This window comes from Musa acuminata, chromosome BXJ2-3, assembly GCF_036884655.1.
Source record: "Musa acuminata AAA Group cultivar baxijiao chromosome BXJ2-3, Cavendish_Baxijiao_AAA, whole genome shotgun sequence".
NCBI lineage: Eukaryota > Viridiplantae > Streptophyta > Magnoliopsida > Zingiberales > Musaceae > Musa > Musa acuminata.
Window position 1 is genome coordinate 31617460 of NC_088340.1, and position 68788 is coordinate 31686247.

General features: G+C 39.4%; 8 protein-coding genes, 1 long non-coding RNA gene and 1 other non-coding gene across 16 annotated transcripts; 5 read left to right on the plus strand and 5 right to left on the minus strand.

Moving 5' to 3' along the window:
• Positions 1-1538: 1538 nt before the first annotated feature.
• On the minus strand, positions 1539-6005 carry LOC103978455 (auxin-responsive protein IAA6). 2 transcript variants are annotated; one of them, XM_018823513.2, is made up of 7 exons: positions 5626-6005; positions 5076-5516; positions 4827-4992; positions 3714-3976; positions 3324-3462; positions 2023-2086; positions 1539-1789 (listed from the first exon to the last, which is right to left on the minus strand). In XM_018823513.2, the coding sequence occupies exons 2-7, from the start codon at positions 5386-5388 to the stop codon at positions 1748-1750; spliced, it is 987 nt and encodes a 328-aa protein (XP_018679058.2). In that variant the 5' UTR covers positions 5389-5516; positions 5626-6005; the 3' UTR covers positions 1539-1747. The 2 variants fall into 2 exon arrangements, with proteins under 2 accessions (XP_018679058.2, XP_009392522.2); XM_009394247.3 differs by having other exon boundaries at positions 5076-5427; positions 5626-6004.
• A 131-nt stretch (positions 6006-6136) lies between these two features.
• LOC135607709 (uncharacterized) lies at positions 6137-6564 on the plus strand. The gene is made up of 2 exons (XR_010485233.1): positions 6137-6210; positions 6292-6564. It is a non-coding gene; the product is annotated as an uncharacterized LOC135607709 (long non-coding RNA).
• Positions 6565-9099: 2535 nt separating this feature from the next.
• On the minus strand, positions 9100-17729 carry LOC135583893 (tryptophan--tRNA ligase, chloroplastic/mitochondrial-like). Of its 3 annotated transcripts, none has more exons than XM_065099716.1 (15): positions 17609-17729; positions 17366-17506; positions 15801-15888; positions 15225-15266; positions 14920-15009; positions 14707-14829; positions 13450-13521; positions 13106-13218; positions 12978-12999; positions 12805-12870; positions 12541-12597; positions 11746-11792; positions 10117-10198; positions 9881-9970; positions 9100-9647 (listed from the first exon to the last, which is right to left on the minus strand). In XM_065099716.1, the coding sequence occupies exons 1-15, from the start codon at positions 17677-17679 to the stop codon at positions 9513-9515; spliced, it is 1239 nt and encodes a 412-aa protein (XP_064955788.1). In that variant the 5' UTR covers positions 17680-17729; the 3' UTR covers positions 9100-9512. The 3 variants fall into 3 exon arrangements, with proteins under 3 accessions (XP_064955788.1, XP_064955789.1, XP_064955790.1); XM_065099717.1 differs by having other exon boundaries at positions 9849-9970; XM_065099718.1 differs by lacking the exon at positions 12541-12597.
• Positions 17730-17989: 260 nt separating this feature from the next.
• Positions 17990-28073, plus strand: LOC135607710 (probable inactive ATP-dependent zinc metalloprotease FTSHI 2, chloroplastic). 3 transcript variants are annotated; one of them, XR_010485234.1, is made up of 13 exons: positions 17991-19371; positions 21159-21331; positions 21620-21721; positions 21823-21987; positions 22648-22788; positions 23750-23908; positions 24237-24322; positions 24504-24582; positions 26216-26338; positions 26414-26470; positions 26555-26793; positions 27411-27748; positions 27878-28073. XR_010485234.1 is itself a non-coding variant. In XM_065099721.1 (12 exons), exons 1-11 carry the CDS (start codon positions 18048-18050, stop codon positions 26768-26770), a joined length of 2625 nt encoding a protein of 874 aa, XP_064955793.1. In that variant the 5' UTR covers positions 17991-18047; the 3' UTR covers positions 26771-26793; positions 27411-27904. The 3 variants fall into 3 exon arrangements, 1 of the variants encoding a protein (XP_064955793.1); XM_065099721.1 differs by having other exon boundaries at positions 27411-27904; XR_010485235.1 differs by lacking the exons at positions 26555-26793; positions 27411-27748; positions 27878-28073 and adding an exon at positions 25296-25420 and having other exon boundaries at positions 17990-19371; positions 26414-26467.
• Positions 28074-31544: 3471 nt separating this feature from the next.
• Positions 31545-37606, minus strand: LOC103978452 (protein unc-13 homolog). The gene is made up of 5 exons (XM_009394244.3): positions 36979-37606; positions 35003-35872; positions 34145-34600; positions 33075-33264; positions 31545-32995 (listed from the first exon to the last, which is right to left on the minus strand). Exons 1-5 carry the CDS (start codon positions 37507-37509, stop codon positions 32076-32078), a joined length of 2967 nt encoding a protein of 988 aa, XP_009392519.2. The 5' UTR covers positions 37510-37606; the 3' UTR covers positions 31545-32075.
• Positions 37607-40787: 3181 nt separating this feature from the next.
• On the minus strand, positions 40788-46976 carry LOC135607711 (probable transcriptional regulatory protein At2g25830). Its single transcript, XM_065099722.1, has 8 exons — positions 46759-46976; positions 46548-46681; positions 45230-45291; positions 44452-44608; positions 44102-44379; positions 42930-43050; positions 41405-41518; positions 40788-41304 (listed from the first exon to the last, which is right to left on the minus strand). Exons 1-7 carry the CDS (start codon positions 46850-46852, stop codon positions 41420-41422), a joined length of 945 nt encoding a protein of 314 aa, XP_064955794.1. The 5' UTR covers positions 46853-46976; the 3' UTR covers positions 40788-41304; positions 41405-41419.
• A 334-nt stretch (positions 46977-47310) lies between these two features.
• On the plus strand, positions 47311-51412 carry LOC135607712 (chaperone protein ClpB1-like). Its single transcript, XM_065099723.1, has 7 exons — positions 47311-48578; positions 49228-49409; positions 49507-49788; positions 49869-50209; positions 50292-50571; positions 50671-50868; positions 50959-51412. Exons 1-7 carry the CDS (start codon positions 47420-47422, stop codon positions 51265-51267), a joined length of 2751 nt encoding a protein of 916 aa, XP_064955795.1. The 5' UTR covers positions 47311-47419; the 3' UTR covers positions 51268-51412.
• On the plus strand, positions 48728-48799 carry TRNAH-GUG (transfer RNA histidin (anticodon GUG)). Its single transcript has one exon. It is a non-coding gene; the product is annotated as a tRNA-His (tRNA).
• A 356-nt stretch (positions 51413-51768) lies between the features above and the next one.
• Positions 51769-57853, plus strand: LOC135607713 (vesicle-fusing ATPase-like). 2 transcript variants are annotated; one of them, XM_065099724.1, is made up of 5 exons: positions 51769-51970; positions 54177-54307; positions 55537-55593; positions 56615-56795; positions 57432-57853. In XM_065099724.1, the coding sequence occupies exons 1-4, from the start codon at positions 51870-51872 to the stop codon at positions 56671-56673; spliced, it is 348 nt and encodes a 115-aa protein (XP_064955796.1). In that variant the 5' UTR covers positions 51769-51869; the 3' UTR covers positions 56674-56795; positions 57432-57853. The 2 variants fall into 2 exon arrangements, with proteins under 2 accessions (XP_064955796.1, XP_064955797.1); XM_065099725.1 differs by having other exon boundaries at positions 51769-51962.
• A 3912-nt stretch (positions 57854-61765) lies between these two features.
• LOC135607714 (VQ motif-containing protein 4-like) lies at positions 61766-62716 on the minus strand. Its single transcript, XM_065099726.1, has one exon. The coding sequence runs from the start codon at positions 62575-62577 to the stop codon at positions 61912-61914; it is 666 nt and encodes a 221-aa protein (XP_064955798.1). The 5' UTR covers positions 62578-62716; the 3' UTR covers positions 61766-61911.
• Positions 62717-68788: the final 6072 nt, after the last annotated feature.

The window sequence follows — 68788 nt, forward strand, 5'->3', positions numbered from 1 at the left end:
GGGACGCAGCTGTGTGCTCTTATCAAAGGTCAGCAATCATCCCTCTTATAATGATAAATGTTACTTTCTATTCTAAGCACATGCACATGCCTTCTTGTAGTAATCTTTATTTTGCTTGAAGAAGTGTTCTTATTGTAGCTTCTTTACTTGGTCTCTTTGCTAACCACTCTATCAGTATATTCCATTTATCACATGAATGATTCTGAGCAGCTCAGTCTCTGTGGTCACAGTTAACCTTCAGTTTTTGCCCTGTGGACGGATTTGCCAACTCAAAGTTGCATGCTTAGGTCCACTTCGTTGACTTAGACCTACATTGATCGATAGAATAAGCAGTGAGGGATCTCCAATGATGGTGCAGGAAGTGTTTGCTTGAATAAACACCATTGGTCTTGATATCACAAGGTGTTTGATTGAATGCAAGTTAGGTTAGCTTTCTGTAGACTCTGATTGCTTGAATAAACACCATTGGTCTTGATATCACAAGGTGTTTGATTGAATGCAAGTTAGGTTAGCTTTCTGTAGACTCTGAACTAAGGCTGCAGTAGATGACAGCCGCAAGGATCCAACAGCCTTGTGTAGTATCATCTCTGATGTTAATATCTCATGGGGGGGAGTTGAGAACAGGTGCTTCTTTGTCCGCTTCATATATCTGCTTATCTTCTTACCTGCTTTATCCCCATAATCGCGACGAGCGATATCGCTGTAACCCTCGAGGGAGATTCTTACAGCAACTGCATGAGAAAACTGCCATATTCCTTTCGTGCACCAACCAAACTCTCATCCTTTTGCCTGTCTGGAGAGCAGGCGTGGCCTGATGAAAGAGACCTTTTCTTGTCTCCAGCATAAAATGGAGGGAACACCAAGCGTGCTTTCCCACCAACAAGATTCTTCTCTCACCTATGCAATGGACAAAGGGTTTTGGTCTCGTTGGACTCTTCTTGCTTCATGCGCTATGGATAGCTGGTTAGCATATGGATGATTGGATGGAGATTGTAAGGGACAAGTGAGAATGAGAAAATTGACTGGCTGAAGGTTTAACTGCTGCAAGAGATTGACTGATTTTGTAAATGGTTGGACTTGACTTTAAATCTAGTGTTGCAGTAGATAGCTTGTCATAGTATGGACAAGCTACTTGTGAGAGGTGCTTCTTAAGCATACGCTATTTTGAGAGTGACTTAACTAGATTTGGGACAAATTTACTTCTAGCATGGTCCGGGTTTGCTACCTGGACCATTAAGTAGACATGGATCAGCAGGGCTGGAACAAATAGCACAAGTGGAGGTCGAAACCACTTGTGACATCCAACCAGATAACAAAAAAGCACATCATACAAGTGGAGGGCGACTGGTTCAGCTTTCTCAGTCATTTCTTCAGCAGGCAATCTGCAACTGCTGTAGGATGGCCCTTATTAGGAAACAAGTGTTTGATGGACCTTCTGGGAGCCAAATTCAGGCAAGTATATCATAATCATTTATACTTGACACTAGGCAGTAAACTACTGTAATCTATTTCTTTTAGACTTCCAAAAATCCTTGGTGTTATCATGCAATTCAAACTCAGATAAATGAGTGATTATAGGAGTATGTACACTGGATTAACATTCGATTGCACCGATACATGGTTTATCAGGAATATGAGTTCAACAACCCCCAAAATAGTTAGGAATTAGTCCAGTTGCATTAGCCAATAACATCCAAAGATGAGGAAAGATGGATGCATAACCCAAACTTTGTGTTTCTCATTCTACTCAACTTTCAGTTGCTATTCTTTTCCTGCTGACTGCTCCTAACTGAAACAAGGAAACATAATAAAGGTAATGCAACCATAAGATTAGAATTAGCCCTTTTCCAAGTTATGTTGAATCCAATTACAATTAACTTGATAAACTTATCATTGTATGCAGATAAACCTCTGAGCAACATGATTTTATGTTGCATTCTTTAATTATAGCATCGATGGTCTTTCACAACTAGCATCAATGGTCTGATATACAAATGTTGTGATTCAAGGAAGTGGACTTACACGTAATGCAGCGAGATCAGAACTTTTCAGCACCCTCAACCTTTTAACCGTTGAAACAAACATGCTGCAAGTTTTAGAAAGTGGTCAAAACTTCTGCCTATAGGATTTAGTTGATGTGATACTCTTTAATCAAGTGAAGTTTGCATTATGCATATAAGATGTTCTCTTAGCAGTAAGTAAAGAAGAAACTATATCGTTAGCAATAAATCCATTGTGCATATAAGATGTTCTCTTAGCGGTAAGTAAAGAACATATTTGGGCTCCATTGCCTGCAAAACAATACAAGCATGAGGTTCTTATCTTTTTCTTTTTCCTAGTTCAAAGATAGTAATAAATTCAACTATCCTTAAATATCTATATTGACTTTTAAAGTGTCAACAAAGTCATGTTTTTCATTTTAGTGCCTAGTTGTGTGTTTCGAGGTTCAGGTAAGCTGGCATCTAATTTGCAATACCCTGCAAAATTATGTTTCCCCTTACCTTATTTACACTAGTTTGACTTTAAGCTGGGGGTTACTTGATAGGCTGTGAAGGGAAATAAAAATAGGCACATAGACACATCCAGAAGTGAGTAGGTGGTAGTTCATTTGACTGGATCATCAGCTCATACTAGTTAGTCATCAAGTATTCAAATACTAGTTAGTCATCTACCATGGCAAAAAAAAACTCCTAATCTGTTAACACTTCATCTTTGCAAGACAGCAAGCAACTATTCATTCTTGATCTAGGGTTTCTTGGATTTAGTCCAATGCTTCTCAATTAGTAGACTAGATTCCACTCAATGATAGTGAACTTTGGATATTTTTTATTGTAGTTTAGAACCTGACTGACACATAGCTATAGGCAGTCATGTCATCAAAAGCATGCTCAACTGTTTTTGTTGGCTGCCAAACGATGAACCAACTCAACCACCCCTTTTCCAGATGAGGAAAAGACATGATACTTGTCAACACCAAGCGAGCAATTGGCATAATAAAGACCGACAGACAGTTCTCAGCTGTATATTCCAAACCTTCGAGTACAAGTTCAATGTGCTTTTAGTGAAAAAGTTGACATACTCCAACTAATTTCTTATATTGAATCTTGCAAGTTACTATGTTAACAAATTTTAATGGGATCCATGTGTAAGTTTATTAACACACATGTAAATTGGTCAAAGGTATAATTTGATGTCTGTTGGTTGATCATATATATATAAGATGCTAATATGCAGTCATCTACAAGTTCCTTTTTCACACATTTGTGAGACTAATATCACAGCATCAGGTAATTAAATTAAGAACAAGGAAATTAGAGGCTTACTCCCATGGAACATCCCCGACGAACATTTTGTCACCTTCATTGTCTTCATAAACCAAAGTGTATTCACCGGAACCATCTAACAAGCCTACGAATGCTTGTTTGGCTGCTTCATTCTCATTTTCAGGGGTGTCCCTTTGAGCTGCACATTAGTTGAAAGAAGAAAGACTAGGAAGTCAAGAATTACTCTAGGGTTTTACATATGGGTGGCCTTACTGGTTTAGAAAGCAACTTATTTATCTCCAGATGAGTCAGAATCTAATGGAAGAAAAGTGCAGCACGAACAATAAAAGAGAAATCACATACATGAAAGCTAAAGTTGCAGTGATATCTAGCCACCCTTATGCATATAATTATAATCTATCTACTGTTTAACCATTCTGTCAGATATACCTGCAAGAAGGCCAAGGAAGAGCTCTTTGACAGCTAAAGAGAGCCTCTCATAATTGTCATAGGCCTTCAGGTCTACTTTTCTTCCGATGGGGATACCATCCATGTTGATCTTTACGAGCAAGCCTTTCTTGTTGTTATCGAACTTCTGCTTCATCTCTGCATTGTCATTCTCCAACCCAACTGATGGCTTGACCGAACTACTTGACAGGTTCTTTCTGAAGGAGCGGATAGGAGGCCAACCAACAACAGGAGCAGGCGCAGCTCTGCATTTTTGTTGAGGAGTAGGAAATATCAAGTAAGAATTGTTAAAACAAATTACAGAAAGGTAAGATAGAGGAAAATGCAATTGAATCATGATGTCCAAGACCAGTCGGTTTCCATTTCTTTAGCAAGGAGATCAACAGTAAGACTGCTCTTCCACAACCTACGATGCTTATATTTGGAGTCAGTATAAATAATGTTTTTGCTTGTAAAGGTAAAGTTACTGCATGTCTTGATCTTTGTTAGACTTGCATCCTTTTATTTAAATAGCCATACTTTATTTATGAAGATTTTGATAAATGCTATCATCTTATAGATCTAACTTCAGATTTATGCTGGTGAAGATGATACTGAAATCAGTATTTTTAGAGAGGTTGGACAAAATAAACATAGCAAGAACCTTAAAATTTTGTGACTGAAAGAGTAAATTGTAACAGCACAAAAAGAAGTAGAGAAAACTAAATCTCTTTTGAACTGTAAGTCGGTGGTGTGAAGTACTTAAGCAGCAGCAGACAGCAGCAGCAGCAAACTTCTATTAATTAGGAAGTGTAAAACTATACCTAGCAGCCATGGAAAAATTAAAACCCAAAATATAAGGGAAAAAAAGATAGATATGCTGCATGAAATACTTAATTTTGCAACCGGGAACACTGTTTAGTAAAATTATTAGCCCCAGTTCTATCAGACAATAAAGACAAGCCATCCAGCTGGGCTGGGCATTTAAAGTCACAGTGAGCATGATATCGAGACAAGAGACATCAAATAATGTGCAGAAAAAGTAGCAGATACATTGATGACACACAAACAAATGCAAGCCCGAATGAGATCATGGCACATGCCAATCATGGTTACCTTGTCTGGGAGCTGGTGTTGGGTCCAGCTGCACCTCCGGGAGCAGCATGGCTTTGCTGCAGATCAGCCTTCCCACCAGCCCAAACTGCCTTGTGTGGCCATTCATTCCCAGACTCTGCTCTGCTCTGCAACTGGAGGAACCCAGCCTGCTGCTCTTGCTGAGGACCTGAAAAGGGAAGAATATGGTGTAGGAGTAGATAAATCCCAGGAAGACATGCATGACCTTTGGCGCTTGAAAAAATATAGTACCTTCTGATTTGGACTCTGCAGATTCGAAGAGCCGTCTTCTGGCTCCAGTACAGGTGGTGGTGGTGGTGGTGGTGGTCTTTGAAGCCTTGGAGAAGAAATCAAGACAGAGAACAGCAGTAGCCTCTTCTTCTCCTCCTCCTACTCCAGGGAGCCCAAGCTTCAGCTCCAACTTTTTGTCTTCCGAGTCATCTAAGCCGCCGACTCCTCTTCCTCCTCCTGATGCCTCTGGCGCCATCATCCAGTCGCTCTCATTTGGAATCAGATCGAGCAGCTGAGGACATGCACCTCCTCTGTTCTCGAGATCTTCTTCCATGGCAAGTTCAAAAGTCGAGGATGAACGACCAGCAGCTTCCTGTTTCAACGCTCAAGTTGGGAGAAAGCGTCAAAGATGAAATTTTTTTTTATGGACAAAAGCAGTCGCCTCTTCGGAAACATTATCACCTACAACCATGTTAGCCAAAATGAAAGACTAGAAGAAGAAGAAGAAGATCAGCCGTATCAGCATAGTTGATCAAGAAGAGGGGAAGGAGACGACACACGGCTAACCCACCTGCACTCGAGTTCCGGGACGAGAAGTAGGATCAGAGGAAGGCGGAGGAAGGAAAGCTCTGCTCGCTCCAGCCACTGAGGAAGCCAAATCCTCAAAACCAAATCTTGGAGGGAGAATTAGGCCAAAAACCACTCAGTAAATAATGAAAAAGGCTTCTTTTTTCACCTACACTCCTCTTCTCATCCTTCCTTTTTCTCTGTCTTGTAGGAGAAGTGGTGCTTAAAAAGGGAACAGCGGCAGGGATTCCATGGCTGGGAAAGGAGCCCAAAAAAGGGTCAGTGGGATCGAGGCATTCCCATCCCATCTCTACTCCTGCACGCTAACCCAAGCAGGTGGAACAGGGACGTGACACTCTCTCTCTACAATCATATTCGTATTGTTCCCTCCCTAAGAAAAATTGCAGAAAAGAACAAAAGCTATACAACTGTAGCAGCCATGAGCCATACACAGTATCGGATACTCGGAATTCTTAATACACTGGTGAGTGGGCTTTTATCCCTTTACTTGTAGAGTTTTTAGCTGGTTGCTTTCGCCTAGCACGGTGGTGGGAGGGAGGTGCTCCTGATTTCAGTCGATGGATCAGTGGTCCTTAGCTGATGAAATTATTTTTTTTGTTTTTGTTTATTGTTTCAGGGATTAATTTCTTTGATCATTTTGGATTTCCAGGTCAATCAGAATTCGGCTGGTTGCTTACGCCTAACAAAGTGGGAGGGGGTAATGATTGGATCAGTGGTCCTCCTTTTAACTCTTCTTCTTCCTCTCTTTGTGGCCAACTTAAACTTGGTATTGTGATTATTTCTTTCAAGAATTTTTGTTGGGTGCTCTTCTCTAACATCTTTTATGGATTAATCGATCAGTTCTTCCTAGAATTCCATCCATCCATTTGTTCATGTCAATCCTTTTCCATCTCCATAATGAAAGTATTCTCTCTTTTTTTCCTTTTCGTAATTTTCTTTTCATTATAAAAAAATATTACCAACATTATTATCTAGTCATTCAACAGTCTTTCCTACTTAGAAGCTTAGGTTTTTAACTCATAATCCAAAATTATACTTAATCAATCATACATGAGATGAGATGAGATGAGATGAGATGAGATTTGGTGGTGACTTTATACATACTTACTTTTAATGTGCTTGTAGCTTTGTTCATCCATGATAACTTTTCCTGTTTAATATTGAATCAGTTCTGATTACCAATTAATCATGTTCTGATCCAATGACAAAAACATTTATTTATTTCATGGATCTAAACTATTGGCATTAATACAACTTTTATCTTATTCTACACGTAATCATATCCATCCATGCTCTCAAATAATATAAGAAAACAGTAGCAAAGAGAAAACAGATCATAATTCTGAATTTTGTGATCATGAGGTTTTGTAGGCGGATCAACAGTCCATGGAAGCTGGAAAGATGCACACAATCATCACCGAATCTCTCTCTCTCTCTCTCTCTCTTTCTCTCTCTCTCTCTCTGTTGGTAGTACTGTGACATTACCAAATACATGAAAATATTTTCTGAAAATGAATGAAGCCTGCAGAGTGAGTGATACTAATGTAGGCTATGAGCTAAGCCTAATGTCACGCAGCACAACACAAGGGAAATGTGACAGCAGTAGTTGGGGACCTCACAAGAGGAGGAGGAGGAGGAGGAGGAGGAGATGGCTGTGGCAGGCATCATGATCACAGTTCCTGTGGAAAAAGCTGGTGGCTCGCTGGAGGGAACTGAAGAGGAGCTCCGGAAAAGCACTCGATTCAATGCATCGGGAGGGCGGGCGGGCTGTAGGCGGCGGTGGGCGCCCGAGGCGGTCCACCCTCGCGTGCTTAGGCCACGGGCGTGCCTCGCAAAGTCTATGGTCAAGGCTCACTCTCCGTGTGGTGGTCGATCTGCTCTGGTCCCCCAACTGTTTGACAAAATGCCTGTGTGCGCCATAAATTGTAACTTGTCACGAGGGGCGTTTAACCTTCATCCGACTCCTCCTCAGGACCAGAAGCGTCGATATCATCATCATCATCAGCAGCAGCAGCAGCAAATTGGCACATGAATGGTTAGTTCTCGGAAACCACTTTTATATTTTTCATATTTGTTTATTTATCTCTATTTTTAAGTTATTATTTTTGATGAAATAATAGTAGAGATGGTAACGACGATGATGATAGAGATGATGATAACAATGACAAATAATACTAGGATCTTACGATAGATAGCAATGATAATAATGGTGGTGTCATCAAAGCAACAAATTTTGGGCTGTGTTTACTCCCAAGGAAAATAGTGTTGTAACCTTCATATTTATTTTTATCTCTATTTTTAAGTTATTATTTCTTTTGTGAAATAAGTACAATAACATGTTTGATAGTGGGCGTAATAACAATATCGATAGTGATGACATCGATGATGAAAACTACCGTCGCCCACCAAATAATGATAATGATAGTGACACGAAAGAAGATATTCAATGAAATAACTATCCATGGATATCCATGATGTTGATAATAACAATAAGATAATTGCGTGAAGAATGCTGCTATTACAGTGACAACATTAAGTGTTACAATAAAAACAATGATTGCTAACTAGTAAACTTTTAACTAAGAATAATTCTATAATTATAATATTACTTCAATTATATTTAGAATTACAAAAAATATTTTTGTAACTAGAAAAATATATTATTTAAAATAAAAAAAATGATATATATATATTATTTCAATATGAATTTAAGAAATTCTCATGAAAATGAAATGAAAGTTAAATATTTACCTATTGAAATATGAAACCCACCCACCCATTAGTAGTCAATTAAAACAAGGGCAACAGGCTACTCTATAGGTCCACACACAATCCTAATCCTTTTAGACGTTATCCGAACATGAGTGTATTTGCACATGGCATGGCATCTCACGTCTTCATAAAAGTTGGTCACCTTCGTTTTCGCCACAAACTATTCCTGTCTTCCTGCCTTGGTTTTTCTAGCTAGATCATCGAGGGCAGCATCTCTAAAAGTGGATGAGGAAGTACAAGAGAAGACATCTTGTTGATCCATCTTTGTCAAATGATAGGGTATCGAACTTGTTGGCCATGTAAGGATTTGAAGTTGGAATAACTCCAAATTTTTCCTCTCCTTATGTTTTAGATTAACTCAAATAAATAATAAAAATTCTTATTATTTTTCAATTACCGAATAAGACTTTGAACCCTCAACTTTTTTTACATGCATATATGTGCAAAAATTTATTGGATATGATTTTTGAACATCAACTTTTGTTGCATCTAAGTTTCTTGTTTTCATCCGTTTTTATTTATTTTTTTCACTGCTCAAAGCTGAAAAAAAAAAAAATCTTCTACCCATCAAGCTGGCGCACAGGAAGAGATTTTCGATCGGGATAAAATTCTCGTCAATATTTACTGCACATACTGATAAAAGTTGGGATATCCAAAATGAAAGCACCATTACAATGTCCCCAAATTGTAAAACAAAATATCCAGTTTACAATTTATAAACTGAGGCAAAGGGTTCAATTACAGAATTGCAAGTAGCAATACATATTTCCAGCTAATTCTGAGGATGTAGCTTTTCTAGGTTAAAAATCACAAGTGCCTTTCTACCAAATAATTTATGGAATGACCCTTAAATTTTGATCATTTTACTTATAAATTACTGCTGCATCAAGTCAAACACAAAACTATGATTATCAGTACACAAGAATTTTGTCATCTGCTGTGGACTAATCATGAATGCTGCTCTTTGTTCGAAGAATGAGAGGATAACTCAGCACTTATGCAGTGAATTGCCTGGAGAATTCAAAGCACGGTCACACTTTAACTTGACGGTTCCCCTTCAAATGCATCCGAAGCTACTGAAGTTATCTTGGAACAAAACTATCTCTGCAGAAACCCCATAGCTTGATAGACATTATTGAGAGTGGTTTCTGCTATATCGGCTGCTTTTCTAGCCCCCTCTGACAAAATCTGATCCAGATATGCTGGATCAGAGGTGATCTCCGAGTACCGAGCCTGGGAAGAGAACCACAATCAGTAGTTGCGTTCGAGCTCATATTTTCTACTCAATGCAAAAATGAATCATTCACGTGAAAGAAAGCATTTGCGCATCAGGACTTATTCACTATCAGAAATCATTTTCACGCACGAGAACCTTTTATAAGTATTGTGACAGCACAATATCGTATATAACTAGATATGTATGCAATGTCGTACCAAACAATTGTGTAATGATATCCAAATGTAACCTGAATTGGGAGTAGATGATCAATTAGAGCATCTGCGAGGGTTGCTTTGAATGTTCCCCAGTTCATATCTCGGCATTCATGTTCAACTTCCTGTAAATATGGAAAAATTGCCAATACGTTACATGAAAATTTCTCACAAACACTAAACTTCCATACATATGGCAATAAGAGAACAGAATATGCACATTAAATATAAGATTCAGGTAGCTCTACCATATACATATATGACAATTTACCTCTTTCGTCCTCCCAGTAATAATCTGATAGATGGATAGAAGATTATTGCATTCAGGTCTTTCTGGATTATCAAATTCCAATCTGGAAGTTGGTAAGACCAATTAAATTTGTCTCAGATTATTAATTGGGATAAGTAGAAGGATCTATATCGAGCATAGCATTAAGTCATTATACAAACATGATCATCCATCATGAGGCAAATATATAAATGTAACATATTCCCAGTATCAAAAGTATTAAAGCAGTGTAAGTATTGGACTTTGAGCATTCATTAGACAGCTTCATCTATTGTAAGATGGAAGACATAATTGTGAAAGATTCAGCAACTGAAGAATGTAGGCAATTATCAAGGATCTAGTTGTCAATGAACAACAAACTTCAACTGAATGACTGGAATAGACCTCAAATATATGATGATCCTAGTTTGTTGCCAAAACAGCCTCTGCCAGAAGCCATACTAAAAAAGGTTCTGAGAAAACAGACTTCTGCATTAAGATGCCCATCCTCTACCTACCAATCCAATAATTTCTTCTGGTCAATAAGAAGCCCTGAGTATCTTACTATTTTGAAGGAATTTTTAGCATTTTGTCTGGGATTGGTAGTCAGTCCTAAACCAAGGAATGTGTCTGCAAACAGAATCAGAGATTAGCATCTGGCAAGACAACTTTGGTTGGAGAAACTTTATAGAATGTTTATTGTTGACTCGATATATATAATTCAATCTTAATCTATGGACAAAGCAGATTAGATATTTAAGATTGTTAAAAAGATAGGTTCTGTTTGTTTCAGAAAATCGATACCAAGTACAATGGATATCATGGTACATAGAAGGATTTTTTTTTTGTTTTTGTTTTTGGTGGAGAAGAAGAGGAGGTGGTGGCAGAGGTGGAAGAGAAGTACTGATTCGGTAGAAGTGGGGGCTGCGGTAACAGTGGCTGATGACAGACATGGGTTAGAAGGCGGTAAGGCTACAAAGGATGCATGCATGAGTACATGAGAGAGAGGATTATTTTTAGGTTTTTTATTAGGAAAAAAGACATACCACCTGGTCCAAGCTCATTACCAGGTCTGGACCAGACAGTAAGCATGATTCACAAAGCTTACTAAATAGTAAACCTTGTTCGCAAGTGGACCATCCAAAATCCTATGTTGGTCCACAGGCGGACCAGTATGCATCAGGTGATATGTACTGCTCCACCTGGTTTGTCAAATCGTGATTGAAGGTTTATGTTTAATTACCCATATGAAGCACTTAGATCTGTTATCTCTTTCTAAACAAGCATGGAAGATACTTTACAACTAACAGGAATTCTAAACTCTTTAATAGGCACAAAAATTCATCAGTAACGGTATGCACCAAGGACCTTGACCTTGCCCACTACCATACAACAAAAAAGGCTTGTTGTAAACGGTAGATCCCTAGTCTGCCATAAAATGGCCTATGCAAATTCATATACAGGGGCATCAATCAGGAACATATGAAAAAAAACAGAAACAAATTCAGGCTTCTAACAAGAATTAAAAACTGAAACAAGCCAAAGTCCAGTTGCTGGTGTTGATCACACAAGGAAATGCATTCAAGGGACAACTACAACCAAATAAATTTCAGAAGGTTTTATGTTCCAAACCCAGGATGTGAGTCGGTCTTGCAACGCTTTATCTTGTTTGCAATTACCTAAAGACAAAAATGAACATTTCTGAAATCATAGAAGGAAAATAGACTACTCAAACTTTCAAAGAGGCAACAAAATAAAACTCAATAACAACTATGTTTAATAAAATACTAGTGCTACATGGTTATTCAACATCACATTCATGTTAATTAAAAGGAATATGAAGAAAGTAGAAGGCCAAACTAGTCTCAAAATTTTATAAACATGTTTTTAGTCCATCCATTTATTGACGTGAAGATAAATAGCTTATGTTGAAATTCCAATCATCTACTTAACGTCCAAACCTGATTAATCTGACATGATGAAGGACCAAATGCGATGCTCCCTTTAGAAGTTATTTGAAATTATAGCTAGAAATAATATTGGACAGGAAAGGAATATGTACACTTTAAACACTTAAGAATGCTTCAGATTATGCTTGTTAATAGCTCACAATAATGACATGAATAAGACAGAGAGCAAACCATGAGCTGTGAAGACTAAGGAGCAATGAGAAAAGGCAGAAGTGAAATCCAACAGTAAATATGCCACCGAAGTTCTTCAATGTCAGAAACCTTATCGTGTGTTCTACTTCTATGTTCAAGCATATGTATCATGTTTTCTTCCAAATGCACCTCTAATTCATCAGCATTTCCTCTTTTCTTAGCAGACAAGAAATATTAAATCATCAATTTAAAATAGCAATGAGAATGCAAGGCAAGATACAGCTCATCAGTAAGAGAATCATCCTATCTGGCATCAATTCCTTACATCTTTTGTGTCAAGAAGATTGATCCGAGACTGATCTGAAGGAGCAGACTTCGACATCTATCAACCACAACAAGTGAAAATCATAGATTTTATATTACACTACAAGCAGAGAAATAATGGAGGAAAACCAACAGGTCTAAAGGGTCTACTGAGTATCAGCAAATAAGCTTGAACCCATCTGAGAACATGGGTACCATTTGTCTAACTTGATATCATAAAGATTTTTTCATAAGCCTCAATGAAATGCTTTCAGAAAATTTTTACCTTTGAAAGACCATCAGTCAAGGACATCACCCGGGCCCCAATAGGTGGAATAAGGGATTCAGGAACCTAAGAATAGATAGATGATGTCAAGAAAATTGATACAGGAAGCAACGAAGACAATATGCTCGAAAGCTCGATGTGAAAAATTCAGTTCCATTAAGAAAAAAAGAAACCTTGAACAGTGCACCACCTCTCCTGCAAATAGTTTACTGACCATCAGATTACGGTGAAAATAAAAAAAAAAGAAAAAGGTTCATTGTTGGCACTGAATTAAACGTGTTAAGCAAATAAATCTTACTACCCCCCCAGTTTCTTCCACTTCCTTCCTCCGTATAAATAATTTATGCGTTCAGCTAGTTCACGAGTAAGTTCCAAATGTTGTTTCTGATCCTCACCAACTGGTACCAAATCAGTCTGCACGAACATGACCAAGAATAGTGTGACAGATCATTAAATGTCAGATTGATAGATTGATAGCACGTTGTCCATATTGAAAAATTCTAGGAATAGAACCAATTAGCTTAAAAGCCAAATATATACTGTAATATAGTCTCAAAATCTAACAGAGCTAAGTCATTTCCAACTACATATTATTATTCATAGTAAAACAGCCCCTGAAGATATACAACTGGGACGATAATTTACCTGATATAACAAAATATCTGAAGCCATTAGGACAGGATAAGTTAAAAGTGAAACTCCGACATTCTCATCACCCTACCAAAGAGTAGTAAGTTTAGTTCAAATGCTTCAAGAAAAAAGCAACGTTTATCTTATTTTCATACACAGCAAAGTATCAAACTCATGCAATTTTTGTGAAATGGAGAATGTAACATATAGATATCCAGAAGATTGCTTGAAATATATAAATACAGATTCATATATTTGCAAAAGGAAGTCCGCATCCATATTGGGCACAAACTTGCATGTAGGTATGCAATTTTCCTAAAATCACTGTCCTATTCTCCAGATATCAAACCAAAACCATTCACTTTTCAGATACAGTTTTATGCATTTTCTGGATAATGAATAGTAGTACTTGAAAAATGCATAATATGTGATCAATATGTATCAATAGGAACTCAGTATCAGTTCTTAAAAGGATTCAAAATGAGTTCAAATTGTAGAACAGTCTCAAACTTAGGTCTTCCCTTCATTACAGTTACAGAAAATGCTTGAGAGACTCTTCTTCCTGGACCAGAAGCAACTTGGGTATGTGATGATCACACCTAACTTATGGTTTCCTCTCAATGATTCCACAACAATCTTCTTAAACATGCATTGGTACATGCAAACCTAAACACATCTGTGCTGGTTTGTGTTTCTGCTAAGTGAACATAAAGTAGCAAGATCTCTTAAGGAACTACCAAAAGAAGATAAGACATTTCCCTATGAATAGAAGAATGACACTTCACATAGGTATCAGATTTGAAGAAGCAGCACATTAAAATAAATAAGGGTTCCAAATATATTTCTCTGGTGATTCATTAAACAAACAGACTAAAAGTTCTGCACACTCCCTCCCTCTCCCTGGAATGCACATGAAGTCCCACCCCACATGAATTCTACTGTGCTCCACATATATGGTGAATGATATCCACCTAAGGACTCAAAAGATGATACTAGGATTTGGAATGCCTGTCTAGATTGTCAAGCAGCTTCTCTATCTACTGTCATATGTATTCATATACATTTCAGATAATGGGTCACTAATGAAAGTAAAATTTTCACCATTAAATATAAAATTGTAACTGATATTTGACATGTAATTATTGTAAACAATAAATCCAAATAGATATGTAAAAATAGTGAAGTTAAAATAAGTAAAACAAATTAGTAGAACGTTATATTAGAAAAGAAAATTTTTAAAAAAGTGATAAAGCCTGTGACAGCGGCACACACCGCCTTCCGAGATTTTTCTTTAAATTGGATCATCCTGTTCAGCCAACCAAGTGGTGTAGCAGAACTGAGCAGCCACATCAACTCCACATGAGCACGGACATGAGATTGCACAAATATTGAAGCCTGAAAATGCAGACAGTACCTCTAAAACGCTGGATGGCAAATGAAAATAACAAAAGATATCAACTACGAATAGTAAAGACATTCATAGACCTTGAGTGGGTCGACACCACAAGCTAGATATATAGCAGCTGTACTTCTTGTTGCTTTCAACAACTCTGGGGTATCATATGGTAGTGTGATCTGTAAAAGACATCAAAAGATCAACAATTTTGAAATCAGCCAAATTTAAGAGAAAGTCTTAGCAAGGTAAATGATATTTACGTTAACAAATTCAGAATAATATTCTACAACAAAAAAGGAGTTATAATTGAGATATTAGATACTCTTATACTAGACCAGGTAGCAGTACTAAGTTCATGTCATGATTAAAAAGTCAAGGATCCAAGGAAACTTACTGCATGTAAGTCTACAATGAAGAAGAGTGTATCATAAGTATCCTGCAACAGATAGCAAGATCAGGAAAATAACATCATTATGCCAACATGTAAAAGTATTGAACAATGGCTCTTTCTTTTAAGTCATTCGGAAATTCTGATCTTCAAAACATACATGCTTATTGAAGCAGCAGAAAATTAAAAAAAGATCCAACTTTAGCTGCCATACCCTACACCATTATCATGTGACCAATACAAGCCAACAATCTGCAAAAGGGTGTACTGGCATACACTTGGCAAAATCATGGACCCATGACAATGATAATGTACATGAGAACAGAAACTAAAATCATGACCAGGAGTAGTGTAATGCTGTTAACCATGCAAGGAAGACTGCGGAAGTAACAGAAACTAAAAGTACTAAGCACTGTAACACATAATACATACAGTTTATTTTGTGTTACAGAATTACTAGAGCAGGAAGCATTGATTTTTTATCATTCAACAATATTTGTACCATATGATCGAATTCCATATTCGGATTTAAATTGAGTAATTTAGTGAGATTAAGATAATAATGAAAGAAAGTGAAATAACCTGAAGGAGAATCCAATTTTTAATTGCACCAAGGTAATTTCCAAGGTGTACTGATCCCGTAGGTTGGACCCCAGAAACAACCCTTTTCCTGATTGTTAAAGCATTCAGAAACCAAGTTAATGGCACAAAACAGATGCAGCACAATGTACTTCAATAGGATACATGAGAAAGAAGCAATCACAAAGTTAATCACACATAAAAGATGCAGCAAAATGTACTTCAATAGGTTACATGAAAAAGTAGCAATCTCATGGTATACATGATAGCCAAAGCTGCTGCTTTTCATCAATATAAACAAGAGAAAGTATCTAAATTTTTTGCATTTGTTCATGCATAACACTAGCATCAGTTTTACTGTGTCATTTTTCATCATAATGCCAACAACTCATCCTCAAGCTGCTAAAATTTTTGTGATTTCCGGATAGATTTTTGTCATTAAATTTTTAAGCTATAATTCATAATCGAGCTGCTAAGTATAGAGCAATGAAATAGATTTTTCAATTTTTCTGTAAGTTCAGGATTGGTTTTGTCATTAGTTTTTTAAACTACTTGGGAACTATATAGTCTTCTTAAATCTATTTGTTCTCTAAGATTCTCAATATGATCCTAGCATAGGTTAGACAAATCATCGAAAAGATTTCTCAGTTCATCATGATAGATCAGGAGAACAATTGCTTAAAGTTATATAATTCCTATGATGATGCTGTTAACAAACATTAGTATCTACTGTGATCTCACTGACTAAACATGTCAAGCAGAACCAATGTTACCTTGCAAAAGCACCAAATCTATTGGGTCCTACATTCTTGCATCTCAAACTTCAAAAATAGTTTGCAGAAAAGAAATGCTTGTAAGAAAGAATATTGAACATCTCTAAGTAGAAACATCAACGGAATTCTCTCCTTATGATAATAAAGGTCAGAAGACTATTCACTAGAGAAGGTCAAAGAGCAATATACTGGTGCATACAATGTCTGAAGCATCAAGAAAAAGGCAATCAAATTAACCCAGGTGAAATGCTGAGATTTACTGATTTAGATAGAAGTTAGAGTTCTTAACACTGAATAGTTCAAATATTTGATTATTGGAATTGGATATGACCAGAAAATTATGTTTGCATCAATATAGTTAATAGTAGAACATATTATATAATAAGATCCTACTGACTGACTAGATAAATAAACAGACATATACGGAGACAAATTGTAAGTACATTGCCAGAATGACCATAGTCAAGACATTGAAAGATGAAACGCTATAAAGATGGCGAGAATCAAAACTGAATTAGGAAAGCTTCAATGAGCCCAAGGAAGCTCCAAATTGATTCCTTTGGAAAGAAAGATTTATCGATTAAGTTCATCAGTCACTAACCACTAACAGTCTATACGACTATAAACAATCGACTTGATTAGACCAGAAAAAGCTCTTCTTGGATCAAAGTTTAGACCTTTTTCCATCGAAAGGCACCAGGAAGCAATGTTAATGTTAAACCGTAAAAATCACATGGGACGCCCGGAACAGCATCTGAGCAGTCCAACAACAAAGATAATATCACAAACGCTTACCTAATAGGGCTGGGAGAAACCCCCGGGGCCTCGGCCACAGGAGAGGAAGCGGTGCAATTGCATCTAAAGTCCAAGCCGGGCAAGAGAGGGAAACGAGACGGGACAGCTCCTCGGGTTCTTGTGAGATCTCGACCACGGCCGCTGTTTCGATTTACCAAGAAATAAGTTCACCGACTCGGAAGATCGAAATCCGAAAAGACAGAGAAGAAACCCAAGCAGACGCAGTAATGGCGAAGCACGGACATGATCGATGTGGAGAAGCGAGGGGGGCGGTCGGAGAGGATGAGCAACTGAGATAGGAGAGCGCGAGCCATCGCCAATCCTCGCAGCGCTAATCTCTCTCCCCTTATTCCCACCTCACTTCTCCCTCTTAGCGTTACGAGGACCGTTAGTAATATCGGATATATCGGATATTATATAACGGTCATATCAAACAATCATGAATTATGTGCCGTTTTAATATAATGTAACAGATACATAAAGAATACCGTTTTGAAACGAAGCTCGTTCTTTGACGGGGCCTTTGATGGGCCGGGCCCAACGTTTAAAGTTTCCTACACGAATCACAGCGAGCACAAATGGCTGTGATCTATCCGCAGCCGTTCCCATCCTTTCTCGGTTGAGAGACGCTATTGCTTCGTCGATGTGATCCAAACCCTATTCTCCGACCCCCTCCTGGACCATGGAGCTCGCTGCATCGAGCTCTCTCCTATTCTCCTCCCTCCCCCTCGCCCCATCCCCACCAAAAGCCCCTTTCCGCTCGATTCCGCGAAAATGTTTCGTTCCACGCAATTCCGTCAATCCACCGCTAGATGACCAGAATGAGGAGGAAGCCAAGAAGAATTGCACCATGTTGCTCCAGCTCTCCGTCACCATGACCGTCATCTCCTCCTCGCTTCCGCTGCCACGTGCTCACGCTGGGGTCACCGAGAAGAAGCCGAGGCCAAAGCGCCCGGCGGAGACCCTTTCCCCTGAGGAGCTCAAATCCTGGTCCCGCGGCCTCCCCACTGTCGGCGACCGTATTCCATATACCGAAATCTTGACCCTTAGGGACGAAGGGAAGCTCCGGCATATCGTGAAGCCACCTTCCGTCACCTTGAAGCTGCGGCCGAACCTGGTGCTCGTCGTCCTCGATGATTCCAGGGTCCTTCGGGCGGTGCTGCCGGCGGCCGAGAGGGATGAGAGGTTTTGGGAGTCCTGGGATCGGCTCGAGTTGGATTCTTTTTGCATCAATGCATATACCCCCCCGGTCCGGAAGCCGGAAGTCCCCACCCCCTATTTGGGGTGGTTGGTAAACATTCCAGGCCACTTTCTGTCAGTGGAGAAGCCCAAACCCAAGTCAAAGCGTGTGTTGGAGCTTGAGAATGCACGGAAGGAGCTGGCAGAGAGGCGGAGAGAAGAGTTAGCAAGAGTGAGGGCAGAGAGGGAGGCGATGGAGAAAATTATGAAGGCACAGAAGAAGGCGGAGGAAAGGAAGAGGAGGAAACAGATTAAGAAGGCCAAATACGAGGAGTCGCTACGGCAGGCTAGAAAGAATTATCAGCGGATGGCCTATATGTGGGATGATATGGCGAGGGACAAGAATGTTGCCACTGCTATTGGGTTCGTGATATTCTACGTCTTCTACAGAACTGTTGTGCTTAATTATAGGAAGCAGCAGAAGGATTATGAAGATAGGCTGAAGATTGAGAAGGCAGAGGCCGAGGAACGGAAGAAAATGAGGCAGTTGGAGAGGGAAATGGCAGGACTTGAGGGACCAGGGGAAGATGAGAGCGAGGAGAGAGGAGATGAGCAGAATCCTTATATGAAGATGGCAATGAAGTTTATGCAGTCAGGTGCTCGGGTGAGGCGAGCGAATAGTAAAGTACCACAATACTTGGAGAGGGGAGTCGATGTCAAGTTTAGCGATGTTGCTGGTCTTGGGAAAATAAGGCTAGAGCTTGAGGAGATTGTGAAGTTCTTCACATTGGGGGAAATGTACAGGAGAAGAGGCATCAAAATACCAGGTAAGGGTCCTTGTTTAGATTGTTATAGTGTTTCTTCTTAATGCAGATTATAGTCTGACAATCTCATTGGAGTTACACTAGGCATGTATAGTCAATGTCTTATTCAGTCTCTCATTTTGGAACAAAGTTCTGAAGAGTGAGGCTTAAAATAGTTTTCTTCACAGGTTATGTTGAGCTAGTTAATCCATGTATAGTGGCTTATGCCACAGACTCATAGTTACTTGGCTTTGATTGGCATTCTTTATGTTGAATTCTTAAAATAATAGTTAACTACAGGATAATTGCTTGTTACTTGGTTAAAAGATGCATCAAGAACATGCATGATCTGATACGGATGCTATAACTCATAATCTGCCTATTCCTAAGTTTGAAGCATGAGCACATAAATTTGCTTTCCATTGTTGGTTTTTTTCATTTTGCTTATGGTCTTTACGAAATATTCCACTGACCCAAAGTTTACATGATTCTCCATGCTGTATCACATTACTTGATTTATGTGTTGAGGTTGGGTATGTTACCCCAAATAGTCGCAAAGATGACATGTCGTTGTTGTTATTGTTATTATTGCTGTACGTTGTGTCTGTTATTATTTTTCATGGTTATATGGTTATACTGAGAGAGAGCACTATGTCATAGCAAGATAATCGGTGCATATGCTATCATAATCCTGTTAAGCACATATTTCTTTTACTTCTCTATTATTGTATCATTTGTTAGTTCTTCTACTGTGTAGTCATCTGTTTCTTTAATATTATTCCTTTAAATTGTCATCTGTTTTGTAGTCACATGAATGCATGAAAAGTGCTGGATAAATGTAGTTATCTGTTTTGAAGCCACATGGAAGTATGACAAGTGCTGGCTAAATGCTTTGAATGGATTATATTACATTAGCACTTGAAACCGTGAATAGGTGTTCTGCTTGTAGTTGCTTAAAGCGTCTAAAGATTTCTCAGCAACTTGGAAGTTGCTTAAAACAAATCTGAGATGACTCGTTCATCAATATTTTGCCAGTTTGCATAACTGGAAAAGCTGGTGAACTCAAAAATTTCCTAAGCAACCTGGATATTTAGGGCAAGACTTGACCATTAATACAAAATTTGGAGTATTTGCAAACATATTTATCTCCCATGGTGTTGCCAATTTCTGCATATGTTGTGAAGTATAAAAGTTTAGTATCCTGAAGAGATTGAGCTTATCAGGTAGAACCTGACTATTTTCTCGCTGAATCTCTGTATGCAAGTATCTATTTTCTAATTTGAGGCATCTACAACAGGTAATTTCTCTTGAACTTGTCAAGCTAGTTGGTGATGTGTTTTAGGCCGGATCAAAAAATTGAGTCCATCTGGTTCTTGTTGGGTAACTACTTCAGATTATTGTTTCATCTTTTTTTTTTTGGATAGGGCATGCCCATTAATCACATGTGATTCTTTGATGTGGACTTGATATTGATTATTCCTTTTCGCCCTTTATGATTCACCTTTTCACCTAAACCAGACGTAGGGCAGAAACAGTAGGAACCAGTAAGAATAAAGGAAATGGCCTTAGTGAATATTTACAAATTACAACACTCTGAAACTATTTATTCTATTTTCTATATCAGAACTTAACAAATTATCAGATACTGAAGCTTCAAAGTTTGATTTTATTAATTACTAAATGATTATCAGACACTACAGGTCTTAATAATTCTTCCTTCTCCAGAATTGTAACACATACAGTTTATTATGTATAAAAGCCTTCATTCAACATTATGGTCTCATATATCTGCTAATACTGCTATGATATAGGTGGCATACTTCTGTGTGGGCCTCCTGGTGTGGGTAAGACATTATTAGCGAAAGCTGTTGCTGGTGAGGCTGGTGTGAACTTCTTTTCAATTTCAGCTTCACAATTTGTGGAAATATATGTTGGTGTTGGTGCTTCTCGTGTTCGTGCACTGTACCAAGAAGCCAAGGAAAATGTAAGCCCTGGCGAGTTGCATTGAATCTTCTTTCTAACAATTTCATATGCTCAACATAGCAGTAAATTATAGTTTCCCCATGTTTTTAGTTAATCTTTTTAGTGTTATTTCTTATCTCTGTATACTATTTTGTTTGTTTGTTTGTTTACGCTTATACTACATGTTTAGTGTAAAAGTGCTGTTTATATGCCGAGATGCTGATCACTTTACACTTATTTGCTATTTGAAGTCTAATGTTATTGCTGGCCTCAGTTTGACCTTAAAAAATATTTTCTGAATGTTTTCTAGGCTCCTGCTGTTGTGTTTATTGATGAACTAGATGCTGTTGGAAGAGAACGTGGTCTTATCAAGGGTTCTGGTGGACAAGAACGAGATGCCACACTCAATCAGGTAAAAGAAAGGAAATGGTGAACAGCTGCTATTCGTATTATAGTTGATTATCTTACAAGTTTAATATATTTGACATCCTTATCTTCTTGTAATCACTGAAGCTCCTTGTATGCTTGGATGGCTTTGAAGGAAGAGGCAATGTAATTACCATAGCTGCAACCAATAGACCAGATATCCTTGATCCAGCTCTTGTGAGACCAGGGCGGTTTGATAGAAAAATATTCATACCAAAGCCTAGTCTAATTGGTCGAATTGAGATTCTGAAGGTATTAAAGTCTAATTTACTAACTGTGATAATTCATTTGACATGAGATGTTTAGTCAAAAGTTTCTATGGGTTTTCCAATGACCAGTTTTCCTTGTAGGAGCTTCTGCCTGCTTACCTATTCTGTATTATCTGTACATGCTCATAGGGTTGGCCTTTTAGCTTTTATGATTCCTATGGCAATTCATTGTTGAAGAGATTTGTATTTGCAAAAGCCAACAGCCCTAGTTTTGAGCTTTGCATTACAAACATGATAGAATCTGCTGCATCAGTAGTGTATTTTCTGTAAAAGTCATTTTATACAGTTTTTCTTATTTTGGCTTGAGCCTGCAAATGTCTGTTTAAATTGGTCATTTTAATGTTTCTTCTTTTGAGAATTTCAAGGGAAAGCTGAGTCAAATATTTAGGTTTTTGTGCTCTCCTAATTTTGTTTGGCTTTATACTCTGAGTGAAAGTCTCTTTTTTTCAGCTTTTTAGATGCTTCATTTGTTTAAATTCATATGTTCAGTTCAGCTATATATGTTCTTTTTATTATATTAAGCACGCAAACATGCAGCACTCAAACTAATTTTTTTTTATAGGTTTTCTGCCGAAGCAAAATAAATTAAAAGATTTTATGTTCTTTTTTTGCAACGAAAAAACTTTGGCTTTGTTCCTAACAGGTTCACGCTCGGAAAAAGCCAATGGCTGATGATGTGGATTATATGGCAGTTGCCAGTATGACTAATGGAATGGTTGGTGCTGAGCTGGCAAACATTATTGAAATTGCTGCCATTAATATGATACGTGATGGAAGGTCTGAGGTAAACTACCTCTTGCAAGTCGGTCTAATTCTTTGATGATTCTAATATATATTAAGTAGTTAACTGATATCACTCTTTTTGGTTGCACAAATGCATCCTGATATGAGATGTTCATTGTCTAGGATGACTGTTTAGTTTGTGAAATACTGCATTAATACAGTGGTTGGATAAGATTATTGTCGGATGAACTAACAGTTTAGTTAATGCTATAATTATATTATCACTTATAAGCTACTCTGCATTCAGACCATTAACTTTCTGGGCCACCGCATGGACATCACTGGTCAAAAATGAACAAAAAAGAGAAAAATATCCTACTTTCTCTAGTATTAGTAAATTTCATTTCTTTTTTGTCTTGTGTAGAAATAAGGAGAGAGAGAGAGAGAGAGAGAGAGAGAGTCTATTCTACTTTCCAGCTTTTCTGTTCTGTTGTATGTTTCTCTAATTAACGGAGCTAGATTATCTAGTTTAAGTTGTTCTTAAATTATTGTCATTTTGTATCTTGTGAGAATTGCATATATTACGAGCGACTTGTCTCCAACGTTGCAAAATTGATGTACATTTATTGTATTTGTTTTAGTATATATTATTAGTATCACTAGCTGTTTGTTCTCTCTCTCTTTATCTCTCTCCCCCCCCCTATCATGGGGATGTTTAGGATTGATTTCCATCTTGTGTAATCTGCACATTTTTCCCACCTTTGTGGTTGATCACTCTGACAGCTGGGGCTTGGAAGGGTATAAAAATGCTCTTGCACCATATTTCTTGTCTAGATCAATTAAAAAAATCAAATTGTATATTATTGTGGAGTATAAAAGAATGATGGACTTGGCACATCAAGGATGTCACTCAATGCTAATATCTGATTGTGATTGCACTTCTTGATGCTTTTCTGTTATGGTTGCTATATTTTATCAGGGTGTCCTTAACCTATTTTATTAAATTATTTGCACTGGTCCAGATAACAACTGATGACTTATTACAAGCTGCACAAATTGAAGAAAGAGGAATGCTTGATAAAAAGGATAGGAGGCCAGAGATGTGGAAACGATTGGCTCTAAATGAAGCAGCTATGGCTATTGTAGCTGTCAACTTCCCTGATCTAAAGAACATTGAGTTTGTACTGTCTGTACTCTCTGCTTTATAAATTGACGCATTTCTGTGCAGCACTTTTTCATGATTACTCACAGGATCAATTCATTATATTTATTTAATCATGCATCCATCTGTCTGGAATAGACACTTAGTGATCATTATGCCAATACTAATTGCAGCTATGATCTTATTATGAACTATACTGCCGATTTGGCACTCGCACCTGTCATGGGGACATGTTTGTATTCTTACATGTTTATATGCATAATAATCTTCCTGAAGCTAGTTAGAGTCATCAATTGAAGCTGCATTTATATGATTTTTAGTAGTTGAAGCCTTGTTTCTCCATCCAGATAACCATTGCACCTCGAGCTGGCAGAGAATTGGGTTATGTGCGAGTCAAGATGGATCATATTAAATTTACAAAAGGAATGCTTAGGTACTTCTTTCTTTTGGAACCAAAATTTTTGTTTCTTGGTGCATCAAGTTCCAATATTGCACTTTAAATAGCATATGGGGTGTAAAAATTTTGGCAATAGAACCTGAATTTAGCTGTATCTTATTTTAAGTTGAGCAATTTTTTTTAAATGATTGGCTTATGTGTTTTTTTATTTTTACAGCCGCCAGTCCCTGATTGATCATATCACTGTTCAGATAGCCCCTCGGGCTGCTGATGAAATCTGGTTTGGTGAGAATCAGGTAATTGAAGGTGTACCATATTTAATTTTCTTGTTTGGAAGGACACATTTGTTGAAAGGGACTAATCCGTTGTTGCTTGTATTGTTGTCCTTTTACATGATATATTATAGGAAGTAAAAACCTGCTATACTTGATTCTACGAATTCACGATTGATTTGTACTTGACTTGATTGATTGTCATAGTTGTGTTAACTTTGATTCTGCTAGTTAAAAGGTAATAAAGCATAAATTTTATTTTTGCGGGGTTTGTTTCAATTGTAGATACGTAGTGATATGTAACTTAGAGTAAGTTAGCCTGTATCTGTTTCGCAGCACTTCTTACTCACAGGTCTTTTGAGTTGGAGTAGCCCTGGTTCACAAGGTCATGCTTTATAGTCAGCCCCTGTTTGTCATAGTTCTTTATGGTTCATGCTGTGTACCATGCCACTGGTGCTGCACTATGCCATTTCCCTGTTTATGATCCACTGCATGTCGATGCCATATCTAAGACAATTGTGTAGCATGCACTATGCACTAGCATAGTAAATCCTTGGTTCTTCTAATTATGTTGGTTGCACATAATGTATCTATTGTTTTGTTCTCTATTATGCTTGGCCTTGAATCTGCATTAATTATGTTAATGCTTCAATGGGAAAGAGAACTCATTCTTGCAAGGGATGCTAGGGCTCATTGAAGCCGTTGAAAAATCTTACATGCAATGACCATTCTAACAGGTCACAGATATATTGTTCAAACAAGTTGCATGAAAATGGCCTGGTGCTCAGAGCTTACTTTAGTAGCCCAGTACTACTATCCAGCCATGGGGTGGCAATTCTGGACCCACCACAAACACGACATGGTAAGAGAGGCCTTGGGTTATATTTAGGTTGACAGGATTAACCTGATTAATTAATGGTCTGATTTCAAGCATTACGCATTGACACGATTGATCCAAATTGATGATGACAACAACAACAACTAAGCCTTAAGTCTCAATTATTTGGAATCGGTTACACGGATCTTTTGCCATCATTCAGGTCCGTAAAGAGACATATGTTTAGAGTATTCAAATCTTTATTTATAGTTTTCTCTGCCTCCTCTCTTACTACTAACATTAATCATTTCGCTTCTTCTAACTATCGCAAATTGACCTGAGTGATAAACTAAGTTATGCGTGTTAAAACTATCATTACCAAAAACAATGTGCTGCTTACTACTGCTGAGTTGATTAGACAGTATATGACTATATGTTGAGTTTAAGGTCAAATGTTGTTGAAAACGAGTTAATTGTCTGATAGTATGATTTGAGTTGACCTCTTTATCAAATGGATTGCAGGCTGGTTCAATTCACATGTTATATGTTTTGGGTGAAAATGAAATTATTATTTTTCAGTTTTCTTTCTATACTGGATGTCACCAACTTGATAATACACACATCATAATGGGCTTTCAATTGGTAATGACTAATGATATATATTTTCCTTGTTTCTTTCTGAATATGGTTCTTCAGTTTATCTAGTACTCAGGCATTACCAACCGGTGTACATCTTTAATGTCGTTAATATAGATTGGTTAGCTGTGTTAAAAATTTAGTTGCTCAGTGTCCCTTGGAACCAATGTGACTAAGATGAAAATGTTGTACATACAATTACAGCTGAGTACAATTTGGGCAGAAACAGCAGACAATGCAAGGTCAGCTGCACGTTCCTTTGTTCTTGGTGGCCTCTCAGAAAAATATCATGGACTGTCCAACTTCTGGGTTGCAGATCGGATCAATGTACCTTCTATAATTTTGTAATTTTTGAATGCACTGTCAAAAGTGTTGTATGTCTGACAATGAATATTTAACCAGGATATTGATCTGGAGGCACAGCGGTTACTGAACAATTGCTATGATCGAGCAAAAGAGGTATTTACTATGTTCCTGTAACCTTACTTTTAGTAAATCTTAGTTATGTGGATTAAATTGCATAATCGAATTGATATTCTGTAGATATTGCGACGCAATAAAGAGTTAATGGATGTGATAGTTGACCAATTAGTTCAGAAGAAAAGTCTCACCAAGCAGGAGTTCTTTCGCCTGGTGGAGGAATATGGTCATGTTGAGCAGATGCCGAAAAATATTATTGATATAAGGAAAACGAAGCTTTTGCAATTTCAACAAATGATGATGGCTGGGAAGGAACGAGCTCAGGGAAGCCTTGTCTGATATGCTAGAAGAATTATCTTTAGGTATGCCTAAAATCAATGGCTATGTGTGCTTGAATTGCTTGTTTTGTTCACAATTTTTTAATGGTTCTCCCACTTTACCATAATTAGTTTTTTCGGGGCAACCATTGTTGGAAAGATCAGACCACCTTTTTGGTTGTGGTAATCTTTGCAAAAGCAAGCAAGAATCTGTGACATGTTATTGTTTTCCAGGACTTTACACCATTCTCTTTTAGATCTGAAATAATGGAGATTTTCATGTATAAAAGTTGCATTCCTTTCATTATCCGGCATCATAACCATCAGTTCACATCTATCAAGCAAATTATGTAGTCTTATATTATGCTGAAAGTGTCAATTTTAAATGACTGTCATATAAAGGAAATTTTTATGGTTGACACTGGACACGGCCCTATGGTTGCTCCTGCCTTTAACAAAACACCAAGAGAATGGCATCTCTTTTCTGCCACGGCAACAATTCAACAGTAAATGGTTTGAGTAGTCTTTGCTAAATAGCAGGCTTTTATTGCCATTGATCATTTCCGTTGCTTGATTTTCTCATCCATATGGTTTCATCTTGGTTTTTCAATTCACTTCATGTTTATGGACTGAATTAAACCCATGATATTGTTTCTTGATAGATGCCTGCCGCAGTATTTGGGATTGGCACATATGGATCAGTTATTATCCTTCCAATTTGCTGTGCTCAGAATCAGTCCCTGTTCCCGAGTTAAAAATTGGAGCATATTGTTACAATTGGCGTCATCACTATGGTGCCGATATGTCTTCTTAGCAAGATAGCATCACAGCTACTTCCCATTCTGGTGGTGCTGATACTTTGGAAAGTCAGAGAGCTTTTCTCATGTTTTTTCTTATGGCATGATGAGTATCCATGTGATTGCACATGCAGAGTTGAGATTCGTTGGAAGATGTCCAAATTCCTGATATCTGATTTGGATCAGATTCATAGCGGATGGAGGTAAATCAAGAGGTTCCAACCTGCAAATTTTGTGCCTTGCTCATCCACCACCAACTAAAAAATTCTAAGCCTTGTAGCGCTCTGCTGTTATTTCTTTTGATCATTGAACTGTGCTTTTGTTATGTTTAGGTAAAGTGATTTCTTGATTCTGCCCCATAGAGCAGACTTTATTGTGGACAAAGCCAACCCAAAATAGATTCATTGGAAGATAAATCGGACAAAGTGCAAGTGAGAGTAAGCGTGTTTCTAAGCAATGCCTTTACCTTGTATTTATTCGATTGTGGCGAGGAAGGAGTAACATGTCAGATCAGCAATGATATCAGCATGTAACAGTTTTGTATTTGTTTTTCCCAAAGAAGTGAAAATTATATTAAGAAGCTGAGCACAACCAATCAATGGTTCCCATTCCCATCACAACCAATCAAAAGAAAACACATTACAAGTAATTAATTTCTCCTCCCTTAGTACATATAAGATTTTAAATTTCAAGAAAGATTGGCAACTATATCTTGAATCAAACTACGGATTCTTCGAGGGAGAGAGAGCAGTTTCGAGTGTCACGAGATCCATCGTTGTCATCCTCGAGTCTCTTTCAATGTGTCTTATAAATCTCAGTTGTTTCGTTGAGAATAATCATTCCTTTATTGCAGTAGCCTCCGGTCAAGTTCCTGCAACCATAAAATAAGGAAGCAGCGTCACTGTTTCTCAGAATGACCCTCTCTTGCAAGGGGCTCTCCGAAGAGGGTTCCAAGTAACTTTGGATTTAATTTACCATTGGTTTTATGTAAAAGCTCTTGAAATAAAGCCATAGCCCGATAATACACAGATTGAGGCATTCAAGTTATACCTAAAAGAGTGTTAGGATATAATATTCAAGATAGGATATAATATTCAAAATTGACTTTGTTGAATCTCGTATTTTCACGATGAAACCACTTGATATATGTTTATATTTTAATCTTTGTTTTGAGTGATGCAGGATGTTTCGATCTGGATGAGACAATTAAAGCAGGAAAAATCATGTTGTGCCAGAGGAACATGTCAGAAGATTGGACGTCGGACCGGTGGATCGGTCGACGTATCGACAGAAGGCTTCGGGCCGTTGACTCGGGCATTGGGCTAAAAAGAGCGAGTATTGTGCCAAGGATATCTGAGTTGCGGAGTCAACTGACCGATTGGGCAATAGGCCGCAGGAGAGGACGATGCGCCGAATAATCGGACGAAGCATCGAGGGACCAATGACATGCCGGACAACTTGGTTAATTACTTAGGATTAATTGTCTCGATCGAAGTTTTGTTTTACATGTGCAGGATTAACTACGATGGAAGTAAGACATGCAGCAGGAGTTACGCCGGAGTCAAGACTATAATCACGTTGGGAGTTCGAGAGTTCGACGGAAGTCCGGACGATCGTTGGAGGTTCTATAGGAACAAATTCGAGAAGTCCAGAAGCTTGCCAAAAGAAACTCGTTGGAACTCGCCAAGTGGATCGTCGCAAGTCCAGGAGTTTGCCGGAAGTCCGCAGGAGCATCACCGAGGGTTCATTGGATGATCGACGGAAGTTCGCCGAAAGAAGCGATTGACGCACCGGAGCAAGTTGCAGTAAATGTCTTAAGAAAAATCATAGTTAGCACGATGATTAAATTAGAAATGGGAGGTGATCCCATTAACTTAATCTTGGGGCAATTGGGCCCTTGATAGACCCAAATTGGGCCGAATGGATCAGCCCATTTGGACCCAGATTTCTTGGCCAGCGGTGGCACCGCTTGGGTCGGCGGTGGCACCACCCAGGGCTCAGTCTCCGAGCTAGGCTGGGCGGTGCAATCGCCCCTGACAAGTGGTGGAACCACTTGAGCTCGATCTCCGAGCTCTGCTAGGCGGTGCAACCACCCCAGTCAAGCGGTGGCACTGCTAGGGCTCAGTCTCCGAGCGAGACTGGGCGATGCAACCGCCCCTATCAGGCGGTGGCACCGCCCAAAGGCTCAGTCTTCGAGCTGCCAGGCGGTTGTACCACCCCAGTCAGGAGGTGGTACCGCCAGGACCCCGGAAATCCGGGAGATGACATTTTTGAGCTCCAAATTCAAACCAGTTTGGAGCCTATAAATACCCCTCTCATCCATGGGTAAAACACATAAGCACAGAGAGATTAAAAGAGAGAAAACGCTGCTGCAATCTCTAGAATTTCCCTCCTCTAACTTAAGTGTTAGAATTCTATTTAAGGGAAGAGAGTGCTTGTAAGGGTTGTCTCCTAAACCTGGTAAAAGGACAAGAGGAGTGTAAGAAGGAGGTTGATCTTCGCCTGGTAAAAGGAAGATCGTTAGTGGATGCCAGTGGACTTGACGGAAGAGGAATCGAAGAAGTGGATGTAGGTCACGATTGACCGAACCACTATAAACTCTCGTATTCTCTAGTTTGCATTTATTCTTTCTGCTTACCTTACTGCAAACCTTCATATGTGCTTTACTTCCTCAGTAGCTTATTGCCCTCTGCTCATTTACGAACATGTTTCATAGTTAAGTATTTTTCGAATCGGCGTTAAGACGGAAATCGGTTTTATCGTACGAACATCATATTTCAGTTTGTGCTTACATTCTAATTTTTATCTTAACTGCAAACTGTCTTCTTTACTTTACTTCAAATATGTTTTCGTAGGCTCTCAAAGTTATTATCTGCGCGAAACGACTTTTATGCTGGAATCAGATTTCAACGTACGAACGTAGTTTTAATCGTCGAAAGTTTTCCGCTACACTAATTCACCCCCCCTCTTAGTGCTCTTGATCCTAACAAACTTAATAAGAATGATCGTGTCAGTTTGAGAGAAAGGATCATTGCCGAGTCCCAATTTTATTGGTGATCTTGGTTACAGTTTGTTTAAGGACATGTGAAGACACCCTCTTGCCAAAGGGTTACTATAGTTTTAGGATGCTTGATAGAAAAGTTGCCTTCTTAGATGTTAAACCGATTGCATACTTCTTTCTTTATATCGAGATGAGTAGTTTGAGGGAGGCATATACCAAATTTTAGGACATTAAAGTGATTCATGAAGTTGAAAATTTTTTTGAACACTTTGGCAAGAGGTTTGGTTAGCTTTAAATAAAGCATAGAAAAATGTCATTAGAGCATATATATAAGAGATTAATATATTGAATGTCGGGAGACGATCATAAGCTTTTTCTAAATCAAGGCAAATTAATACATAAGAATTTTTGTTCTTAAAATCGTACATTACAATCTCTTAGGATAATCAAAATATTATTATTTATGTTCAATTTAGGTAAGAAGACATAAATTTAGGTAAGAAAACAGATTGTACCTTAGAAATTAATTAGGGAGTCAATAAAAGATTTCATTCGATTAGCAAAAAATTTGGCAATGATCCTATAATTCACATTATACAAAGAGATTGGCCCAAAATCCCTAACCTGACATGGATTATTGCACTTACGAATGAAAATAATATGAGTCTTGATGCAGTCCGAAAGCAAGAAGAAGAAGAACAGTATAGTATGATAGAAGACTTTAGACATTGGGTCTCTACGACAGTCCCGATAAGTTCAGAGAGCATCTCTTCTGTCACTAAAGGGTTGATAAGAAAATTAACCTCGATCGTACCAAAGCTTCAGCCATCCATCCTAAGCCAACTCAAGTAAGAGGGACAAAAGAAGATGTAGAATTATCATTCCAAAGAGAGTAGTAGAATAAATCAAACTCTCTCACCAGTGATGGATCCATTGGGTAAAAACAGATGATTGATCAGATTAGCGGCATAATGCATGTAACATTACCAACCCATTGATGAAACAAATCCATGTTGAAACATTGTATTTCACTGTGGCTCTGAGAAGAGCACAAAAGCAAACAACATGTAGCACAATGTTGTACATACAAGAGCAGGTCATAATACATTTAGAAAGAACTTATCCACAACAGCTTTTCTTTTAACTTATGCAAGCATACATTACCCACCAGAGAAAACCGGATTAGAGACGATCACCGAGCGCAGCATAGCTACTAGTAAATGAAAAGAATACTGCTAAATGTAGTATACACATCCTAAGCTTCAGACATGCTCACTCATTAAAAGAAGGATGGATTTGCTCCCACCTTGAACCTGGTCGATCATTCAGCTATTGGATCACACATCCACATGCCTGTAAAGGATTAGATCCCCTGAGTTAAACAGTGCTGGCATATGAACTATGTTGTAATCAGATTCATCAGCAGTTGGAATATACTTGCAACTCATGGCAAAAAATTTTCAGAAAGATAGAAAACAGAGAGCTTCCAGAAAACCAGCGATTCATCTGTCGGCAGCAGTACTCTGAGGCTACAGCTTTTTCGGGAGGTTGTAAGTTTTCTTTAGAAACCTTGTGGCACTCTCATCGTTTCTGTGGCACAACACCCGCAGAACTGTATTGGCCTCCGTAGAATTCCAGTTGCCAGAGGTTGGAGGTAACGGGTACCTGGATTTGGCCGAAGCGCCATATGTTTCTGTAATCAATCGTCTAAACCGCTCGATGAGGCTTTCGGTGTCAGCATGGAATAGAGGCAGCACATTTTTCACTTGTGCTGAGGCCTTCTCAACTAGTTCCTGGGGTAATCCATCACCTTCGGCCAGGTATATGTCCTTGAGTGACCTAAAATCCTCATCTATTATCTGTGAATCTTGGCGGGAGAATGCACGAAGTGGACCGCCGGCAAGAAGAACTAGCAAAAACCCATCAAAAGAAGCCTTCATTAATGCAGTTATGACACGATTTCTCACCCTGTTGTGCACCGTATTTGATATCATCTCCAGAATCGGGTCAAGTTCCTTTATAAACTGATCAATTCTCGATGAAGTAGTCTCACCAATGTATAAGGCATCCCACAGAACATGACTCAAGTCACGGAAGATCACCTTGTAAGCTGTTGTCTCGCATAGTTGCTGAATTCCTTCTTGACAAGAAGCCAGAGTAAGCTCGAAGCTGATCTCCAACCCATTTGATATATCTGCTTGTGCTGATTCAACATTCCGTAGACAAGTTTTTATTTTCTTCTCCAGGTTCTCTAACTCTGTCCGTATATAATGAAGTGAATTCATGCGTACACAGAGCTGTGGCAGACCAAATGAATTACTATCTCTTGATCCAACCTGTGATCTGCGTTTTGGCAAATTCTGTGGCTTCTCTTTTTTCTTCCAAAGTTTTGAACCAACCTCACATCTGGTTAATGTTGGCAACGAAGGCAGAAAACTACTTCGGGTTGCTGAACAGAAAGACAACGGTAAATAATTTAACATTCCACCGATTGAAGCAACCTATTTGCAGTGTTACTTGATACTTACCGCATCCAGACTTCACCTTTAATGCATAATGTTGCAGACTTCTATCAAGTTCTATCAACAAGTCAGGAAGCATGGCTGCATGCATTGGTATAGGCAGTTGAAAGAATGCATCTAAAGTCTCGTTAATAATCCGTAGAACTTCAGTTGCAGAAGGTGCACAGTTCTCTCTGTTTGCCCCTGGATTCCAATTCTACAGAGATGTTCCACATAACAATATCAGAAATCAGGTTATATTAAAATGTTTAAAAAGTGAAAAAACATAAAAATATTACATGTTGGCACATAAAGAGTTTTTGTGTCATATAAGTCTCTAAATCAATGAATCGTCATTTACTACATATTTAAAAGGCACAAATCTACGTATGCACATTTAGAAAAAGGCAAAAGCACAACCAGGGGTTCTTAATATATGGCCTACATGTAGACTGCAAAGTGAAATCTCGAACATGGAAGCCCTAGTAAAAAGAAGTGCAACATGCTTATAAGAATGATAGTACTTTAAAAAAAAATTTCAAGATGCCATAGTGAGAGGTAAAAACACATTTACTATTATGACAGAAGCAAATAACATCAGTTGCTAGTGGTTCATTGGCTTATTTGTGCCTTTCTAATGGTTCTCATTATCTTGCTTGAAGCGTGTCAACCCTCCCTGCCCTTTTTTTGTTTCTTTCTACTTCTTGTAATGTTTTCTCTTCTGCACTCCTGGAAAGCTCTGGGAACTTAGCCCCTTGTTTGTGTGACATTAAACAGCAACTAACAAGAGTAGTCCGTTTAAATAAATTTAGCTGGGGCAAGAGTTCACTTAGTTTTAGAGGGTTCACATGGGGTTGACAGTTAGCCAAAAACCATACTCAAACTTCATATAGGCCATCTTGGTTTTGAGCTACACTCCAGAAGATCATGTCATGGGAGAAAACTTTGACGAAGATGATAAAACCATTATGTTAACCAAGGTTACATTCATAGTTTTAAAAAGAAAAACAATAGATAAAACCATTCCATAGTATGTTTAGTATTTACAATGAAGGAAAATTATGCATCCGTTGCACGGAAGAAAAAACAAGACAAACCTCCTGCTGCAAGTTGCGATCAACCCAATCCTTCAGCCTGTCTACTCTTGTCTTGATCCACACTTTGACAAGATTGGCGATTGCAGATTCAGCCTCATAAGGCGGCATCTCTCTGATTAATGACTTACCCCCATCATCACTATCGACTGAATCTTCGACAGCAATATGCACAAGATCTTTCTCTAACTTGTCTGCAGCTTTAAGAACTTGAACTGTATCTGGTGTTAGTTCCATAACACCCGCTATGAACTGTTTTAGTTCGTTTCCATAACAAGAATGAAGTGTAGCTACAGCAACACCTGCAGCAAGTGGATGCCATCTCTTTAACATTGGACTGAACAACTCTTTTTCTTTGCTTGCTAGTTCACCAATGTCCTTTGCCAGGATGGAAAGAACAGGAGTAGGAGTACTCTGGTTCTTCGATGATCGCCTGCTGGAGTCTGCTTGTTCCATTCTCTGTATCAGATCGATCAATGGATCAGAATTATCGAAGTAGGCAGGCAACTACAACTAGATGATCTCATCTAATCATATAGCCTTTTAGCAGACTAACCAACCTTTTATCCATCATTCCAGTAAGGTAAAACAGGTACATGTACAAGCGTACAGTTACATGAGACCCAAGTAATGGATGAACTTTGAACTAATACAGCCAGGGAACTACTCGTCAAATGTGCAGTCATATTGTCTTATGGGTGATTTGGAGCAAAAAAGAACCATACATTAACACAAATGATTGATGTTGTGTAAAAATCTAGAGGCAATCTAGTAAAGTCCATGAAGGCATGTGAAAAAGATAGAGGTTAACAGGAACAAGCAGGCTGCAGGAACTCAATCTAACAATTCTGCAGAACTTACCTGAGCAAAAGCTGTACGAAGTGATGACCGAATATACGTATCAACCCTGCTACGAGCTACATCAGTTTCTTCTCTCCTCTTACGACGATATTCATTAGAAATATCTTCCACTAGTATCTTGGCAGCCGATACACCTAATGATACAATACTTTGCATATATTCAATATTACTAGCATTAAATGTGTCATGGTAAGCAAGAAGTCTTTTCTCTGCCCACCCCAATATTGAGCTCAAAGTTGAACTCAATATCTTTGAATACACTGAGTCTTTTGTTGCTTTGGCATCCTTTGCAACTTCATCCATGTGATTATCAGCTGCATGCAGCAGATCGATGTCTACTTGAGCAGTTGTAACAAAACGGTGAAATAAAACCCAAGTAAAGCAGAGATTGTGAAGCATCTGATTTATGCCCAGTATCACCCAAGTCTTCTTTAGCAACTCTAAAACCTCATCGATTTCATCAATTATCGATCCATCCTCGCTGGCATCAAAACAAGTCTCCAATAACATTTGGTACAGGTGGAGATTCAGTGGAAAACCATCAGCCCAGTGGCAAAAATCTGAAGCAGATCTATCAGGAGATCTACAGGCAAGGGACATCACAGCACTACGCAGCACTTGCATCGACTCCGAATTTCTTCCAGTTTCAATCGGCTTCTCGGAAGCTCCACGTATTATTTGTCTAAGTCGTTGTGATGCATTATCTGATTTATTTAATGGAACAAGAGGATGCACAAGCAACCCAGCCTCGAGAACCTTTAAGTTTCTACTTTGCCAGGCTTCATATTCTTGCTGGTCAGAAAAATCTGAAGCTTTGAACTGCTGCAGCAACTCTAGAGGCAGAACCATTGACTCCACACGTTTCCCAAGCTGTCATCATGGAGGAAGACCAATAAATACTAATCAAACATATTATCTGAGAACAATAGCAATTTATGAAACTTAAATTATAAGAAAAGGACATATTAACCATCAATTAAGATGCAACTGCCAGTCTTAAATGTTATCATCGGTCACCAACTAAATCAACAAAAATCCACTATCACAAACCAAGAAAGTCAACCACATTAGTTCCTTTATCCTGTGAAAATATATGGAGAATGTGTCTATTAAAAAATAATTTCATAGTAAAAATCCTAGAACCCTCTGGCACATCACTTATGCACAGTAAATTGACATCATAAGTTTGATGGACGAGTAAACAGACAACCATGAAACACCATAAAATGATAAAAAATAATTTCATAGTAAAAATCCTAGAACTCTCTGGCACGTCACTTATTCACAGTGCATTGACATCATAAGTTTGATGGACGAGTAAACAGACAACCATGAAACACCATAATTAAGCATTGACCAAAAAACCAAACAGATAATACAGTAATCCCTGTATAGATAGGAATGTTCAAGTGCTATCATCTGGATGTTCATTGGTGGACAGCACGCATATAAAGAAAATTACAGTGAGAAGTACAAACCTATTTACATATGGGAAGTGAGTAGGAATGGAAAACTCTAACAAAGTCTAAACTAACAGGAAAAGACTCATTTTCTGCAGGAAGAACCTTTTGACCATCACAGGAGGTTAATAAAAACTTGCGTAGATACAGGAATATACCACTTCTCGTGCCAGAACTTAACAGGTAAACACAAATACAAGCACAGGAGTGAACAAGCAAAGTCTAAACTAAGTGGATCAGAAGGATTGTAGAAAGAAGTGCAATAATTAGCATATATAAGAGATCTTTGGAAATTTTAATGCCCTGATTTGAATTTCCTACTAATTGATTCACATCTTAAGATCTCCAACAGACAATTTTGATCAGTCTAACTACTTCATCTGATCTTATCAGTTTAAGAAGTCAGATCAGTTCTTACTACACTAGCAGCGTGTATAATGAAGACTAAGAAGTCAAGAAGATCAACAAACACATAGAGATCTAGGCAGAACAACAGTGATCTGTAAAATTAGTCACCTGCCCCGCTGCAATCCGGAGCAACCCCTTCCGGATCCGGGAATCCGTCTGCTCGGAGATCCTCATCTGCACCCTAATGAGCTCTCCGACTGTGGCCGGCTTTTTGGAGGGCTTGGACGGGCTGCTGTCCTTGCCGGGGCTCCCCTTCTTCGACGACGAGGACGACTTGAGCCCGAGGGCCTTCTTCATCTTGCTGGCGGCGGTGGAGGTGATCGACCTCTGCAGCGACGAGGCCGAGGGGGAGAGCGAGGAGGAGCGCTCGGCGGAGGGCGGCGTCCGCTCGGACTGGGGGATGTAGGTGAGGGGCTTGGAGCCGGTGGTACGGCAGGAAGCGACGAAGATCTCGTAGGCGGTCTCGCGGAGCTCGGGATCCGAGAGGGGGACGCCCATCTGGCCGAAGGGGGAGAGGAGATCGGCGGCGGACATGGCGGCGGCGACGGAGGAGGAGGAGGAGGAGAGGCGGAGGGAGGAACTGCCGCGGCTCTCTCGCTTGGAGTCGCCGAGGCTTCCTCCTCGGAAGAGCCGAGCCATCACCGCCGCGAGAAGGGCTCCTCTTAAGGCTCGCTTCCTTGCTTCTCGTCTCGTTCGCGGCTTCTCCTTTCGCTTTCCGCGGTCATCGGATGGGGATGTAATGATTTCTTTTATGTTTAGGTGAAATGCAGTAATTATTGGGTAATGAACACTAAAGAAGGAGAGAGAGAAAAGAAAACAGTCTGATCATAGTGTATAAGGGCTGACAGAGATAAAAAGAGCAAAAACACTGTTTTTAACCAGAAATTGATATATTTTGGACAAATTTATCCCAAAATTTTAAATATTTACTTTTTTTTTTTTTTTTTTTTTTTGCATAATGTCGCTTTTTATTTTATTTTCTAAAAATTCATATTATCCTTCATCTTCGTCTCATTATCATGATCTTCGTCAAGTCAAACAATTTCATTGTCTTTGCGTGATCACCTTCTCCTTAAACTCAAAGGAGATTGTTTTCAATAGTTATACAAAGGCAAAGATGTTACTTCATTCTAGGAAAGCAAGCCATCATGCCAGTGACTTATCCAAGATTTCCTTCTTGGCACCAGCATGCTTAATCAAGAGGCAAGCAGGCAACTCAACTGGCAAAGATTTCAATTAGTGTATTTTGTTGCACTAGGATGGATAGAGGCAACCAAATGGTGAGCTACCTTGTTGAGGATACGAGTCTTAATAAAGAGTATGTAATCACATTACGAAGATTGAGATCAAGCTTGTGAGAGAGAGTCTTAAGATCACTCTGTATCTATAGCTTGCCAATGGAGGCATTAACATTACCACAATATCACTCAACTAATTCGATGGGCCTAGAGAGGATGGTGAAGGTGGAGTGGAAGAGCATACAATAGTGGATGTGTCACACGAAACAATAGTGATTATAGAGGTCGAAAAGATAGGGCAGCACGAGCTCCAGCTCAAAAATGATGGATATCTAGAGTTTGATGAACTTGACTATGGTGTAGAGATTATGGATAATCTCATCGTTTAGAAAATAAGGGACGGGAATAAAGTAAAACAAGAATGCTCTATGAAAAAAAGTGAAAACTTATAGTTTTTTTATAAATTTGGCCATATTTAAAAAAATGATTTTAAGGTCCTGGTTTAATATTTATTTTTGACTTATTTATTAGTATCCATCAGGTATTAGAAGAGTAGAGTTGAACTTGACTCATTTTTTGCCCACTATATCAATTTTTTCTAATTATATATAATATTTAATATAAATTTTGATTATTCGAAAGGGAATCGGATTCGGAGCTTATCGAGGTCCTTTTACATGTTTTGTCTTTGACTAGTGTCGAAAAAAATATCAAATCCCTTTTGTTCCCTAGGTGTTAAACTCTACGAAACAACATCGATAACATGTTCATCAAAACCCCTTTCGATGCTTAAGTTAATTTTGATTATAAGGTATTAATCAAGAATTGAGTCTGTATTAGAGCCTAACAACCCAGTATGTGAAAGAATACACCTATGGGGATCTTTCATGATATAGCTTTATACTTGTTATGCTCAAAGAGACACAATGATATCAAAGATGGTTTACATGTTTCTCTCCATCCCAATGAAATGTGCAATAACTATTGATATGATTTGTAATGTCCAAGGGCAACTCCAAGTCAACCACATACTATCTAGGTATTGGCTAATATGATAATGAGTTGTTGTGGTACGTGATGTTGATCATGTAACACAAGGGTGTCGGCTACATGACAAGTATGTATCTATCAATCATATAATGTTGGGGTGTCGACTACGTGACTAATAGATGTCGGTTATGGCTGATAGGTATAGATCATATCATCATTCCCCTATCAATAAACTAACGTATATAGTGTTATTTGAATTCGAAAACGATCAATTATGTAACAATGTGTTGATTATTCGACATATTTATATCTTTTGTTAGCATAATAATGAACATAGTTTTAAATTGCTTTTTAGGACCCAAACTGAGAAGTCAGCGATCATCATCACCTTCCTATCAAACAGAGCAGGCAACAAAAGGATAGCCGTTGACGGATGAAGATGAGCGGTTAAGCAGCCGAGAAGCAAACGCAGTCGAGGTGGTCTGCTCCCGTGGCGAGTTGACGACGCAGCAGAGGGGAGCACATAGTTGTCTCTGCCTCGGCGGCGAGTTTGGCGTGTGGGCATGAAGGAGACGGCCAGGCGAGGAACATGGGAGCTCGTGGCGGAGAGGTCGGCGCCGCGGGACACTCTGGCGTAGGCTGGCAGGTGTTGGATAAAATGGCTCCGAGACTAATTTCGATTAAAGCAGCCCGAGACTGCCTTTGGGAACAGCTGTGGACGGAGGGGCCCATGTCCGCTTTTCCACCAGCTGTTTCTGATGGCTGCATCAGGTTGCCGCCAATACGTACGTATCCATCTTTTAATAGGAGTAGGTCGAGTATATGGATCATCATCATCTTCAGATCTCACGTCGACGGAAGAGTTTCGCCGGTGATAGTAATCAGGACATTGCAAGAGGGTAAGTATCATCTTATCGGCATTCGTTTACAGATTGTCAAAGGATAGGATAATAGTGGGTAAGCCCTATTTAAAATATCATGTATGAAATGGGATTCTTTTGCCTGTCTCTGATTGAGCACTATGGCTCACACAATTGTCCTACAGTTTTGCTAGGCCACTTTGACCTTAATAAAGTCCACCCTCATGATTGCATATTTATTCCTCTCGATTTAGATTTAGAATATACTTGTCTACAAAACTAATATAGTTAATCTAATATTCGGAGGGATATTATATCAAAATTACATGGGGCAGTGTTTGATAAAGTTTGGATGGTATCATTCTGCCAAAAGAAAAAGAAAATAATTTTAAGAGTGATTGGTTGGTGGGATGGGTCATATTTTTCCTCAATACAATGTCCTCAATACTACCGCAACCAAGTGGTCCAAACTTATCATGTTCTTTCAGAAGCAAGCATAAGAAAGAGTGGCACGCCCATAGTTGCATTCATATCTTGAACTGATACAAGAATGCTGATCCTATCTACTTACCCCCATATCTCCATACCGACAAAACAAATACCGGTGTTCTTTCTTGGATTGATAAACACTGATTAAGACGGACCCATCTGAGCAGTATTTAAAACCACGGACAAAAGTGAAGTATCATATGATGTGTTCTCAATCAATCCCTTTAAAAAAAAAAAGGAAAAAAAAGAGGTGTTTTAATAATCAGAACTTCCAGCATATAATCGAAAGAGTCTAAGAACATCTACTCTTCCAAAATTCCATGTCAAAAAACAACTCCACTGGATGCATAAGAAAAAAAGAAATATTTGTTGATACTGCAGTCCACGAAGCATTTAGAGATTAAAATAAATAAATAAAAGCACAAATATGGCTCTAATTAGCATCTTCTGATGCTCTTATAAGACTAGGGAACGAACCTCTGTAACAAGGTACATATCAACAGAAAAAAAAAAATCCAAATACAAACAATCCAACATGATCTAGGCAAGTGTTTTTTTAACTAATATACGAAATCATGATTATTGGGAAGAGAGTGCCAACCTTCTATTTTTGTGGTTGCAACAAATTTGGGAAAAGGAATAGAGGTCGCTTCTTGCCGAGTCTAAAATTAGTTGTGTTTGACACAACGGTTCAGATGGAAACCTTAATAATGTTGAAGAAAAATTCATCTCTCTGCAAGTGATGGGACATGAAACTTCTTCCTTATAATGATGAACACCTGGTAATATAACTAAATCAAGATCTGTCGTAGTTCTCTCTATCATATTTTTGAAACCTCTGGATGCCAGGAAGATTTCTGTATATTTAGGAATGGTCAAGATTTTGTACAGAGATATTGATAGTCCTATCACCAAAATAAGCAAGAAAATGATAAGATGATGCAAGAGAATCCATACCTGACTGCAAAACAATCACGTATCCTTTTGATCCGAATAAACAGCATCAACATCATCAAGTTCAAGCAACTTGGACATAAGGTCCTTGTTTAACTCCATGGCTTCATCATCTACCTGGCACAGAAAACACCACACAATGAAATTCCAGAGAGAAGTGGAATTAATTATTATGATATGGAGTGGCTGGAGGACAAATATGTTAGAGGATTAACTTGTACCTAAATAATGACACCGTACTTTAAGACGTAATATGAAAAATTGAACAAGTATTGTGGCAAAGCTCTAATACACGAGACGAACTACTCAAAGGGCCATTTGGCTCAAGAATATTGTACCTTTCTTGTATGGAATAAGAATATGCCTAAGATAAAGAATATTTACGTTTTGTCACTACCAAAATAAGTAACAGTAATGAAAGAAATAGTTAATCTGTTATTTTGTAGAATAGGCTATTCTGTTAGTTACACCATTTAACTATACAAGTTTATAGTCCTATAAAATAATAATTGTCTGAAATGTTATAATGAGAAAATCCTTATTCCATCACTTATTATCCAAATGGACCCTAAAGAATTCAACCGTCTTGAAAAAGATTATGAGCCGTGGTGGTAACTAATCTTGACTATGTGCTTATTAGACAAAACTATTTGGATCTAGCATCAATAATCATCGGGAGAAAAATTTGAGGCTAACACAATGCAACTAACAAACTTGCATTTTGACCATGTTCTCAAATTTCTAATGCCCATAGAACAAGATGTTCTACATGTTACATGACACAATAAGTAACGCAGAGGTTTATCTTTAATCATAGAGAAATATGTCAAAATTGTTATCAGAATATCTTTACTTCTTTGGCTGTTCCAATTGTGAAATAACTACTTAATGATAGTGAAAAGATGCAGAACTTGTTGAATTACTAGATATCACACCTTCATTTGTTACAGAGAATGGTCCATGAAGCAAAGGTAAGCAGAAGTTAGAGGATTACAAAGTTAATAATGACATGAACTTCATTGGAAAGACAGTTATAGCTAGAATTTCCATTCAATTAGGTCAAGAGAGGTGAAGAAAAAAAAAAAAAAACAAAAGGGCACAACAGCATTCAACAATATGCAGGGGTTGGTTAGGCATTTAAGATCAGCCAGTAAAGGGTATGGCTGCACCAGAGAAAATATATGGCTATACTCCAGAAGTTGAAGCATTGCTTGCATAAATCCACTTTGCTAGGCCATTCAAATGGAGCTTCCACAACATATGTGCTGTTTCCTACAAAAGGTTAACGACTATTGTGTCTCACAAGTCACAAGAAAGGCCTACATGGTGGCCCATTATTTTACAAAAATATCAAAGGAGCCTATGGAGGACAAAATCTGCTTTATAAGACTTCCAAATGATGGTACTTTATAGTTTTGAGTTATTGCCACTACCTATTCTAAATGTTCACTAAGGTATCTAATTTACTTCTCTAAAAAAAAAAAAAGACATATGAGATGAGAGCATTGGTGTAGATGTTAAACCATACCTCAATGGGGTTATGTGGCAGTAGCTCAAAACCATTATCTGGTTCAAACGCTACTCCATCATCTCGTAGTTTTGATAGTATTGTGGAATAATTTTCTGAAGAAGTAACGATCTTGTAAAATCTGCAAAAGGAATTGAGTATAGAAATAATTTTCTGAACAAATTTTCAAGAACATTAATACTAAATGATCATGATTATAACTTATAAGACAACAGTCAAGCATATAAAGCATCCATCTCTGATTAATTATCTGTCAGGACCACATATTATAATGATCACAGTATATGTTTCTGGATGTGACATATCCCCATGAATGAACTCATCACATGTTTGAATTTGGACATTATGTATGCTGCTTCCCAGTTCAATTAGCTGTCCCAAATATAACTGGCCACAATATGACTGACAAATTAGCAGATTGCTTGTACCATAATATAATAACCCAAAAGAAATTCATGTGGTTGCCTGATATATCAGAAGGCAACCGAGTAAAATCTCAGTTTATATCACAGGCACAGGCAACGATTTCGTAGCATTGTCTTTTGGACATCAAAATCCATTGCATAAGAATGATGTATGTAATTCTTCAATAAATACTAGCTGTGGAATTTTACCAATTTCCGCTGGCAAATTATGAAGGAAAACAACAAAATATTTGTGGAAACAATGTCTGAGGAGGACGAATCGATGTTTGAGGAGGAGAATAATGAGAACACACATAATTTTTGAACTATCTGAAGTTAGATAGCCAACATACTTCATGCAGCAACAACAGTTGTAGCGACCTTAAATATCTCATGTTACTTGATTTGTTTCTCTAATTAAATTATTAACATTTTGACCATTATGTTAACTTAAGGAAGTCATTTAATATTGCTTCATTTAAATGTATATCTGGTCTAGACTAGCATATGTTACATAAAGGGCAGTCCAATGCATCAGACTCTCACCGATGGAAGGTTTGAAGAAGGCTAATGTTTGTAGCCCTACTCCTTATGTCTTGTGACTCTGACCTCAGTCACCTAGGTCGCAAAGAAGCAGCCTTATGTGGTGCCAAGGCTCATTCTCTGCTATTTGTGACCATACCAACTAGCAAAAGATAATAATGCATCACATAGAAGGGTTAATAACAATAAACAGTGACTAATGACATCCTCTTCTTGGCAAAATACCTATCAGGACGATCTTCTTCCAAGTCATCTTCATCCTCTGCTGGTTCTATAACATCTTCAGCACCAGCATCCAGAGCAATACTAAGCAGCTGGTCTTTGTCAGCAGCATTAGCCTTTATATTGACAACTCGAACTCGCCTAAACTTGAATAAAATAGATCCTGGATCAGCTAGCTTTGCTCCACAGTCCTTTACGACTCCTCTGATGGCAGCCACTGATCTTGTCACTTTATCTGTTAGGACCTCAACAACCATACCGACCCCACCAAAACCATATACCTGATTCAGAATATATGTATTAGTCAAAATTGCAAACTGATTTTCAAAAACATATTCAAATGGATCATTTACCTCGTAGAATTTCTCAATATAAGCCTCTTGTCCCTTTTCCGATGCTTTTTTTATGTTACGCTCCACAATTTCCTTGGGTACATCAAGCTCCCTAGCTTTGTCTAGTATAGCAGCTAAAACTGTATTCGAATTAGGATTTGGACCTCCTCTCTGTATACTTTATGATGCAACACAGCAACCACAGCATGTCAACTTCAAAAATTTTTCACATTAAGAGAACAGAAAAGTTCACTTAAAACATAAACCCCAGTTTTAGATCAGATAATTAGGTCCTTTACATCTAGAAAGAGATTTTATCATTCTGCAACAGAGTGATCTTCTTAATTTTCAGGAAGGAACTTGAATGACATGACATATCAAGAAAATGCCTAAGTAACCAGATGAAGTGGGAAGTTCTGATGCAATATAGAAAAGCTCTTTTCATCTATCTAATGGAGACATTAAATTAGGATAAATAGCCAAGCAGCTAGAATTCTTGTCAAACATAGAAACAAGACATGTTGATGGTTCAGCACTTGGACATAGGAGACATAAGTAACTATGATTTACAAAATCTGATGCAGGTTAAACTTTCTAGCAAAAGGCACCCTTGAATAACATCATACACAAAAAAGTATTACTACGAAGTTTCAGGACATCATGGGTGCTGTCATTACAAACAAGCCTACTCTCTGATAAACGTTGCGGAAACATGGCATATGAACATAGTAAGTTCCAGAAAGCTAATAATCAATAACAATATAGAAAGCTTCAGAATTTCAAAGCTTTAACAACTTACGCTGCAACAATTTCTTTTCCAATTTTGCTATTACGTTTCATTTTCTTCAGATTCTGTGCATCCTGCAAAGAAGTGGCAAATGGAACTTAAGCCAAAAACAAAAGAAAAAAATTATTTCATTGTATAATCACACTTATCTCGCTAGAGCTTATCATAACATCAGAATTAAATAAAGAAAAGACAAAACAAGATTAGATGGAAATGACATTTTTCAGGGTAACTAATAAAAAAAAAGCACCGTGGAATCATTTTGACACAACAATTATATCTTTCTATAATTCTTAAATAAGCTTTGACAAGTCAATGTAAGGGAATATTACTTTCAAAAAGAAGTTTCCTTACATATCTAAAATGAAGTTAGAAAAAGAAACCTGCAGTCCTTGACTGGATTTCCTAATTGGAAAAGAAAAAAACTTATGATCACATAGATGATGATCCTGAAGAACCTCACATGTACTGACACCAAGGCATGAAAAGAACATGAGAAGTAACAAATGCAAACAAGTAACCTAGAAATTATTAGCAAAAGCCAGATTTACAGTACAGAGACAACTTATTGCAAATAGTACTGGAGTGGATGTTAAGAAACTAAACAGCTAGTGGTAGATAAAGCATTCTTGACACTACCTATAAAAGGAACAATAGTGTTTTCAGGAAAGGGCATGAAACTGATGTCCCGAAGACAAAAAGCTGTCAGCATTGCAAATTGAACATGACACAATAATTATTTTCAGGACGAAAGGGGCATGAGATGATGATGTTTACGTATAGAAGAGGGAACAAATTGTTGTTGTGCAAATAAACAATTGCCAACACAATGCAATAATGCTTTGGAAGAAACTAAATCTTTAGTCGGGACTTCAAGCTGCTAAATTATTGTTAGCAACTGCACCACAGTTCTATATTTCCTTGATGCAACTTTCCACATAGTGATAAGTAGAACATTCCACTACATAGGAGATCTAGATTTGAGTGATGCAGCCAGAATGGACATCCCAAAGAGCATTACTGCGTCAATCAAACATGTTCGTACCAACGAAGACCCAAGGATTATAAACCTAACCAAGTGAGCAAAGCACGAGAGACATATTGCTGATCACATTACTGCGTCAATCAGACATGTTCGGACCAACGAAGAGCCAAGGATTAGATACCTAACCAAGTGAGCAATGCACGAGAGACATATTGCTGATCACCTTCTTTTACTTATAAAGAGGGAAAAGAAAACAAACAAATGAATCCGTGTTTGTGGTAGACAGATGCTACCTAGAACAAATGATAACAAGGAATCAAGCGTGTAAGACCAAAAAGTTGGGACCTTTCTTCCAGCGATCTTGCAAGAACGCCTGCCCATGCAAACAGGGCGCGAGGTCCATATCTTTCGCACGGTCTGGGTATTACGCGCCTCCTTCGGAAGAGCAGAAGGCAACCTCGAGCCCAGCAAGCCGATTCCTAAAGAGAAGAGACGAGCGGTTGGATTCATCGAAGAAATTGTTGTTACGGTAAAGATGAGAGAGGGGGAGACATACCCTGAAGGCACAGTGAGCTCCTGAGGGGAGAGAGGCCCTGTGACAGTGAGACTCTGCAGAGGACTGCACCGAAAGCCCTCGCAGACGAAGCCATCGATGCTTCTCGTCGCCTGGTTGGGCTGGCGCGCTTAAGGTGTTCGATTAAGTTTCTCACCCGCGGCGACTAAGGCCCCGCAGTAGAGAACACTTGGGGCATATCCGGGGGGCGGGTGGTCACGTTCGGCCCAATTGGTAGTAGCGTTTTGCCCAAAACGTACCCGATGTGCTTACCTCATCTTTAGTGGAAAATTCGCGGGTCCCACATATGCCTTGCTCCAACAAAAGCACGTAGTTGAGACCGGTACTGGAGCCCGAAACATTTGGGCACCTTTCTATTCTCATCCTTGGAAAAAGACTCGATCGGGCCCGTCGCCGCACCCCCCCTCGTTCCACGTGTAAACATCACATCCGTACGATGTCCATCCGACGTTGCAGACACTTCTGGTATAGCCTCTCTCTCTCTCTCTCTCTTTCTCTCTCTCGTAGCTTCGCGAATGCTCTCTGCTTCCCGCTTATAGCGTCCCTCATCGTCGTCCATTACCAGAGGTGCTGGCCGTCTGGTAAAGCCCAACCCTCAAATCTGGTTCTTTCTGTATCCACATATTAAAGAAAGCGATCCGCCATGAACCCCGACAAATTCACGCACAAGACGAACGAGGCGCTGGTCGCGGCCCACGAGCTTGCCCTTGACTCCGGGCACGCCCAGATCACGCCGCTCCACCTTGCCTCCGCCCTCGCCGCCGATCCTAATGGCCTCCTCAGCCAGGCCCTCGTCAACGCCTCCGGTGGCGCCGGCGACGCCGCAGCCCAGTCCTTCGATCGGACCGTCGGCGTCGCCCTCAAGAAGCTCCCCTCCCAGTCCCCCCCTCCCGACGAGGTTCCCGCTGCCACCTCTCTCATCAAGGTCATCCGCCGTGCGCAGTCCTCCCAGAAGTCGCGCGGCGACTCCCACCTCGCCGTCGACCAACTCATCCTCGGTCTCCTGGAGGACCCTCAGATTGCCGAGTGCCTCAAGGAGGCCGGTGTCAGCGCCGCTCGCGTCCGCGCCGAGATCGAGAAGCTCCGGGGAAAGGAGGGCAAGAAGGTAGAAAGCGCGTCCGGGGACACCAACTTCCAGGCCCTCAAGACCTATGGCCGCGACCTGGTCGAGGTCGCTGGGAAGCTCGACCCCGTCATTGGCCGCGACGAGGAGATCCGCCGCGTCATACGCGTCCTCTCCAGGAGGACCAAGAACAACCCGGTCCTCATCGGCGAGCCCGGCGTCGGCAAGACGGCCGTCGTCGAGGGCCTCGCGCAGCGGATCGTGCGCGGCGACGTTCCCAGCAATTTGCTGGATGTCCGCCTCGTGGCGCTCGACATGGGTGCACTCATCGCCGGGGCCAAGTACCGTGGCGAGTTCGAGGAGCGCCTCAAGGCTGTGCTTAAGGAGGTGGAGGAGGCTGATGGCAAGGTCATCCTCTTCATCGATGAAATCCACCTCGTTCTTGGCGCAGGACGCACCGAGGGCTCCATGGACGCTGCCAACCTCCTCAAGCCGATGCTTGCGAGAGGGCAGTTGCGGTGCATTGGAGCAACGACGTTGGAGGAGTACAGGAAGTACGTCGAGAAAGATGCCGCCTTTGAGCGGCGGTTCCAGCAGGTATACGTGGCAGAGCCCAGCATTGCTGACACCATAAGCATCCTTCGGGGACTCAAGGAGAAGTATGAAGGACATCATGGTGTTCGAATCCAGGACCGTGCTCTTGTGGTCGCTGCTCAGCTCTCAAGCCGCTATATTACCGGTACGTTTTCAAGCTTTTCCTCTTAGCTTTCAGGACAACTAATGGTGAGTGTAGCTACTGTACCGTCATGTTTCTGACTTGATTGTGCATATGAAGCAGCCATAAAGAACTAAATTTAGGTTTTTGTATATACAAATGATTTCACCAACGTGGCTGTAGTTTAGTGGTTAGAATTCTACTTTGTGACCGTAGAGACCTGGGTTTAAATCCCAGCAGCCACAAAATGTTAATAATTTTAGAGGGCGAGCCTTGGTACACCTGGGAGATCAGGGAGGGTTCAAGTCACGGAAATATTCTCTTTATAAAGCTACGTACATTGACCCTCTGCGAGAGCCTTGTACACCGGATATGCCCTTTTTAGTTTGTTTATTTACAAATAGTTTCAATGTTCTAACAATGCTGTTGAACATCATAGTTGTAATGATCTAATTCATTAGAGCAAAGGCCAAATTAACTGCTAGTATGGTTACATTTCTGAACCTATTGGGTGTTTGGCCCAGCAAAAGAACTTATTTGGTTTTCTACATAAACCAGTTATTTCATAGTATAGACATTAAATGTCATAGGCGTAGCAGGAATTTTTCCCTGTATGGTCTGTTCTTGTTCTGATTTGTGTTCTGAGAATTGTGTTGTTCTCATTTTTCAACAGGCCGTCACCTTCCTGACAAGGCAATTGACTTGGTTGATGAGGCTTGTGCAAATGTAAGGGTACAGCTTGATAGTCAGCCAGAGGAGATTGATAACCTGGAGAGGAAAAGGATTCAGTTGGAAGTGGAATTGCATGCTCTTGAGAAGGAGAAGGACAAAGCTAGTAAAGCAAGGCTTATTGAGGTGGGTGTCTGTTGCCTAAGAGCTTTTTATCTTATATGTTATCCTATATGTTGTCTGTTCTGAGTTCTGATGACGTTGTGCAATGTGTTTCCTTCAGGTTAGGAAGGAATTGGATGATTTAAGGGATAAGCTGCAACCACTGATGATGAAATACAGGAAGGAGAAGGAGGGAATTGATGAGATTCGCAGGTTGAAGCAGTGCCGTGAAGAGCTAATGTTTACTCTAAAGGAGGCTGAGCGGAGGATGGATCTGGCTCGTGTTGCTGATCTCAAGTATGGTGCCTTGCAAGAAATAGATGCTTCTATTGCAACGCTTGAGGGGGGTACCAATGAGAACTTGATGTTGACAGAGACTGTTGGGCCCGAGCACATTGCAGAGGTGTGGGTCCAACATCAACATAATCTTCAGGATTTAGTTGTTCACCAATCTTGTTACTAAAAGTTTGATGTCCTGGTTAGGTTGTGAGCCGGTGGACAGGAATTCCAGTGACAAGGCTTGGTCAGAATGAGAAAGACAGGTTAATTGGCCTTGCTGAGAGGTTACACAAGAGAGTTGTTGGCCAGAATCAAGCAGTTGATGCAGTAGCAGATGCAGTGCTTCGGTCTAGAGCCGGTCTAGGTCGGCCGCTGCAGCCAACTGGCTCATTCCTCTTTTTGGGTCCGACTGGTGTTGGTAAAACAGAACTTGCCAAAGCACTTGCAGAGCAACTATTTGATGATGAGAATCTTCTCATCCGCATTGACATGTCAGAGTACATGGAGCAGCATTCAGTGGCACGCCTAATTGGTGCTCCACCAGGGTGAGTAAAGCTTCTCAGGATTGTCTACTGGGTTCTAGGGTTGTACCTTACAAATGTCATTGCTTAGTATTTGATTTTTTAGGTATGTGGGGCACGAGGAAGGTGGACAACTCACCGAGGCAGTGAGGCGGAGGCCATACAGTGTCATCCTCTTTGATGAAGTAGAGAAGGCTCATGTTGCCGTCTTCAATACACTCCTTCAAGTTCTTGATGATGGCAGATTAACTGATGGCCAAGGGAGGACTGTCGACTTCACGAACACTGTCATTATCATGACTTCTAATCTTGGCGCTGAGCACCTCCTTGCTGGAATGGCAGGGGAATCTTCGATGAAGATTGCTCGTGAACAAGTTCTGCTAGAAGTACTTTATCCGGACTACCCTTTTCTGATCTCATGCCCTGATCAGTGATCATAATGTTAGACTTTGAATGGTTAACTAGTGTATATGTCAATTATGCAGGTGAGAAGGCATTTTAGGCCTGAGATGCTTAACCGACTAGATGAGATAGTAGTCTTCGATCCATTGTCACATGATCAGTTCAGAAAGGTGGCCAGGCTCCAAATGAAGGATGTTGCGCTCCGCCTTGCTCAGAGGGGCATTGCTTTGGCTGTGACAGATGCTGCTTTGGACATAGTCTTATCTGAATCCTATGATCCTGTAAGTATAGGTTCATCATCTCTTTTCTCTTTTGATTTTGCTGTTAATAGGACGTAAGAGTGATTGAATAACACATATTTGAGTTTCCAGGTGTATGGTGCAAGACCAATCAGGAGATGGTTGGAGAAGAAGGTTGTGACCCACCTATCCAGGATGCTCATACAGGGTGAGATTGATGAGAACACCACTGTATACATTGATGCAGCCCTTGGGAGGAACGAGCTATCATATAGGGTTGAGAGGAATGGGGGGCTTGTTGATGCGGCCACAGGGCGGAAGTCTGATATCCTTATTGAGATTGCCAATGGTGCAGCCAAAACCGATGCTGCTCAGGCTGTTAAAAAATTGAAGGTATTGCGTAATGAGACTGACAATGATGTGGATGAAGAGTTGGAATGAGTAGTTGTTGGATGCCAAGGAATGGTCTTTTCCGGAGGCCAAAATAAATGGAATATTGTTTTAGTTGCTTTTTTCTTTTTTGCCAAGTTGGGGTTTATCCACTGTACACTGAAAATATAATAAGAATGCCATCTTATGTGTTGTACTGCCGCTGCTGTTCTGTTGTGAAAATGTTATTATAACTTTCATCGTGTAAAGTTCCTGAATAGTATATTCCGCCTCTGGATGATGTCCAATTGTGCTGCTAATTTGGTAAGTCTTTTTTATGTAAATGTCATCTTCCATGATGATATAAGGATGAATCGACATGATGGTTCATTTATTTGAATGTCTGACTATGATATCTAACACGTCATATTTATTCATGATAGCATCATGGTGATGAAGACACCACTGGCCTCGTCATGTCCCAGACAAAGGCCCTCTCCTTAAGAGGCTGCAAGGAGGACACAGGCAATAATGGGGCAATCAAGGATACTGGAGGATAATGCAGGAAGCGGAGGCTGACAAAGAGGTTGCAAGAGGTGCTGCTGAAGACAGCAAGGAAGCGGAGGCTGACAAAGAGGGTGCAGGAGGTGCTGCTGAAGACAGCAAGGAAGCGGATGCTGACAAAGGGTGCAGGAGGTGCTGCTGAAGACAGCAAGGAAGCGGATGCTGACAAAGAGGGTGCAGGAGGTGCTGCTGTCGACAGTGAGGTTGACTGGTTAGATGTGTTTCTGCTTGATATCACTATCTTCATCTGGTATGCTAGCATGTTTGCATATGTATTGCAGTAGTTGCTATTCCCAAAGATTTATGTTTACATTGGATCTAGATCATCATTTTGTATGCTGTGTTCGTGAGAAGAAGGATCAGGTATAGAACAATGGAGACAACTTTTAGTAGCAAAAGTTTTTACATTATGCATGTTGAGGTTAATCATGTGTGTCATAACACTAACTACATTAAAAGAAATTGTGAAGACATTGTTGAAATAGATGAATAAGAAACTTGAAGCCATAATAAATTCTGATATCTAGATATTATTTGATGGGATGACAATATTAAAGAGGATGTTATTTGTGTTGTTAATGCACTAAAGTAGGACAGTCAAAATGGATAGAAGTATTTGGAATGTTATATGATTTTAATGTGCCATTGAGTTATTAAGTCCTTTAGTAGTGAACTTGGGAAATGATGAAAGAACTTGTCCAACATAAAAGTGTATATAGATGAGTGTGTTCATATGGAATTGTGGTTGTGTCATTTTACATTGATTATGACTACCCCTTGTTGTTTGTTCATTAGCACATGAAAGCCATGCAACATTCCAAATACTTTTCCATTTTGACCATCCTACTTTATTACATTAATGACACAAATAAGCTTTTGTAGATACTAATGACTCTTGCATCATATTCAAATAAGCTTATCGGATAAGCGCATGAACAACCACTTGTGTCAATAAGATTTTAAGATTTCTTTCTGTAATGTCTTTTGTGACTTATGTCCCATAGTGGTTTAAATAGGCGCCTAGGCGCTTGCCTAGGTGCACGAACGAGGCGAGGCCCAAGTGCCTCAATGATGGGCCAGGCGGTGCGCTTCAGTGAGGCGCCGCTTGGGCGAGCCACCAGGCAGTGCACTTTAGTGAGGCGTCGCTTGTGCGCGCTCCTAAACCCAAGCGTCGAGCGATCGGTTCAAATGAAGCAATTAAACCAAAGTGGCTAGTTGGTTCAATTGAACCGAGTAGCTATTTTCTTCCCCGTAAAAGCCACCCCTCGTACTCCCATGCAAGTCCGAGCCATCAACCATAGCATAGTGTTTGCCTTTGTCGCCGACACTTTTTATTGTTGCCTCAAGGGCTGAGGCTTCCTCTATTGTCGACAGACGGGTTCAACGGCGTAGCATTTATCCGTAGCTTCCATTCGCCATCGTTGCTTTCATGTGCAGCTCCTTCCACCATCGAGGGAGAGGATTGCAGCTTTCTCTGCCATTAACGGACACCTCTGAAACTTCTTCCGCCCACGACGTGCCATCCGTAGCTTCCGTTGCTATCGCTGTTGTCGTCCGTAGCTTCCTTCGTCGCCATTGTCGCTATCGTCCAAAAGTTCCATAGTCAGTGAGTTTTTCTCTCCCGCATAACAATTCTTTTTTCCCCTCTAACTATTGTTAATAGTAATTTAATATCATATTTTTATTTATATAATCATATTTATCAATTATTTTATATTTAATATTTTAGAGCGTCTCGCTTCGTTCGAACAAGCACCTAGCACCTCAGGCATTTTAGGACCTTGGCATCTAGCGCTTTTTAAATCATGGGTCCCACATTCAATGTTCTTATTTAACCTTTTTACTCTACTATTTGGTTGTTTTGGCTCTTATATCATGTTGCTGCAGAATCTTGAAAAATTAATAGTGGGAGTCAGCACCTCTGTTATTCTCAACAGATAAAATTATTACTTCCTAAATGCCTGACATATTTGCTTTCGTGACTGTTATCACTTGCTATTTTGCTATATTGTGTAGTTGATGGAAGCTTTTCTTTGCTCCTTATTTTGGATTTTGAATAATGTGTGATAAATATGAAAAGATAACGTCAGAAAACCATGTTGCAAGACCTTGCTGAGCTGTTAAGAACCATCATTCATGTTTCTTGATACTTTGAAGAATCTGATTCATTTGAAATAATGTTTCTGATGCTTCTCAAAAGCCTTTAATTACTACAATACTAATATGAAATGAAGCTTGAGCATTCTTGGACTTCTTTACTGATGCATGATGGTCTTTGCAATTCCTATATCATTAAAATGAGTTATCCATCTCTTTTTACCGTCTTATGGTTGCTATCTGTCATCTGTTAGACAAGAATTGAATCTCTATTTTGTCTTGGTAGTATAGTACTAAATTAAGTGTGTAATGATGTGCAGGCTTAATGGGATTGTTGAATGTGGCAAGAGACACATTCTCATCCATGAAAGAGCTATGCTTGTCGTGGAACAAGTCAAAGTAAGCCAGGGTAATCCACTTGTTACATGCCTTCTGGAAGGGCCAAGTGCAGGTAAGTCGACAACCTGTTTTCTAAATGATAAAAATCCTACTTCTTAGCAGTGTTGATTCATGATATTTCTTTGTTATCAGTGGCAAAACTGCAATGACGGCAACAATTGGTATTGAAACTGACTTTCCATTTGTCAAGTTCCTAACTTGTTCTTGCATTTGTGATGATCAGAATAACTTGGCGTCTTCATCCGTCTAATGATCGACACCTTTCATGACATAGATCTCTGCAGAAACAATGCTTGGTCTAAGTGATGCAAGTAAACCTGCACAAATTGTCAAGATTCCTATTATTATGCTAGTAGAACTATCTCACTGAAAATGTTCAAGTCAATGAATTGATTATGAGATAACATTTAATCTATATATATATCCTTCTCCATAAGTTATATCTTCCCCGGAAGAATTAATGTTGTTTTGGTTCTGGATTCTTTTGAATCTGACTTTCTAGCCTACTTATTTGCAGCTGCCACCTGATCTAGTTAGTTCAGTCGTAGTGGTCTCTTTTTAGTGCTGTAACTAAGTCTTGTCTGACACAGATTTTTGGGGATACTTACAAAGATCTCAACTAAGAATCATAATTCTTGATGATATGGACAGGTAAGTCATGTCCATTATAATTTTCTTTTGCCTAGATTCTTAGTACCATTTGAACATATTAAACAGCTGTTTCAAAACATACATTATTCTATCTAAAGATAGTGATTTCTATAATAGATAGCTCTTGACTATTGTGGCTTGTCCTACATTCTCTGGTCACAGTCAGTATGCTTGTCCTGCAGGGCTCCATGTTCTTGTAAACTATTGTGGCTTGACAATTCTGTCATGTTTAGAGTATGTAGCTATTGGACCGCACGTTTCAAATTTGATTTTCACTGACATTGTTAGTCCTCCTGAAATGGCTTCCGAGGAAGGTTCTATTCTCTTCCTCTGTATAAATTCCTCCCTAATTTCACCAAGCAGAAAAAAAGAAGGGAAGAAAAAGAAAAGAAGAAAGCAGTGTTAGAGAATACCAGTCAAGAATCACACTTACACATTCAATGCTAAAATAAAAATGACCTGTATGTTTCTCCTGTTGTTTCTTTGACCCCAAAGATGCCCATTGCAATTTCACTCTCTGTGACCTATTCGTTATGTAACCTCTTTTGTTTGTTGTACAATAGCATTTTAAAGAAATTGTATGCTGAATAATGTTAGCTGTGGTATGTTGATCGTGTCGTCATTCGTCAGGTAAGAATATGCTGGTAATTGGAATGGCAAGCGAGGTGAGCTTGATGGAGTATCTTGGTATGTGTGATGCATTCTCTGTTACCTAGAATGTTCCGAAATTGAACAGGAAAGATGTTAATCTTTAATGATATATAGTTTACCTTGTATAGTTTATCTTAGAATAACAATTATGAAATGTAGAATAGACAGATGCATCAATATATACTTAATTGAGAAATGAATAATAGGATTTCACATTTGACATGATTTCTCTTAGATTTTTACATGTTTGTTTTCCTAGTTTTCATAATCTATTTACTTCAGAAACTTACAACTAACAATATTATGCTTTTCAAAAGTTGTCATGGTTATAATTAAAAGTATAAAATTATCTTCTGATGGAATCATTTACCAGTATAAATATAGGTTAAGAGAAGAATTTTTTTCTACACAGCCAAATTACTACTGAACTTTTACAACCAATCTGAAACTATGAATGATGATTTCCTTTTTGACCTTTAACTCACAAGACCTTTCTGCACAACCTGCAAGTGCTCAATGCATTTGTTGAACATGATCTTGACTTTGCAGTATAAGAGAGCATCCCATCCAATCTCTCTGTATTATGGTTATACCGAGTTTTATTGTAGATCAAGTCTTTATCTTAGCATTTGGTACATGTCATATATTTGTTCTGGAAAAGTGCTTAGGCTATTTGTTCTGAGAAAGAGGAAATTGATCTCAACCATTTCTATGATATACTGAAAGATATTTTACATGCTGTCATTAACTTGTATCTCTGCGCCAGATCACAGATGCATGAGAATCTTTTGTCAGCAAAAAACATTTCTTTCTTACATGTGACGTTTTGATGATTTTTCTTTTTTCTTTATCTTTTTCTTTTGTGACCAAAGGAACTTTGTCAGATTCAATCTGATGGCTTCAATTTAAGCTGGAGTTCTGGATCAAGTTTTATATTCAATTTTTTTTGCTTTTAATGAGTCAATCTGAACACAATTTTGCATATTCGGATTATTTTAGTTGACATGCAATAGTTTATCTAACCAGTTCTAAGAGTTGTTAGTGGCATTGTCTGCAGAGATGCAGGCCAAGCTGTTCCTCATAAAGTATGCTTGCCTGACAATATATAGAGACTGACACTTATTTGGTCCCCAAAGGATGAGTTGATAGTTCTCTCCTCCGAGATGCAGGAATTGACACCATCAATTCAAGGGAGGAGGCACAAGCTCAGATGAGTTCACACCAGCAACACAAAAAAGGTGCCTTCCAATGATCTCTCTCTCTCTCTCCATTACTGTTGTATTTTACTTATTAGCTCTTTAACAAAGGTCTATTTCTTCAGTTCATGATCCTTCTTTAGCAACCATATGATGTCTCCCTTGTTTTGAAAGATATTTTGGCCAAGTTACTACTGCAACAATAGCTTTCACCTGCATTCTCGTTCTTACGATCTCGAGATAATAAGAAGGTGGCTATCGTGCCCATCAATTCTCTGTCTCTTTCGTTCTCTTGTTTATTGGATCAAATAAATCGAAGTTAAGCTAGTCATGATCAATATACATGAGATTGGACACCATGCAACCAATAGCTTAAGCTAATTAGGTTTAATGCCAAACTCAATATAAATCACCCATGACTCTTCCAATTCTGGCAATCCAGGACTGTTCCTTTGGTTGTCTCACTAAACGAACTTCCACTCTCTGGAATTCTGAAGTAGCACTACGAAGCTTTGATCTCTTCTCTCAATCTCTCTCTCTCTCTCTCTCTCTCTCTCTCTCTGTATGTCTTTAAATATGGTTGTAATGCTGAATTGCTATGTTTATCTTGGCCAAACTGTGTCCATCTTTGAGCAGATAAATCTGGCGATAATGTTCTTTTTACTGAAAGCACTGCAGGATGAGGGCCTGAAATCACATCGGACGCCCACTGGGTCATGATGATATGGACTCCTCCACAGCGAGCAGCCATGGGATGTGAGATCCACATAGCAGCGTAGATAAGGGAAGCCCGCAACACTAGGCTGTTGTTGTTCCAGTAAAGATCGAAAGGTCAGGCGACAGTGACGATCGACTTTTTCGAGCATGATGACAACGACGACCTGCTCCTGCAATATCCGTCCCCTACCGTAGAGTGGGAATAAATGGGTTTGTAGTTGCACTATTTCTCGCAGGAATTAATTGAAAGCCATGCAAATTGCTGTTTCTCTTTCTTATATTAATCTTCTTCTGTTACATTAAATTGCATGTAAGACATTTCTGTATGGATCCGAACATGAGATCTATCATTGAAGTAATGGGTAGGATTTACATTATCATCATCATCATCATCTCCATGGGTTTGGATCTAATTAGACCGAAAACCTCATTTAAAATCCAACCCCAATATTGGCTTGACTTGCTCCATCTCCAAGAAAAATACAACAAGAACAACAAAAATTTAGGATGCACATTGAATTGATTTGGTCACTATGAGAGAATCATGGATTAAAAATATTAAAATAAAAAATAAATCATAATCATCTACTCACTCTAACGATTCACATTCTATCCACCAAATTTGACATCGGCTTCTAATTAATTTCATATATTAGGTTCTAAAAAATCTCTCCCTTTGACAGATGAATAAATATTTCTTTTAATTCGTTAGGGAAGGATCTAATATAATATATATATATATATATATTTATTTATTAGATTCTAACCATTTCTCTCACAAGAATAGGAATCGACGGCCATATCTGCAAAAACCCACCAATTGTTCACAGTAAACGCTCATTGAATTAAGGATCGAAAGTAGCTTTTAAATTTCTAGAGATTTCCAATAAAAGTATACTCGTATCTTTTACAGTGATGATGCTCCGGATGATAAGATGGAAGGATGCGTGTGTCAGCCGCCTGCGATCTCTGTGGCGGGGACGAGACGAAGACAAGGACGTGAGCGGACGATACCAAGTCTTCTCCTCCCCCACCACGCACGTCTCAGATTCCCGATACGGCCTATCCCGGTGGCGTGTGGACTGCACAGACGAACGAGTAAATGCCCATCCCCCCTCTTTCATTCTTTCTCTTTGCGTGTGTGAGAGGAGCGCCTATAAATAAGCACGAAACAAGCCCCTTTTCTCTCCAAGAACACACCACACCATTCACACACTACATCCTCTGCTTCTTCGAGCCTTTTCGCCTTCCTTCCTCGTCTAACCATGTCGACCTGCGGCAACTGCGACTGCGTTGACAAGAGCCAGTGCGTGTAAGTCATCCTCCATCCCTCCACCTCTTCTTCTTCTTCTTCTTCTTCTTCTTCTAACCTCGCCCCGTTTGTGTTTGATGAGTCGACTCTTCCCACATCGCTCGTCAAAACTCAGAGCTTTATTAGGGAACATCAGCAATACTATATGTATATGTAGAAGGTCAACGTTGGCTGAGGAACTTGGTTTTGCCTTTGCAGGAAGAAGGGAAACAGCTACGGTATCGATATTGTTGAGACCGAGAAGAGGTACTGATTAGCTTCTTCTCCCTCCTCCTCGTCGAGGATGATCAAACTAATTAGGATTACACCTTATTACCTTACCTAATGCTTTTTCCGTATTCGTTTCGTCTCTTCAGCTACGTCGACGAGGTGATCGTTGCCGCAGAAGCTGCCGAGCATGACGGCAAGTGCAAGTGCGGCGCCGCCTGCGCCTGCACCGACTGCAAGTGTGGCAACTGAGAAGCACTTGTGTCACTACCACTAAATAAAAGTTTGCAATGCATAAAAAACAAAAGAACAAAAAAAAAAAAGGAAGAAGAAGAAGGTGTGGCTATGTACTCTAATAATTCGGGCAGGCTGATAGGTTGTAAGATGGGATAACGCAGTATCATCTGTGTTATCTCTGTCCTGTGTTACAACTCTCCTATCTATCCTAGTCAATGAAATATTATTAGTATTAATCTGGTTGTGTCATTCATATATGCTGCTGCTGCTGCTGCTTCCTCTTTCACCAATCAACCCAAAGGATCGATTGCACTGTAAGGCCCAACTTCCTCACCGATATGCTCGCTCAGTTACGATGAATGAACAGCAACCAAACGAGTCTGCAAATTTAAACTTCAGAAATATCAGTGAAAGGTTCCTCTTTATTGAAGGAGGATGGGATAAGGCAGCATCATTTGTTGTTTTGATTACATCTGTGTTTAGACTTCCCCTCCCTATCCTAATCGGATGATATACCACTGTCAAAAGAGTGCAATTTTATCACGTACTTACCTACTAGTATTTACCGGTCCGGCAAGAACCGAGAATCTAGTGATATTGGGAGTTTTATGATAGGGATTCTTATGATATTTTGATGTCCAAAGTTTGGACGAAGGACTGACTATATTCGCCCTAATTTATATGGAATACAAATTATGCTGCTTCTTTCAGATGGGTATGACTGCGCGGGCGCACTATTGATCCACATTACAACTACAATCAAAAGCATTGGCATCACATCTTTCTCCTTTTAAAGTCAGCTCATGGATTAAAAGCTTTGTAGGAAGAACATATTCTTGTGCCCATTAGCAACACAAAGGGTCAGAATAATATTTCTTTATATACATATTTCTGAAAGATTGTTCTTCTTTATTCTTTTTGGTGACATTGCCAATGAATGAATTGATTGGTTCCAATTTATGCATTGCCTAAAAGAATCTACACTGGTACTCTTTGGTACAAGTATGATGAAATGGAGAGCAATCTAACTGACAGAGGTGCCTCAGAGTTGAACTGTTCTTATGACTGTCTTGATCATGGGTACAGAGAGGAGGTCCAGGTTTTTGAAATGCCACCAGTATAGATAGATAGATAGAGATGATTGCCAACAAAAGATACCTTGATATGACAGAGAAGAGGAAAGGATAGGAATGTCCTTGCAACTTGAAAGATCAAAGATCTATCCTGATCTTTCGATTGTGGTGGAGTTTTCATTTTGTGATACAAAATCTCACAGCAAGTTTAAGCAGATTTGATGATTGCATAAAAAGGTTGAAAATGTTAGAACATGAAAAGAATGAAGAACATCACTTGGATCCTTTTCAGAGTAAGAGAACATCATTGGACATGGCCGACAACATAATGTTTGAGGTCGATTGTGAGGTTGGCAAAGAAACTTTGTTTAAGGAATCAATCAATATATGGGGTTTAAAAGAAATGCCAAATCCTAGTAATATGACTCTTATTTTTTTTTTACCTTTTGTCATTTAGCAGCAACATGTCACCGAAGAAGAAGAAACTTCACCAGATGCTGACTTCCTTCCTGTTATATGCATAATAATGAGCTAATAAATATCCAGATGCAGAGAGAGACTGTAATTTCACTCTCCATGTACTGCATCTCAAGCCAATTAAGCAGATACAGATGAGACCTGGTCAACTTCCTTCTTCTTCTTCTTCTTCCTTTTCCTTCTCTGGCTTTAGTGAAGGTTACAATACAACCGGAAGGAATTCTCCACAACGTCCCAAAAGGCAAGTATCTTATCTCAGCAGAAACCACTATGTTTGGGTGGGACAGCATGGAAGATGAGGACCTCATCCATGGAAGCGAAGATTGGGATGTGTGTGCTATTGTCATGATTTGATCTGATGAAAGAACTGAACCATCAGTAAACCAAAATGCCTATATTGTAAACGTATGTTTTGTTTGGACAGGGATGAACTTTGCATGATTAGTACCAATAATCTTGGCTATTTAGCATGATTATTACTGCGGTTACTCCCAGTAAACACCATTTCTCTGCATTCCATCCTTCTCACTGAACCCCAACCCCAAGCTCAAGTCTTATAATGAGAGTCCTTTTTAATTCACACTCGAGCCAATCAACAAGTGGGGAACACTGTTTTTGTTCTCATTATATATATATATATATATATATATATCATGATGCAATTCTAGGCGCCTCTGCTCTCACCTCACGGTCTCTGTGACTCTCGCAAACACCGTATAGCATTCATTATTTAGAGTTTGGACATGGCTCACACAAGTCGTGAATCGAAGGAACCAATCATTTGCGTCTTGTTTGTGTTGCTCATCGGCAAGTGGAAGTCCAAAGCAGCTAGCTTTTGCTTTCTTGGATCTTGCATGGGATGATCTCCACGTGGTTTCTGGAGAAACAGTAATCTACTAAGGAAAAATCTGACACAAATCAATCGCAGTATGCGCCAGGGAAGAGAATTTTCGCAGTCGTCGACTAAGGAGCATCAGATAGCCAAGAAATGGATAGAAAAAGATGATCTTGATGAAGGAGAGACCACGCAGAGACAAGTAAGACTGAAGGGGAACATAACGGAGATGGTTCGTCCATGCTTCGTTGATTTGGTTTGCTTGGTGGTAGAGCGCCCGAGGTGTACAATTGAGCCATCTCAGGTGGAAGATGCGGACGGCATCCTTGGCGATGTCACCGGGAAGAGCGGCAGCAGCCTTGGCGGCTCCGCGGCCCCTGTCGTGGTCCTCGGCGAAGGGTGGAGGTAGAACCCCTTCTCGGCGATCGCCCGGTCCTCCGCCGACGACGCTGCCGCTGCGGCCGCCGAATGGTTGAAAGGATCAGGGATCAGCGGCGTGACCGGGCTAAGGGTCAACGACGGCAGGTCCAGCGTGCTCGGGGAGAGGATCTCCGGCTGCCTCCGGGGGGGGAAGGCGGCCCTGCCCAACGGCGAGTTCGGGTCAGAACATATCATCTTGAGGTTCTTGAGGCTGCCGCGGCGCTCGTAGAGCTTGAAAGCCGGCTTCTTGGGGCCGGTGGCCTTAGCGGCGGGCGGGATCCCGCTCCTTGTGGGCGACGCCACGGTGCCGCCCACGTGCTTGGCGGTGGTCTCGACGGAGCCCGTCAGCATCTGGACTACCTGTTTGAAGGAACCGGCGTCGGCCTGGACGAAGGTGGTGGGGGAAGGATTGGCGTCGATGGATCTGGGTATGGACTTGGGAGTGAGAGGTGCGGATGAAGGGGCTGCTGCAGTGGCCACTCCATTGCTGCTGCTGCTGCTGGAGGTGGAGTTGGGGGAGGAAGGATCAGGAGATTTCAGCTCCATTTGATGGATGTGCCTATGGAAGAAGAAAAATCTAATCTTTTGCTGACGGGTGCAGTGTGGTGTGGCAATCTGGATGAGAGTGAGAAGAGGAGGGATTAAAAGTAGAGATTGTGTTGGTGTTTGTTGGCGTTGGATTTGGATTTGGGTGACGAGAGGGAATGACCGAAGGAGCCGAGACTGTGTAGACTTGGAGTTGGGTAGGCTGTGTTGAAATGGAACTCTCTCTCTCTCTCTCTCTCTCTCTCGCTCGCTCTGTGTGCAAATGTATCACGGGCAAATTGCCATGGCACAGAAATATGGTGCTCCGTATGTTGACCAATTCAGGAAAAGCTCGAGCTGCTTTGACTTCAAGAGCTGAGCTGAGCTGATCACTGAAGCTGCTTCGAAGGCACACAGTGGCTTCTGCCATGGTTGGGGCCACTGCTACTCCTTTCCCTCTCCCCTGTTTCTTTTGTCTTATGAGTTGGTCCAAACAACGATCATGTGGATCTCGAACTGGAAGAAGATTAGCTTGTCAACGGCAGGGTAACTACAGCACTCTCCTTGGATGGATCTTTGAATTACTGCCGAGAGGCGAGCGAAAGGGAGCATCAATGTCTCACTAGTTCAAGTCAGAGCAGATGCAGATGGACCACCACCATGCGAGACCTGTCAGTGGCAATATAAAGGCATCCATCAATGGACATTTGTGTGAAGTGGCAGATGACATGATCAAAGACTTGCAGGATTTGACTGGCAAGTAGCTGCTGTTATTATGCATGTCAAGGGAAGTTTTACCCTCCTCATCCAATTCACAAGCAAGGAAATGTCACAGGGAAGAGAGGATGAGGCAGCCAGGGAAGGAGAAAAGACTCCCAAATCAAGCTGGAGTTTGGCTTGATCATGAATGCCATGACAGAATCTTGGAGCCTCAGTAGTTGGATCAATGGAAGTCCCTCTCCTTCCCTTGCAGAGAATAGCACAACAAGTGAGTGCAGTCGTCTACATTCCACAAGTAGATGGTGATCTAAATGACTATTGTGAACGATCATATCTTAAATTACAAAGAACAGGCTGCTGATTAGGTCTCTCTCCCTCTCTTTTTCTCTGTCTAAAAACATAAAGCAGAGATGGAAAAAGATGAAGCAAAGAAAAATTAGGGAAATTATTTTCTAAATGGATTTTCCTTGAAAGATCAACACTTGACCAACAAGTACAAATAATGGATGGACTTGTAGGTGTTGTAATCAACTTAGCTTTAATTATGAAGTAGACAGCCATGTTCATGGTTGAGGGATGTGGTCCTCATTGAGATGTGGAAAGATGGATTTGGCAGACATTTGACTCATATTTCATGCAGTAAAATGATGATGATCTCTCTCTCTCTCTCTCTCACACACACACCATTTCTGTCCCTTTAACCACTACAAGAATCAACTAAATTAGATCCAGCTGCAGGAAGAAGAACAATGAGAGAGAGAGAGAGAGAGAGAGAGAGAGGTGTGTTTGGTTGGAAAACAAGTTCTTTTATGTTGGGCTCCTCAGATCAATTGCCATCTCAAGTGTGGGACAAATTGGGTCAATGATGTAGTGAGTCACTTGTCCATGCAGATTCAGCATTCAAGGTTGATGGATCATGTTGTCGATGAAGCTGAAGGAAGGGGACCTGATGTTATGGCCAGCTCATGTTGACCAACTTCTCCCCCCTTCCATGGGTTTAGGTAGTCCTTTTTTTCACTTGTATATGGTAATCATTCATCATAATTCTACCCGATGAAATAAATGATTCATTAATTTAATGAGCAGGAACCAGTGGTCCAACAGGATTAAATACAAGCTACTCAAGTACTCTACAACAATTAAATTATCCTCACACATTCGTGTGATATGAGACTATAACTTTGTTTCCTCACTTTATCCGGAACAACAAAAAGGAAAGAAACCCTACAAATTTATCTCCACAACAATAATATTGAGGTGGTAAGATGGTGAGTAATGGCTTCTTGCAGACTTCTAGTGGCTCCTGGGACACAGTATAGGGGGGTGGGTGTTGCCTTCTAATGTTCAGCTGTCTCTGTTTATTATGCTTTCTTTGCTCCACTTTAATTTTACACACTATAATAATGCAGACAAATGTTAGAATCTAATTATATAATTTTGTGAAAAGCCGTGAAATAATTTGGAACTCACTCAATTCAACTATTCTTTCACTAATAATATAATTTAATAATATAATTCAATCTTAACTTGTTTTGATTGTCCTTTCATCATCGATCATAGTTCATAAAAGAAGAAAAAAATCAAAAAAAAAAAAGACCCATCCTCGATAGGTTAAAGACTCTGAGGTGAAACAAACTTCTAAAGAGAAGTCGATTGAGGTGCCTCTCGACCTCGAGATGCTAATGTTTTCAAAGGTCTTTGAAGGTCATCCTCAGGAAGAAAATGAGAGAGACAAAAGCCAATATTTGACTTGTTCAAAGTAGACCCTATTCTAGATATATTATTATAACCAAGATACAAGGACTTGCAAGAAGAATAAAAAATATGAAGCAATGTTGGAGTCACAGAGTAATATTGTCAAGGGTCCTTCTGTTCCGGGATTACCAAATAGATTTATCATTCTCTTTCAAAGGTTTTTCTCAACATGGGCTACCATAATGAAGTGCTGATAAGTTAAATCATAGATCTTGGGTTGCCCCTTAGTTCTTTGTTGATATATCATGGTTAACCTCTTTGTTTTTAACTTGTAGCATCATCATTTTGTCATGACCCTTCTCGATCGCATACAAAATGCTGGTTTCGTTATTAATCATTAGTTTCTTATGATCAATAATCTTCATTAGGAGGTAGATAAGCTAAAGAGGGAGAGGGGAGACACAACACTTATTACCGAAGTAGCGGCTTAGGGAGTTGAGTTGGGGAGCCAATTAGAGTATGTCGAGCAATATTTTGTTGATCACGCTGAATTGTTGAAGATGGTCAAGATCAATAATCGCAACATGAAGGATGAGCTACTATGACTTACTTGAGAGCTGGATTCAATGAGAACCTACAACTCTGAGCTTACTTGGTAAGTTGCTGCAGCCAACTAGCAGGTCATGAGTATGCCTGAGCAATTGGTCACCTTAAATGAGCAAATTTAAAGTAGGAGCAGGGCTTTGAGGGAGACATTAGAGGCTGAGAAAATCATGATACCAAGGTAATGGAATGAGATATTCATTGACTACAAGGCCAGCATCGAGTTCAGGAAGGGTCTAGAGAGACCGATGGTCATCTTGTATCAATACAAATACTATATCACCTAAGCTCATTTCAAGATAAGGTACCCCGAGGTAAAGATTGAGGAAGATCTATTCGTCGAGTACCCCAAAGACCAGAATGTTCCGATAACTACTCAAGTGTTCTTTAACAATAATCTCAACTTGCCACCTCACCATAATGCTTAGTCCCTTGTCATATTATGTTGGCCTTCTCTAACTTATCGAGTCTATCTACCTAACTTAGTTTTTTTGTCTTTACTTTATTGCATCGCTGGGCTTGTCCACTTAATCAGTTTTGTACTTTGGTGGGTCAATGTCTTATTTTGAATATATCAGTGTGGTCGAGTTGATGTAGTTTTTTTAAAGTAATGAAATTTTCTTTTCTTGACTTACAACACATGCACTTTGAGAATATCCCTCTTTTTTTCTAACAATTAGTGCCAAAGACATAGTAAACTAAAGCATTATGCTTAGGACATAATCACCCCAACCCAGAGAGATGCCTTAAGAGTAGAATTTCTTGAAGTTTACAATATACTATGTTCTTACATAACTATCCCCTCTCATTTTGAAGTGATAGGTTCCGTCTAAGACGACTTTGATGACTGGATAAGGTCTTCTTTAGTTTAATGCTAACTTACTTTAAGATCTAATTAGGTCATTGGCTTTAGCTTTTCAAAGCATCAAGTCTCCTAATATGACTCCACATGGGTAAACACTTTGGTTATAAAGCTTGGCTATCACTTTTTTATATCTTAGTACCCTTAAGTGTCATCTACTCTAACCACATTGATTAGGTTGAGTCTAGCCCAAAGTCCTTCTTCGAAGATTTTCTCATCAAAATTCTCGAACCCGAGATATTCAAAAGACTATCTCATATGACAAGACAGCTTTGGTACTAAAGGCTAGGTTGAATGGTGACTCTTAATCTAATTTTAGGTGTCATCCAAGAGAGCCACAAGATACTCGGTATCTCATCTACCCAAGTGTCTTTTTCTCTATAATCCTCTTTTTTAACCCTTCGAGAATGGCTCGATTAGTGACATTGACAAGACTATTAGTATGAGAATGAGCTATCGATTTGATCTCCATCTAAAGCGGGTGATGATATTCTTCTATATGAATTCTTTGACTTGCTTCTCAGCGATCGATGCCAGTGGCTTAGCTTCCACTTATTTTATAAAATAGTCAACTACAATGATAAAAAACTTTTACTAGCTTGAGGATAGTGGAAAGGGCTTGAGGATGTCCATGCTTTACTAAGTGAAGGGCTACCCATAATTGATTAGACTCGAAGGGATTATCAGTTGATGTTATATCCATACATACCTTGAGCACATATCGCATTTTTAGGCATAGGCTATCACATCCTTGCACAGCGTCAGCTAGTAGATACCTTACTGAAGTATCTTGAAAATGATAGTTCATACACTAATATGCTCCATGTATATACCCTCATACACCTCGACTAGCACCCTCCCGACCTCCCAAGGTGTTAGACATATAAGAAATGATTAATTAAAAAACTTACAATGCAAGTAATTAATTGGGCAATACTATGCTTGATGCTGCTTGACTCTTGATGCCAACATGGGATCACTGGAAAGTGTTCATGGATTTTGTATATCAAGCTTGGCTCTTCCCCGATCGTAGCCATGCCATGCATGTCTATAGTTTAAGCTGAAAGCATCTCGATTAGTGATCGACCATCTTTCACATCTTGAGTCAAAGCTAACCTAGCAAGTACATTTACTTGGGTATTATGTTCATAGGGAACCTACAACACATTAAGTCTAGAGAAACTGAGATTAGTTTATAAACTTTGACAAGATATATTATCATGGTTATATCTCAGGCCTCATAGTTCCCCTTTATTTGATTCACAATTAACTGTGAGTTATCGAACACTATCAAATCTTGAATTTGAAACTCTCAAGCAAGCCAAAGCTTCGAAGTGTCTCATATTCAATTTTGTTGTTAGAGATTTTGAACTTGAAGTAAGCTCGCTTAGAATCTCGCCCAAGGTAGAGGAAGTGAGCTACAACAACTTGGTAAGGTAATCCTTCAGCTTCTTAAATGTATTTTGGCACTCCTTGATCCAAAGGAAACCCTTTAGGTCCTTCAATTCCCGAAAGAAAGGTAAACACCTACTATCGGATCAGGATAAGAATTGACTAAGTGCCATAAGTCGACCCGTTGACTATTGAACCTTCTTTATTGACCGAGATGGATGCATCTCTAAAATGACTCGTTCTCTCTCAAGTTTTATATCTATTTCTCTTTGATGGATAATGAAATTGAGGAATTTCCCTAAGTTAACTTTGAAGATGCATTTGGTTGAATTGAGATGTATATTAAACTTTTTCATAACTTGAAATGTCTCGGTCAACTATGCGAGTCAATCATCTTACTTTTTACTATCATGTCATCTATATAAACTTCAATATTCCTCCCAATCTTATGCTTGAATATTTTATTTATTATCTTTTGATATATTGCTCTTGTATTTTTATACCCGAAGGGCATTACTCAGTAGCAATATATGCCTCAATCTATGATAAATAAAGTATATTATTGATCCTCCAGCACCTTTTTATTTTGTTATACCCTAAGAATGTATCTATAAAGGTGAGAAGCTCATGACTCAAGGTAGCATCCATCAACTAATCAATCTAAGAAATGAGATAATTATCCTTTGGGCATGCTTTATTGAGATCAATATAGTCAACATATATCCACTAGTTTCTATTAGATTATTTAATATGTATAACGTTGGTGAGCTGTTGGGGGTACTACATATCGAGATTAAACCTTGCTCCTAACAACTTATTTACCTCCTCACTTATTGTTTGTTGGTGGTCAAGCACAAACTTATGAGGCTTTTGCTTTACTAGTCACATCTCAGAAAAATTGTTCAAGTGAAATTGAGCTATGTTGGGATCGATTCCTGACATATCTCTTGGGAAATTGAT

Excerpts from the sequence above, each read along its gene's own strand:
- LOC103978455 (XM_018823513.2), bottom strand. The coding sequence starts at position 5,388 with ATGGAAGAAGATCTCGAGAACAGAGGAGGTGCATGTCCTCAGCTGCTC. Across the intron at positions 4,993-5,075 it reads TGCAGAGTCCAAATCAGAAG|GTCCTCAGCAAGAGCAGCAG; the intron begins GTACTATATTTT and ends TTCCCTTTTCAG. Across the intron at positions 1,790-2,022 it reads CTGATCTCGCTGCATTACGT|TTAGGAGCAGTCAGCAGGAA; the intron begins GTAAGTCCACTT and ends TCCTTGTTTCAG.
- LOC135583893 (XM_065099716.1), bottom strand. The coding sequence starts at position 17,679 with ATGGCTCGCGCTCTCCTATCTCAGTTGCTCATCCTCTCCGACCGCCCC. Across the intron at positions 13,522-14,706 it reads AAGAAAAATCTCGGAAGGCG|GGTGATGAGAATGTCGGAGT; the intron begins GTGTGTGCCGCT and ends ACTCTTTGGTAG. Across the intron at positions 13,000-13,105 it reads AAGTGGAAGAAACTGGGGGG|GAGAGGTGGTGCACTGTTCA; the intron begins GTAGTAAGATTT and ends AACTATTTGCAG.
- LOC135607710 (XM_065099721.1), top strand. The coding sequence starts at position 18,048 with ATGGAGCTCGCTGCATCGAGCTCTCTCCTATTCTCCTCCCTCCCCCTC. Across the intron at positions 21,722-21,822 it reads GAGATGCCACACTCAATCAG|CTCCTTGTATGCTTGGATGG; the intron begins GTAAAAGAAAGG and ends TAATCACTGAAG. Across the intron at positions 21,988-22,647 it reads GTCGAATTGAGATTCTGAAG|GTTCACGCTCGGAAAAAGCC; the intron begins GTATTAAAGTCT and ends TGTTCCTAACAG.
- LOC103978452 (XM_009394244.3), bottom strand. The coding sequence starts at position 37,509 with ATGGCTCGGCTCTTCCGAGGAGGAAGCCTCGGCGACTCCAAGCGAGAG. Across the intron at positions 35,873-36,978 it reads TCCGGATTGCAGCGGGGCAG|CTTGGGAAACGTGTGGAGTC; the intron begins GTGACTAATTTT and ends CCATGATGACAG. Across the intron at positions 34,601-35,002 it reads TTCGTACAGCTTTTGCTCAG|AGAATGGAACAAGCAGACTC; the intron begins GTAAGTTCTGCA and ends GATCTGATACAG.
- LOC135607711 (XM_065099722.1), bottom strand. The coding sequence starts at position 46,852 with ATGGCTTCGTCTGCGAGGGCTTTCGGTGCAGTCCTCTGCAGAGTCTCA. Across the intron at positions 46,682-46,758 it reads GAGCTCACTGTGCCTTCAGG|GAATCGGCTTGCTGGGCTCG; the intron begins GTATGTCTCCCC and ends TCTTCTCTTTAG. Across the intron at positions 45,292-46,547 it reads GCAAGATCGCTGGAAGAAAG|GATGCACAGAATCTGAAGAA; the intron begins GTCCCAACTTTT and ends ACTTCTTTGCAG.
- LOC135607712 (XM_065099723.1), top strand. The coding sequence starts at position 47,420 with ATGAACCCCGACAAATTCACGCACAAGACGAACGAGGCGCTGGTCGCG. Across the intron at positions 49,410-49,506 it reads GTAAAGCAAGGCTTATTGAG|GTTAGGAAGGAATTGGATGA; the intron begins GTGGGTGTCTGT and ends TGTTTCCTTCAG. Across the intron at positions 49,789-49,868 it reads GGCCCGAGCACATTGCAGAG|GTTGTGAGCCGGTGGACAGG; the intron begins GTGTGGGTCCAA and ends TGTCCTGGTTAG.
- LOC135607713 (XM_065099724.1), top strand. The coding sequence starts at position 51,870 with ATGCTGACAAAGGGTGCAGGAGGTGCTGCTGAAGACAGCAAGGAAGCG. Across the intron at positions 51,971-54,176 it reads GTCGACAGTGAGGTTGACTG|GCTTAATGGGATTGTTGAAT; the intron begins GTTAGATGTGTT and ends AATGATGTGCAG. Across the intron at positions 54,308-55,536 it reads TCTGGAAGGGCCAAGTGCAG|GTAAGAATATGCTGGTAATT; the intron begins GTAAGTCGACAA and ends GTCATTCGTCAG.
- LOC135607714 (XM_065099726.1), bottom strand. The coding sequence starts at position 62,577 with ATGGAGCTGAAATCTCCTGATCCTTCCTCCCCCAACTCCACCTCCAGC.